The 68,131-nt window shown below is 38.4% G+C and overlaps 3 protein-coding genes and 1 long non-coding RNA gene across 4 annotated transcripts; all 4 read left to right on the forward strand.

The window, feature by feature from the left end:
* The first annotated feature begins 3,508 nt into the window (after positions 1 to 3,508).
* LOC131737327 (cysteine-rich venom protein Cau1-like) lies at positions 3,509 to 4,684 on the forward strand. The gene is made up of 4 exons (XM_059025727.1): positions 3,509 to 3,669; positions 3,901 to 3,995; positions 4,210 to 4,298; positions 4,466 to 4,684. Exons 1-4 carry the CDS (start codon positions 3,553 to 3,555, stop codon positions 4,591 to 4,593), a joined length of 429 nt encoding a protein of 142 aa, XP_058881710.1. The 5' UTR covers positions 3,509 to 3,552; the 3' UTR covers positions 4,594 to 4,684.
* A 5,494-nt stretch (positions 4,685 to 10,178) lies between these two features.
* LOC117410550 (serotriflin-like) lies at positions 10,179 to 16,059 on the forward strand. The gene is made up of 5 exons (XM_059025728.1): positions 10,179 to 10,318; positions 14,848 to 14,990; positions 15,222 to 15,316; positions 15,531 to 15,619; positions 15,787 to 16,059. The coding sequence occupies exons 2-5, from the start codon at positions 14,874 to 14,876 to the stop codon at positions 15,912 to 15,914; spliced, it is 429 nt and encodes a 142-aa protein (XP_058881711.1). The 5' UTR covers positions 10,179 to 10,318; positions 14,848 to 14,873; the 3' UTR covers positions 15,915 to 16,059.
* Positions 16,060 to 29,747: 13,688 nt separating this feature from the next.
* Positions 29,748 to 59,305, forward strand: LOC117410354 (cysteine-rich venom protein natrin-1-like). The gene is made up of 6 exons (XM_059025729.1): positions 29,748 to 30,043; positions 30,169 to 30,259; positions 31,706 to 31,848; positions 32,081 to 32,175; positions 58,769 to 58,857; positions 59,084 to 59,305. The coding sequence occupies exons 1-6, from the start codon at positions 30,032 to 30,034 to the stop codon at positions 59,209 to 59,211; spliced, it is 558 nt and encodes a 185-aa protein (XP_058881712.1). The 5' UTR covers positions 29,748 to 30,031; the 3' UTR covers positions 59,212 to 59,305.
* On the forward strand, positions 38,732 to 44,944 carry LOC131737328 (uncharacterized). The gene is made up of 5 exons (XR_009328947.1): positions 38,732 to 39,056; positions 43,647 to 43,789; positions 44,021 to 44,115; positions 44,334 to 44,422; positions 44,651 to 44,944. It is a non-coding gene; the product is annotated as an uncharacterized LOC131737328 (long non-coding RNA).
* Positions 59,306 to 68,131: the final 8,826 nt, after the last annotated feature.

The raw sequence follows: 68,131 nt of genomic DNA on the forward strand, positions 1-68,131 counted from the left end.
AAGGTCCTAATGTCCTGTAAAATTTTATCTGGGATAAAAAAGTAATTGACAGTTTGCACAGGTCTACATTTCATCGATGTCTGTATCTGAACCTGTTTATGTGCGTCTGATCATGGACTGTTTAAAAAAACACAGTAAGTTTGTTAGTGGAGGCATAGGAGTGAGAGGAGCCAGAGGCTTTGTGAGGCGCTGCAGAGCAAGTATTGAGAAGTACTTGAAATAAAAAATAAATAAAACATTCTGGCATCTATTCAAGAATGCCTAGGGGTCGGTTTTTCAAAACTTTGATAAAACGATTTCCGTATTTGATTGGGATTATATTGTAACGACACTGGGTCTGCTGTACCAGCGTTCAGGAAGGTTCTGTGACCCAAGGTAAACAGTTCAATGCAGCAGGTGTTTGGAGGACGTCAGAATCACCATCAATTAGGGGCTTGGCTTGCCGCACGAGTGGTACCCAGTTGCAACATTGTTGGCACAAACCAAGGGACGAAATGTTGCAACCATCGGGGGATTGAGAGCGGGAAGCCTGGTCTGCTTGGGATTGATGGCTGATGCATTGGGGTTGTGTCCTGGATGCGTGGATATGTAGTGGGTTGCTGCTTCTGCTGCCTGGCTGCTGCTCAGATGGAGAGACAAGCTGGAGTGAGAAAATGAATGCAGAAGACAGAACCACGGAGAGCTGAAGTGAAGTGGGACTACAGCAAAAAGAAACCAGACTACACTTAGGCCTCAACAGTGCATTTTATTTTACTTTCTTTTCTTTTTTTTATTATTCATCACAGTCTGAGTAGCACTCGGTTGCTCAGTTGTAATTGTACCACTGGCTTGTAAAGCAGCACGCTAATATCAGCCCGGTGTAAGAACATAAAAACGTTTACAAACGAGAGGAGGCCATTCAGCCCACCTTGCTCGTTTGGTTGTTAGTAGCTTATTGATCCCAGAATCTCATCAAGCAGCTTCTTGAAGGATCCCAGGGTGTCCGCTTCAACAGCTTCAACAACATTACTGGGGAGTTGGTTCCCGGTTTATTTGGGTGTTGCTCTTCACACCTCCTTTCAACACATTTAAATTAACAAAGTGAGCTGGGAGAGGTGGACTGAAGTAATGCAAAATATAATACTTTAATGATTAGTTTGTCTTTATGCAAAACATGTGGGCTACATTATAGCCTGTGGCAGAATCTATGTTTTGTTCAAAACTAAAAGAAGTACAACCAGATAAACATATAATATGTTGGAAAGACATTATTTGTCTCTGTTTTGAGGGGCACTACATTAGTGAAATGTTAGTGCTGATCACCAATGTTACTCTTGGTCAACATTAAATGGATTTGAAGGTTTTACTATTTCCAATAGAAAATATGCATTTGGAGTCTGTGTAATTTCATTAGAAACTGCTTAAATCATTGTTTAAATACACAACAGTCATTACCGTAGCATGTTGTCATTACTGTAACTTTAATGTGATTACCGTGACAGGGCTTGTTTTTATATATAAAACTGCAGTAGAATTAGCAGGAGTGACTTCTGTACTAATAAGGTTCTGAGGGGTTTATGTTTTAAAAATTCAGTGCAAATGTATGTTTTTGATAAAAAGAAAGGTTAGATCAAAAAGTGTTAATTTCTAAAGTTTAATTGCATTGGTCAAGAAATATGATATAATTCTGACTGATAGTTGATATAATGATGTAGAAGAATGTTTTGTTGTTATTTTGCATTATACAGTAATTTAACTGTTTTAAGAGAGGATGTGTGTTATTAAAAATACATAGTAGTTTAGCTAACGTTACGTTGTGCAGCTACACAACGTAACGTTAACATTGGCAATAGCACTCAAGCACTGAACACCCAGCAAGTGCCAGCCCACTTGAACTTGTTAAGGTGAAACAGTGAAAATGACATGTTTACTTGATCTGTCTTCAGAGCCAGTACATGGATTTGACGGAATTTGGAAATGGATGGGACTTGCACTAAAAAGCATTATGCACCACAATAAAAGTTTATGCTTTAACAAATAAAACATTTTATTTTTTTTTTTTTAAGTACTGAATGACTTGTTCAGGAATGTTTGTCAGATCACACCGACCATATCATAGGAAAAAGTTGCCCGCCCATTGTTACTCCCAATTGCACCTTTTTTTAGCCTCGTATACATACAGTCTGTAACCTCAGATGATTTAGACCACAGATTCCTTTCAAAATGACTGACTAAATCGGTCCACCACAGTGTTTAAAAAATAATATAACTACTATTCATCTATCATTTATAAAAAGTCAGATGTTTTGGACATCTGTTCAACAGGTCATCTAATATATATATATATATATATTTACATAAGGACCGTAAAGCGATTACATTTTTTTATTTTTTTTTATTGCGATTAATCTTGAGATTTAAAAATTTTAATCTCCGTTAACCTTGGTTGTAATCGCATATTTCATTGGTACGATTACTGCATCCATTTAATTTTGTTTTATTGCTATTATTATTATTTTTTATTATCATCATCCAAAAAACATCCCTGCATAAAAACCCTGTTTCCTATTTCTGGATTCTGAATCCTATTTGTTGGTCCTTCTTTATAATTAGCAAAGGGCCCAGTTGTACTAACAAGATCAAAAAATAGGCCACGTTTTACTTAACATTTTAAAACTAAAATAAACAATTACCATAATGAACATTAACGTAATATTTTGCTTAAAACATCTATTTTCTTTTGTATTTGTTATGCTCTCATAAGTATCCAATAGTAGATTCAGTGTCCCTCAGTTCTGGCAGATTTTACTGTACTTGCTGAAGCGGTTTTCTTCCACTGCTAATTAAAAAATGTAGCTACTAGCCACCTAGCTAACAATTTCATCCCGAAGGCTACAGTGAAACTTACTGCCTTTAGTGAAGACCGTGTGAGTACATTAATTATTGTAGGTAGTAATTGATAGTTAGTTAATCACCACATGCTTTAACCCCCAACTCCACATACCAGCTAGCATTTTTGTAAATAACAACAAATGAAATGAACAACAAAATAAACATTTTATTCGTGTCATCATTGGCAAGGTGACAGTGCCAGTTTCTCAACACACAGTACTGTAGTCGCTCAGTAACCAGGTGCAAACAGGTGATTGATCGATCTGTACGAGCGTTAGTAAGGTGCCTTTGTTAAAAATAAATAAATAAAAAATAAACAAAATCTAAATTTATAAGTGTTTATTTGTTAGGAAAATAAAATGTAAGTCTAATATTTTATTCTCAAGTCCTTGAGTGCTTTGCTACATAATGCAGTTCTGTGACTAATTTTATATCCAAACAATGACTACACTCATTCAATCCTGGCATGCACTGGAGTGTATTAAAATGGTGCAGCAGGAAATGAATTACTGTATGCTAAGAGGGACAGAGGAGTGGGATAAATTTGTGTTTAAAAAAAAAAAAAAAAAAATCGCCAAAAAAATGTACGCATTAATCGCTGAAGTTAACTGCGATTAATTGACAGCCCTCATTTATATGTTTTTAAACTTCACAGCTAGCGGGTGTGGTGAGAATCTTTACATGTCCTCCAGTGCAAATTCCTGGGATATGGCAGTCCAGGCCTGGTATGATGAAGTCAAAGATTTTAAGTATGGAGTTGGATCAACAAATGGTGCTGTTGTTGGGCATTACACCCAGGTAAAACTACTAACTATACCCTCACTAGTTTAGGTTAGCATCTATCTTATTTTGCAGCCTTTATTTATCTTCAATGTCACATCAAATTTCTCATAGCAGAATCTATGATAATAATAATAAAAAGTACTGTCCCTAACTACATTGATAGCCACCAATGCATTTTAGTCAAAGACATGTGTGTTTTCCTGTTTTAAAAGTTCCTGCTGTGAATGATTTTCAATTCCCTTTTAGGTTGTGTGGTACAGGTCTAACAAGGTTGGCTGTGCAGTTGCTCATTGCCCTGGTTCTAAATATGAGTATTTTTGTGTATGCCAGTACTGCCCTCCGTAAGTTATGCTTTTTTAATATATATAATTTAACCTGAAGCAAAATTCTAAGCATTATAAGGCTTCTTTAACAAACAAACAGTGCACATTTTTGGGATATAACTAATACTTCTTTTGCACGGTTACAAAGTTTAAGTATCTATAAGTAACAATTCTTTACAAATTTAGGCATTCAATGCACATACTGATCTGTTTTGTATCTTACACTGTACAGAGGAAACAACCAGAATTTATTAACCACACCCTACAAAGCTGGTCCATCATACGGTGACTGCCCAGGTGCTTGTGAAGATAAGCTCTGCAGTAAGTATAGAAGCTATTACTTTATGGTATTAAAAACTAAATTGGTTTTATTGGTTCAGAACAACTAAAAAATCATTGTAGATGCTAATTTATGTGCTATGTTCCTGTTGCAGCATATATGCATATCTATACAAGTATATAACTGTTTTTTCCCTCTTTCTTAAAAGCAAACCCATGTTCCTACTCAGACATGTATACCAACTGTCCTGCTCTGAAAGGGACTTTTGGATGTGGCCACCCATTGGTTTTGGCTTGGTGTCCTGCTTCATGCAAGTGTACAAATGAAATCAAATGAACTGCTCCCTGGAACTTTACTTGCATGTAACATCAATACAATTTATTGATTAAACTGTACTGATACTTTTAACCTAATGATCTAGCAAACACTATAGTGTACATTTCAATTAAAATCATGCAACTAAAAACAAGTGTCAAGTCTTATTTTTTGTCTACTCTTCCTTTGCTGGCTTTCAACCTCACAATTCTAGTGTTGTAAATATTAGGTGGTGATTATTAATAAAATATTCAGTGCATTTCTGAACAACTGTCACTATTTGCATAGCAAATGGGATACATTAGCATGTTGGCAGTTCTTTCAAAGGCAATGTATAAATATTAAAGAAATCCATCATATAAAAATGAACGGCTGTGTACTAGTGTAACAGATTACACTGTTGCAAAACAAAGTGCTATAGTTAAAACATATTTTAGACAAACAAATAAATGCCGTGTTGCCTTTAGTGCCTCACTTACCTCGTAGATAGAAAATAAAATGTAAAAATAGCGTAATTGGCGTAAGTGTATTTATTTCCGGTGTTTTATGTCTCTCTTGCATCTGTGGTAAGCATATTCAGAGTAGTTTAGAATGTGTTTATTACAAGCAAGATCACTTGTAGATGATGCATCCTGTTTTCCAGATAAGCTCTATGACAGCCATAACAAGCTCTATGACAAACACAGCAGGCATTTAAAGTTCCAAACAGCCATATTGTATTCTGCACACTGTGGCTACTGGGTAAAATTCCCTTTCTAAAATCACTGCAGTATTGTAAAATACTCTACCCATAATAATGATTGTACTTAATAAAAAAATATAGTAAATAAATATTTTCCCTGAAATGTGTCAAGGTATGAAGGTTTTTGGACTTGGAGCAGAAAGCAATTAATAATTCATATGTAATAAATAATAAAGATACAAGCATTCAAGCTTGCAATAAATAACAGCATGCTCTGATGAATTAGCAGACACAATTGTCTTACTACTGTTTGAAGTTATGGATGAAATATCTACTCATCCCAACAAATATATGTCATTATAAATAACCATAAATCTAAAAGTGGTGAGTTACTGACAGAGCTGTAAGGCAGCATTATTTGCATGGGACTAAAAACCAGGCGTCCTCAGAGTTGGTCAAACGCAGAGGATGTCTAGTAACCTCCCAGCATGGATTAGTTTTTATTAAGAAAAGTCAGTAAATTCAAAATGAAATGCGATGTTGTGGCCTGAGAAGGCACTTTTGTGCATGATTTGTAAACATTGAACCGGATATAAATAACTTATTTAGTTGAACCTTCTTTTCCAAAGGCTAGAATAACCGTTTCGTTCTTTGAGTGATATGTATTTACATACATATCTTCAAATGCACCGTTCAAAGCATCCATTTAAGAGTTGCACAATCATAACGTTACCCCGGAAATGCTATATCAATTCTAACATAACACTGACATGGTCGATTCGCACAGGAGTAAAAAGACACAGGACGCTTAAGTTTGAAATTTTATAGAAGGTCCTGATGTCCTGTAAAATTTTATCTGGGATAAAAAAGTAATGGACAGTTTGCACAGGTCTACATTTCATCGATGTCTGTATGTGAATCCACCTGTTTATGTGCGTCTGATCATGGACTGTTTAAAAAAAACACAGTAAGTTTGTTAGTGGAGGCATAGGAGTGAGAGGAGCCAGAGGCTTTGTGAGGCGCTGCGGAGCAAGTATTGAGAAGTACTTGAAATAAAAAATAAATAAAACATTCTGGCATCTATTCAAGAATGCCTAGAGGTCGGTTTTTCAAAACTTTGATAAAACGATTTCCGTATTTGATTGGGATTATATTGTAACGACACTGGGTCTGCTGTACCAGCGTTCAGGAAGGTTCTGTGACCCAAGGTAAACAGTCCAATGCAGCAGGTGTTTGGAGGACGTCAGAATCACCATCAATTAGGGGCTTGGCTTGCCGCACGAGTGGTACCCAGTTGCAACATTGTTGGCACAAAGCAAGGGACGAAATGTTGCAACCATTGGGGGATTGAGAGCGGGAAGCCTGGTCTGCTTGGGATTGATGGCTGATGCATTGGGGTTGTGTCCTGGATGCGTGGATATGTAGTGGGTTGCTGCTTCTGCTGCCTGGCTGCTGCTCAGATGGAGAGACAAGCTGGAGTGAGAAAATGAATGCAGAAGACAGAGCCAAGGAGAGCTGAAGTGAAGCGGGACTACAGCAAAAAGAAACCAGACTACACTTAGGCCGCAACAGTGCATTTTATTTTACTTTCTTTTCTTTTTTTTATTATTCATCACAGTCTGAGTAGCACTCGGTTGCTCAGTTGTAATTGTACCACTGGCTTGTAAAGCAGCACGCTAATACCAGCCCGGTGTAAGAACATAAGAACGTTTACAAACGAGAGGAGGCCATTCAGCCCACCTTGCTCGTTTGGTTGTTAGTAGCTTATTGATCCCAGAATCTCATCAAGCAGCTTCTTGAAGGATCCCACGGTGTCAGCTTCAACAACATTACTGGGGAGTTCTGAGTCAACATAAATTCCTAGGTCTTTTTCATAGTTCCCTTCTTCAATTTCAGTATCTCCCATATGATATTTATAATGCACATTTTTATTGCCTGCATGCAATACTTTACACGTTTCTCTATTAAATGTCATTTGCCATGTGTCTGCCCAGTTCTGAATGCTGTCTAGATCATTTTGAATGACCTTTGCTGCTGCAACAGTGTTTGCCACTCCTTCTATTTTTGTGTTGTCTGCAAATTTAACAAGTTTGCTTACTATACCAGAATCTAAATCATTAATATAGATTAGGAATAGCAGAGGACCTAATACTGATCCCTGTGGTACTCCACTGGTTACCTCGCTCCATTTTGAGGTTTCTCCTCTAATCACTACTTTCTGTTTTCTACATGTTAACCACTCCCTAGTGTAGAGTCCCGACTTAATACAGTGGCAATTCGAGAACCTGCAAATCCTGAGTGAGCCTCCTTCATTTACACGCAATGCTACAATATTGTGAAATCGGGTTTTTCACACACTCTGGGTGTTATTTTCAAAAGAGATCTGCTGTGAATTGAGAATTTACTAAACCTGCAGAAAACACGGCGGGACTCTATCCAGTTTGGTTAATTCGTTATTCTGACAGTTTCTTTTGGCGGAATGCCTAATGATCTAAGAATCTGTGTCTATTTTCTAAAGACGGTGTTGGCATTGTTCCAGGGCATGGCCATCGTCCTTCGGACAAGAGGACCAGAGGTTGCGGGCTGCAAGCCTTGGCGGTGGCGGGCGGCTGCTTTTTTCAGCAGAGGGGAGGGCTGAGGTCCACCGGCTAGCTGCAGCGTGTCGTTGGGCCCTCGGCAAGGCCTGAAATTGCCAAGCAAAGGGGTCCCTCTGGGGGAAGCCAAGTTCCCCTGGGTAGGCCAAGGCCAAGGTCGGGCCCTCCTGCAGGTGCAATGTCTCGGTTCTGAGATATAATTGCCCACCTGTGTAGCGCAGGAAGTCCAGGCCCAGTATGCAGGGTTCCTGGACCACTGCTACCCAGACAGGGTGGTATACTGTCCGTCCAGCCACTTCAGTGGTGAGGTTGTCCTGCAGCACTTCCCCCTCCAATGCAGCTGCCAGCTGTCCAGCCTTCTCGGTAGTGAGTGCCGCCATTCTGAACTTGATGTGGTAAGTATTTTGTATTGAAAACATTTAAAAAGAAAATGCAAAATGTCCCATCATAATAAATGTGCATTTATAATGAACATAACTATAAAAATAGCATGATGGGTGCTGGAATTTTGATTTATAAGATGCATTCTCTGTTTCATTTGATGCAAATTGAGTTAAACTGCATTTACTATGGTGTAATGACATAGTTTGTTGTGTAATGTCATATTACTAATTGTTAGGGCTTTTGTTTTGGTTATGATTTAGAAAGTCCTCCAGTCCATAAGTGCAGACCGAAGGATATCAAGGATCTGGAAAGATTCTGTATGGAGGAATGGTCTAAGATCCCTCCCAATGTGTTCTCATATATATATATATATATATATATATATATATATATATATATATATATATACATACACACAGTGTGTATAGAAAGTCTACACCCCCCTTGAACTTTTTTCACATTTTGTTGTGTCAGTGCCTCAGAGTTTCATGCATTTAAATGAGGATTTTTTTCCACTTATCTACACAGCATACTCCACACTGTTAAGGGGAAAAAAGTTTTTATTGAGAAAAAAATGATATATTAAAAATACAAAACTGAAAGATCATAATTGGAGAAGTCTCCACCCCCCTGACTTAATACTTGGTGGAACTTCCGTCCCAGTTTCAGCTTTCTTGCAGAGGGCTGCAGGACTTCCTCAAGGACTTCTCTGTACTTTGCTCCATTCATTTTCCCTTCTATACTGACAAGTGCCCCAGTCCCTGCCGATGAGAAACATCCCTATAACATGATGCTGCCACCACCATGCTTCACAGTAGGGATGGTGTTCTTTGGGTGATGCGCTGTGTTGGGTTTGCGCCAAACATAACGCTTTGCATTTAGGCCAAAAAGTTCAATTTTAGTCAGACCACAAAACTTTTTGCCACATGGCTACAGAATCTCCTTAGTATTTTTTTGCATACTTCAAAACGGGATTCAAGGTTGGCTTTCTTGAGTAATGGCTTCCGTCTTGCCACCCTACCATACAGGCCAGATTTGTGGAGTGCTTGGGATATTGTTGTCACATGCACATTTTGACCAGTCTTGGCCATAAAAGCATGTAGCTCTTGCAAAGTTGCTATTGGCCTCATGGTAGCCTCTCTGATCAGTCTCCTTCTTGCTCGGTCATCCAGTTTGGAGGGACGGCCTGAACTAGGCAAGATCTTGGTGGTGCCATACACCTGCCACTTCTTAATAATCGTCTTGACCGTGCTCCAAGGGATATTCAAGGCCTTTGATATTTTTTATACCCATCTCCTGATCTGTGCCTTTCAACAACTTTGTCCCGGAGTTCTTTTGAAAGCGCCTTGGTGCTCATGGTTGAGTCTTTGCTTTGAAATGCACTACCCAGAAGAGGGAAGCTACAGGAACTGCAGAATTTATCCTGAAATCATGTAAATCACTACAGTTTAACACAGGTGGAGGCCACTTAACTTGGTGTGTGATTTTGAAGGCAATTGGTTACACCTGAGCTAATTTAGGATTGCTATTTCAGTTTTTATTTTTAATTAATTTTCTACAAATTTCTAGAATATTTTTTTCACTTGGAAGCTGTGGGGTAGGATGTGTAGATAAATGAAAAAAAATAACTTTAATGCATTTTAATTCCAGGCTATAAGGCAACAAAAGGTGAACATTTTGAAAGGGGGTGTAGACTTTCTATAGGCACTGTGTATATATATATATATATATATATATATATATATATATATATATATATATATATGGCACGGGGTAGGATAATTGATGGACGTTATGTTGCTTCACCTTTCTTGTCATTTGTATCCAGCTTTAACGAGCTCAACAAGAGAACAAGAGACAGGTGCCCCGAATCAGCGCACCGGTATAAAATATGCTCTGACCAGCAATCTGCGTCTGTGTGTAGTAGTGGAGGAGAAAAGACGTGGAGGACGGCGGGCGTAGAGCGAGGGAGAGAAAAAGAAAAGATAAACAAAACAAACAAAGGATTATTTGGCAATGACTTTGGAACGGAATTGGACGCTGATTAGTGGACTGGATTATTGGACTGAATGAGAACCCGAACCCGGTGAAAACGACCCTTTTCTGTATCTGAACCACGAGACTGCAAGTGATTGTTTGTTTTGTTAGTTTTACGTATTGAAGAATTATTACGTTCTGTTTATTTTTCTTTTTGATTTAAGAAGTATAAACTGTTGCTTTATTGGAAGGCTAAACAATCTGAAAACCATTAAACATACAGACACCGTGGTGTTTGAACTTATATAAGATCTCTCCGTGTCTGGTGTTTTGCATCTTACCACCTGTCTATTGCAATGAACAAGTTTCCTTACCCCGCACCATATTGCAATAATTATATATATATATATATATTAGTACCAGAACACAAACCTGGTAAAATCAAACTCGTGGAAGTAAGCTGATGTGTATGAATTCTTACTGTTGTGTCTGGTTCATTTATTTATCTACATTCCGAAGACGTAACTCTCTGGACCCTGAGTTTTTTTTTTTTTTTTATTATAACTTAATTATTTAGCAGACACTTTTATCCAAAGCGACTTACAGAAAATTAAACTAAATGTATAAATTACAAGCAAAAAAAAAAAAAAATGACGACGATGATGATGTTCCACCACAGGGGGACAAGGGAAGAGAACAAGTCAGCCAGTAGAGGATGAACGGAAAGGGCAAGAGGGAATTTTAGGCGACACGAGGGATTGGAGATAGGAAGGGACAGTATGATGAATTTCTTGCCCAGGTTCATTCTCACCCCTTGGCTAATTCTCGCGAGGGGACGCGAATTAGCCCAAGCTAAAATTCGCGTGGGTGAGAATTAGCCTAGGTTAGCCAGGGGTGAGCATTTGGCTGCGACACCTTTCGCGTAATTCGGAGTGGTCTCGTTGGTTACTAGTGATGACGTTAGAACATTTACAATTGTTACAAATTACCAGAGAGAGAAAAATACTCATCTCTCTCTTGTTAGCCTGTATATATAACTTACAACAAAGCTGTGTGCAGTGCAGATTAGACAAAAACAAGTTGATTATATGATTATCACGTGGACTGCGCCAGCTACCTACACAATCCGTGCGATGCCCGCCCAAGCATTATGGCAGAACTGCACCTGCCTGGGTTATGGATTGCAATAATATTTTGAGAAAGTCCTGTTTATGCACATGCAATAATGATCCAAAAATGGGATGTCCATTTTGTGTAGTTTGCGAATCTCATCTATTTATACTAAGAGATATAAGTCTAAAATAGGATACACTTGGCTTTATTTCGGGGAAAGGTGTTTTTTTTTTTATATATATATATAGAAAAGCCAGCCTCAATGGAGTACTACTATATAGGGCTGTGGCTGGCATGTTTTTATTATTGGATACCGTTGTGTGAAACACATTACATCAAAACAGTCTTTATTTATTATAGGATATATGTACACACACTATATAAAATGTGGAATTACCTTGGGGCAATACGTTCTTCAGTGTGTCTGCTGTGCTTTTTTGCCCGTCCCTTGGCTCCCCTGTTCTTTTTGCCTAGGAGGATGCCAGATATTACAGCTGGCTATAATATTTGGCACCCCCTGTATTTCAAGGGTTATCATAAAATAAAGCCAGTGAGTCCAAATTATTCCATTTGCTTGTTCTTAACACTGAAGGATTTGATCTGCATGTTCCTAACACTGATGTGCTCGTTCTTGGGGCTGGACTCTCTTTTTGCCCAAACAAAGGTTGTAGTGACATTTTAATAAAAGTGTGATGACATTTTATACTGTTTATCCCTTATACATTCAAAACACACTATTACTGTGCAAAAACAAAATAACTCCACACCCAGCTATATTACTATTGCCACATAATAATTAATCAAACAAAGCACTAGAACATAAGAAGAAGAACATAAGAAAGTTTACAAACGAGAGGAGGCCATTCAGCCCATCTTGCTCGTTTGGTTGTTAGTAGCTTATTGATCCCAGAATCTCATCAAGCAGCTTCTTGAAGGATCCCAGGGTGTCCGCTTCAACAGCTTCAACAACATTACTGGGGAGTTAGTTCCCGGTTTATTTGGGTGTTGCTCTTCACACCTCCTTTCAACACATTTAAATTAACAAAGTGAGCTGGGAGAGGTGGACTGAAGTAATGCAAAATATAATACTTTAATGATTAGTTTGTCTTTATGCAAAACATGTGGGCTACATTATAGCCTGTGGCAGAATCTATGTTTTGTTCAAAACTAAAAGAAGTACAACCAGATAAACACATAATATGTTGGAAAGACATTATTTGTCTCTGTTTTGAGGGGCACTACATTAGTGAAATGTTAGTGCTGATCACCAATGTTACTCTTGGTCAACATTAAATGGATTTGAAGGTTTTACTATTTCCAATAGAAAATATGCATTTGGAGTCTGTGTAATTTCATTAGAAACTGCTTAAATCATTGTTTAAATACACAACAGTCATTACCGTAGCATGTTGTCATTACTGTAACTGTAATGTGATTACCGTGACAGGGCTTGTTTTTATATATAAAACTGCAGTAGAATTAGCAGGAGTGACTTCTGTACTAATCAGGTTCTGAGGGGTTTATGTTTTAAAAATTCAGTGCAAATGTATGTTTTTGATAAAAAGAAAGGTTAGATCAAAAAGTGTTAATTTCTAAAGTTTAATTGCATTGGTCAAGAAATATGACATATAATTCTGACTGATAGTTGATATAATGATGTAGAAGAATGTTTTGTTGTTATTTTGCATTATACAGTAATTTAACTGTTTTAAGAGAGGATGTGTGTTATTAAAAATACATAGTAGTTTAGCTAATGTTACGTTGTGCAGCTACACAACGTAACGTTAACATTGGCAATAGCACTCAAGCACTGAACACCCAGCAAGTGCCAGCCCACTTGAACTTGTTAAGGTGAAACAGTGAAAATGACATGTTTACTTGATCTGTCTTCAGAGCCAGTACATGGATTTGACGGAATTTGGAAATGGATGGGACTTGCACTAAAAAGCATTATGCACCACAATAAAAGTTTATGCTTTAACAAATAAAACATTTTATTTATTTTTTTTTTAAGTACTGAATGACTTGTTCAGGAATGTTTGTCAGATCACACCGACCATATCATAGGAAAAAGTTGCCCACCCATTGTTACTCCCAATTGCACCTTTTTTTAGCCTCGTATACATACAGTCTGTAACCTCAGATGATTTAGACCACAGATTCCTTTCAAAATGACTGACTAAATAGGTCCACCACAGTGTTTAAAAAATAATATAACTACTATTCATCTATCATTTATAAAAAGTCAGATGTTTTGGACATCTGTTCAACAGGTCATCTAATATATATATATATATATATATATATATATATATATATATATATATATTTACATAAGGACCGTAAAGCGATTACATTTTTTTATTTTTTTTTATTGCGATTAATCTTGAGATTTAAAAATTTTAATCTCCGTTAACCTTGGTTGTAATCGCATATTTCATTGGTACGATTACTGCATCCATTTAATTTTGTTTTATTGCTATTATTATTATTTTTTATTATCATCATCCAAAAAACATCCCTGCATAAAAACCCTGTTTCCTATTTCTGGATTCTGAATCCTATTTGTTGGTCCTTCTTTATAATTAGCAAAGGGCCCAGTTGTACTAACAAGATCAAAAAATAGGCCACGTTTTACTTAACATTTTAAAACTAAAATAAACAATTACCATAATGAACATTAACGTAATATTTTGCTTAAAACATCTATTTTCTTTTGTATTTGTTATGCTCTCATAAGTATCCAATAGTAGATTCAGTGTCCCTCAGTTCTGGCAGATTTTACTGTACTTGCTGAAGCGGTTTTCTTCCACTGCTAATTAAAAAATGTAGCTACTAGCCACCTAGCTAACAATTTCATCCCGAAGGCTACAGTGAAACTTACTGCCTTTAGTGAAGGCGTGTGAGTACATTAATTATTGTAGGTAGTAATTGATAGTTAGTTAATCACCACATGCTTTAACCCCCAACTCCACATACCAGCCAGCATTTTTGTAAATAACAACAAATGAAATGAACAACAAAATAAACATTTTATTTGTGTCATCATTGGCAAGGTGACAGTGCCAGTTTCTCAACACACAGTACTGTAGTCGCTCAGTAACCAGGTGCAAACAGGTGATTGATCGATCTGTACGAGCGTTAGTAAGGTGCCTTTGTTAAAAATAAATAAATAAAAAATAAACCAAATCTAAATTTATAAGTGTTTATTTGTTAGGAAAATAAAATGTAAGTCTAATATTTTATTCTCAAGTCCTTGAGTGCTTTGCTACATAATGCAGTTCTGTGACTAATTTTATATTCAAACAATGACTACACTCATTCAATCCTGGCATGCACTGGAGTGTATTAAAATGGTGCAGCAGGAAATGAATTACTGTATGCTAAGAGGGACAGAGGAGTGGGATAAATTTGTGTTTAAAAAAAAAAAAAAAAAAAAAATCGCCAAAAAAATGTACGCATTAATCGCTGAAGTTAACTGCGATTAATTGACAGCCCTCATTTATATGTTTTTAAACTTCACAGCTAGCGGGTGTGGTGAGAATCTTTACATGTCCTCCAGTGCAAATTCCTGGGATATGGCAGTCCAGGCCTGGTATGATGAAGTCAAAGATTTTAAGTATGGAGTTGGATCAACAAATGGTGCTGTTGTTGGGCATTACACCCAGGTAAAACTACTAACTATACCCTCACTAGTTTAGGTTAGCATCTATCTTATTTTGCAGCCTTTATTTATCTTCAATGTCACATCAAATTTTTCATAGCAGAATCTATGATAATAATAATAAAAAGTACTGTCCCTAACTACATTGATAGCCACCAATGCATTTTAGTCAAAGACATGTGTGTTTTTCTGTTTTAAAAGTTCCTGCTGTGAATGATTTTCAATCCCCTTTTAGGTTGTGTGGTACAGGTCTAACAAGGTTGGCTGTGCAGTTGCTCATTGCCCTGGTTCTAAATATGAGTATTTTTGTGTATGCCAGTACTGCCCTCCGTAAGTTATGCTTTTTTAATATATATAATTTAACCTGAAGCAAAATTCTAAGCATTATAAGGCTTCTTTAACAAACAAACAGTGCACATTTTTGGGATATAACTAATACTTCTTTTGCACGGTTACAAAGTTTAAGTATCTATAAGTAACAATTCTTTACAAATTTAGGCATTCAATGCACATACTGATCTGTTTTGTATCTTACACTGTACAGAGGAAACAACCAGAATTTATTACCCACACCCTACAAAGCTGGTCCATCATACGGTGACTGCCCAGGTGCTTGTGAAGATAAGCTCTGCAGTAAGTATAGAAGCTATTACTTTATGGTATTAAAAACTAAATTGGTTTTATTGGTTCAGAACAACTAAAAAATCATTGTAGATGCTAATTTATGTGCTATGTTCCTGTTGCAGCATATATGCATATGTATACAAGTATATAACTGTTTTTTCCCTCTTTCTTAAAAGCAAACCCATGTTCCTACTCAGACATGTATTCCAACTGTCCTGCTCTGAAAGGGACTTTTGGATGTGGCCACCCATCGGTTTTGGCTTGGTGCCCTGCTTCATGCAAGTGTACAAATGAAATCAAATGAACTGCTCCCTGGAACTTTACTTGCATGTAACATCAATACAATTTATTGATTAAACTGTACTGATACTTTTAACCTAATGATCTAGCAAACACTATAGATATATGCTGTAAGTGTACATTTCAATTAAAATCATGCAACTAAAAAAGGTGTCAAGTCTTATTTTTTGTCTACTCTTCCTTTGCTGGCTTTCAACCTCACAATTCTAGTGTTGTAAATATTAGGTGGTGATCATTAATAAAATATTCAGTGCATTTCTGAACAACTGTCACTATTTGCATAGCAAATGGGATACATTAGCATGTTGGCAGTTCTTTCAAAGGCAATGTATAAATATTAAAGAACTCCATCATATAAAAATGAACGGCTGTGTACTAGTGTAACAGATTACACTGTTGCAAAACAAAGTGCTATAGTTAAAACATATTTTAGACAAACAAATAAATGCCGTGTTGCCTTTAGTGCCTCACTTACCTCGTAGATAGAAAATAAAATGTAAAAATAGCGTAATTGGCGTAAGTGTATTTATTTCCGGTGTTTTATGTCTCTCTTGCATCTGTGGTAAGCATATTCAGAGTAGTTTAGAATGTGTTTATTACAAGCAAGATCACTTGTAGATGATGCATCCTGTTTTCCAGATAAGCTCTATGACAGACATAACAAGCTCTATGACAGACACAGCAGGCATTTAAAGTTCCAAACAGCCATATTGTATTCTGAACACTGTGGTTACTGGGTAAAATTCCCTTTCTAAAATCACTGCAGTATTGTAAAATACTCTACCCATAATAATGATTGTACTTAATAAAAAAATATAGTAAATAAACATTTTCCCTGAAATGTGTCAAGGTAAGAAGGTTTTTGGACATGGAGCAGAAAGCAATTAATAATTCTTATGTAATAAATAATAAAGATACAAGCATTCAAGCTTGCAATAAATAACAGCATGCCCTGATGGATTAGCAGACACAATTGTCTTACTACTGTTTGAAGTTATGGATGAAATATCTACTCATCCCAACAAATATATGTCATTATAAATAACCATAAATCTAAAAGTGGTGAGTTATTGACAGAGCTGTAAGGCAGCATTATTTGCATGGGACTAAAAACCAGGCGTCCTCAGAGTTGGTCAAACGCAGAGGATGTCTAGTAACCTCCCAGCATGGATTAGTTTTTATTAAGAAAAGTCAGTAAATTCAAAATGAAATGCGATGTTGTGGCCTGAGAAGGCACTTTTGTGCATGATTTGTAAACATTGAACCGGATATAAATAACTTATTTAGTTGAACCTTCTTTTCCAAAGGCTAGAATAACCGTTTTGTTCTTTGAGTGATATGTATTTACATACATATCTTCAAATGCACCGTTCAAAGCATCCATTTAAGAGTTGCACAATCATAACGTTACCCTGGAAATGCTATATCAATTCTAACATAACACTGACATGGTCGATTCGCACAGGAGTAAAAAGACACAGGACGCTTAAGTTTGAAATTTTATAGAAGGTCCTAATGTCCTGTAAAATTTTATCTGGGATAAAAAAGTAATGGACAGTTTGCACAGGTCTACATTTCATCGATGTCTGTATGTGAATCCACCTGTTTATGTGCGTCTGATCATGGACTGTTTAAAAAAAACACAGTAAGTTTGTTAGTGGAGGCATAGGAGTGAGAGGAGCCAGAGGCTTTGTGAGGCGCTGCGGAGCAAGTATTGAGAAGTACTTGAAATAAAAAATAAATAAAACATTCTGGCATCTATTCAAGAATGCCTAGAGGTCGGTTTTTCAAAACTTTGATAAAACGATTTCCGTATTTGATTGGGATTATATTGTAATGACACTGGGTCTGCTGTACCAGCGTTCAGGAAGGTTCTGTGACCCAAGGTAAACAGTCCAATGCAGCAGGTGTTTGGAGGACGTCAGAATCACCATCAATTAGGGGCTTGGCTTGCCGCACGAGTGGTACCCAGTTGCAACATTGTTGGCACAAACCAAGGGACAAAATGTTGCAACCATCGGGGGATTGAGAGCGGGAAGCCTGGTCTGCTTGGGATTGATGGCTGATGCATTGGGGTTGTGTCCTGGATGAGTGGATATGTAGTGGGTTGCTGCTTCTGTTGCCTGGCTGCTACTCAGATGGAGAGACAAGCTGGAGTGAGAAAATGAATGCAGAAGACAGAACCAAGGAGAGCTGAAGTGAAGCGGGACTACAGCAAAAAGAAACCAGACTACACTTAGGCCGCAACAGTGCATTTTATTTTACTTTCTTTTCTTTTTTTTATTATTCATCACAGTCTGAGTAGCACTCGGTTGCTCAGTTGTAATTGTACCACTGGCTTGTAAAGCAGCACGCTAATACCAGCCCGGTGTAAGAACATAAGAACGTTTACAAACGAGAGGAGGCCATTCAGCCCACCTTGCTCGTTTGGTTGTTAGTAGCTTATTGATCCCAGAATCTCATCAAGCAGCTTCTTGAAGGATCCCAGGGTGTCAGCTTCAACAACATTACTGGGGAGTTGGTTCCAGACCCTCACAATTCTCTGTGTAAAAAAGTGCCTCCTATTTTCTGTTCTGAATGCCCCTTTATCTAATCTCCATTTGTGACCCCTGGTCCTTGTTTCTTTTTTCAGGTCAAAAAAGTCCCCTGGGTCGACATTGTCTATACCTTTTAGGATTTTGAATGTTTGAATCAGATCGCCGCGTAGTCTTCTTTGTTCAAGACTGAATAGATTTAATTGTTTTAGCCTGTCTGCATACGACATGCCTTTTAAACCCGGGATAATTCTGGTTGCTCTTCTTTGCACTCTTTCTAGAGCAGCAATATCCTTTTTGTAACGAGGTGACCAGAACTGAACACAATATTCTAGGTGAGGTCTTACTAATGCATTGTAAAGTTTTAACATTACTTCCCTTGATTTAAATTCAACTCTTCTCACAATATATCCAAGCATCTTGTTGGCCTGTTGTATAGCTTCCCCACATTGTCTAGATGAAGACATTTCTGAGTCAACATAAATTCCTAGGTCTTTTTCATAGTTCCCTTCTTCAATTTCAGTATCTCCCATATGATATTTATAATGCACATTTTTATTGCCTGCATGCAATACTTTACACGTTTCTCTATTAAATGTCATTTGCCATGTGTCTGCCCAGTTCTGAATGCTGTCTAGATCATTTTGAATGACCTTTGCTGCTGCAACAGTGTTTGCCACTCCTTCTATTTTTGTGTTGTCTGCAAATTTAACAAGTTTGCTTACTATACCAGAATCTAAATCATTAATATAGATTAGGAATAGCAGAGGACCTAATACTGATCCCTGTGGTACTCCACTGGTTACCTTGCTCCATTTTGAGGTTTCTCCTCTAATCACTACTACATGTTAACCACTCCCTATTGTAGAGTCCCGACTTAATACAGTGGCAATTCGAGAACCTGCAAATCCTGAGTGAGCCTCCTTCATTTACACGCAATGCTACAATATTGTGAAATCTGTTTTTTCACACACTCTGGGTGTTATTTTCAAAAGAGATCTGCTGTGAATTGAGAATTTACTAAACCTGCAGAAAACACGGCGGGACTCTATCCAGTTTGGTTAATTCGTTATTCTGACAGTTTCTTTTGGCGGAATGCCTAATGATCTAAGAATCTGTGTCTATTTTCTAAAGACGAAAGTGGTGGATAATATAAACTTCCACCAGTTAGCTTTCTGCCTGCTTCAGCATGGTCAATACGACTATCCGCCAGTAAAACAACAGAGTGATAGCAAGTCAGACCGAGTCTCCCTGGCAACATGGATTCTAAGTTAGAAGCAGCTGTTTGTGTGTGCCTATGTGTGTATGTGTGTATAACTATCCCAAGCTGAAATACAATCCCATTGCAATACACACAACACAATTCACTTTACCTCAAGCCGATCTGAAGACGATCCAACCATCCATTCATGTCTAAGTGAGACTAATTTGAATTATTCTCCAGAGTAGCCACAAATGTGTCAAACTATAGGCTACTTTGGAAAATTACAAAATTAAAAAAACAAACAAACAAACAAACAAACAAACAAACAAACAAACAAAAAAACCTTAATGCGACGATGCACATTTTGGCCAGCTTCTTATTTGCATTCCAGCTTCTTATTCGCTAATATGCACAAATGTAACTAAAATTGAATAAGTAACTGGGCGCTGGGGTATTGCAGGGGATAAAATCGCCTCAGACTGCTTATTTTAAAGTTAATACAAACACAGGGCAACCCCTGTACCTCATCCATATGTATATTTTTCCGGGTGCAGCCTGAGCCCCACCTCCGTCACTCACTGGAGCACTTCTCGTAGGGAAGCCAGGGCCAGCTGGAAGGTCCTCTCATGGACCAGCAGGTTGTCTAGATAGACTAGACACTCCGTTGGGGACACCCTGGCCAACACCTTCTCCATAAGCCATTCCAACATTGCGAGGGTGTTGCAAAGTCCAAACGGCATCGCGGTAAATTGCCATAGCCCGTGGCCGGTGGAGAAGGCAGTCTTGAGTCAGGCAGAGGGGGACAAAGCTACCTCCCAGTAATCGCTTTGGAGGTTGAGAGGAGAACCATTTGGACCCGGACACCAGATCCAGGGACTCATCTACATGGGGATGAGTGGACAAGGTGTGTCCGGCCCACATCCTCCAAAGTAGTAGCAAAGCTGGACCAATAAGCAAATAACGGCTCCTACAGATGGACCTGTTGCTCCGGGCAAAGTCCCTCACAGTTCGGACGTCAAACTGTGGTCACTGTGGCAGCAGCAGGGTGCAGGGGCTTGCGTCTGGGACGAGATCGTGGGTGCAGTGATGTCAATCCTCGGGGCGGCCACGGCCCCGTGGAGGGAGCTCGATGACGTTGGCGCTGGAAGAAGATGAGAGGGAGGAGGGGGGTTGGTGTTTCTGAGCTTGCCTGGGCCAGTGGAGGGCTGAGTTCCCCCACTCCAGCGGCTCCATCCCGGTGTTGGCATTGTTCCAGGGCATGGTCATCGTCCTTCGGACAAGAGAACCAGAGGTTGTGGGCTGCAAGCCTTGGCGGTGGCGGGCGGCTGCTTTTTTCAGCAGAGGGGAGGGCTGAGGTCCACCGGCTAGCTGCAGCGTGTCGTTGGGCCCTCGGCAAGGCCTGAAATTGCCAAGCAAAGGGGTCCCTCTGGGGGAAGCCAAGTTCCCCTGGGTAGGCCAAGGCCAAGGTCGGGCCCTCCTGCAGGTGCAATGTCTCGGTTCTGAGATATAATTGCCCACCTGTGTAGCGCAGGAAGTCCAGGCCCAGTATGCAGGGTTCCTGGACCACTGCTACCCAGACAGGGTGGTATACTGTCCGTCCAGCCACTTCAGTGGTGAGGTTGTCCTGCAGCACTTCCCCCTCCAATGCAGCTGCCAGCTGTCCAGCCTTCTCGGTAGTGAGTGCCGCCATTCTGAACTTGATGTGGTAAGTATTTTGTATTGAAAACATTTAAAAAGAAAATGCAAAATGTCCCATCATAATAAATGTGCATTTATAATGAACATAACTATAAAAATAGCATGATGGGTGCTGGAATTTTGATTTATAAGATGCATTCTCTGTTTCATTTGATGCAAATTGAGTTAAACTGCATTTACTATGGTGTAATGACATAGTTTGTTGTGTAATGTCATATTACTAATTGTTAGGGCTTTTGATATGGTTATGATTTAGAAAGTCCTCCTGTCCATAAGTGCAGACCGAAGGATATCAAGGATCTGGAAAGATTCTGTATGGAGGAATGGTCTAAGATCCCTCCCAATGTGTTCTCATATATATATATATATATATATATATATATATATATATATATATATATATATATATATATATATATATATATACATACACACAGTGTGTATAGAAAGTCTACACCCCCCTTGAACTTTTTTCACATTGTGTTGTGTCAGTGCCTCAGAGTTTCATGCATTTAAATGAGGATTTTTTTCCACTTATCTACACACCATACTCCACACTGTTAAGGGGAAAAAAGTTTTTATTGAGAAAAAAATGATATATTAAAAATACAAAACTGAAAGATCATAATTGGAGAAGTCTCCACCCCCCTGAGTTAATACTTGGTGGAACTTCCGTCCCAGTTTCAGCTTTCTTGCAGAGGGCTGCAGGACTTCCTCAAGGACTTCTCTGTACTTTGCTCCATTCATTTTTCCTTCTATACTGACAAGTGCCTGTGGCGGAGTGTCCCGCCCCTATGTATTATTATTTGTATTTTTGTTTACGGCGCGGGCAAAAGCGCCACGTCTTTTATTATTTTATATTTAAAAACCCCATGAGGATGCATGGCTGATCAGCTACTGATTATTTAACTAGCTGACAGTCATGCATCCTTACCAAACGCGTGCAGACTCTGGCCGAGGGATAATAAGATAATTACCAACTAGTTAATCCCTCGGTCAGAGTATATAAACCTGCAGCTCTCTGCACTTGAGGCTGAGTGTAGAGGAGAATACGGGAGAGCGGAGAGAGAAAGCAACATTCGAAAAACAATTGCTAAAACGTGCTGGATTACCCAGCACATCACTTACTTGTTTGTTTGTTCATTCGTTTGGCCCTCGTGCCCTTTTGTTTTGTGTTTTGTTGGTTTGTTTAAATATTTTGTTTATTAATAAATACGCTGAGTGCCGTTGCACTCAGCTTTAACCGCCCAACCATTGTTTTGGTTTCTACTTCCTGGTCCGTGACGTCACCACTGCGAGCCAGTCTGCCACAGTGCCCCAGTCCCTGCCGATGAGAAACATCCCCATAACATGATGCTGCCACCATCATGCTTCACAGTAGGGATGGTGTTCTTTGGGTGATGCGCTGTGTTGGGTTTGCGCCAAACATAACGCTTTGCATTTAGGCCAAAAAGTTCAATTTTAGTCAGACCACAAAACTTTTTGCCACATGGCTACAGAATCTCCTTCGTGTTTTTTTGCATACTTCAAAACAGGATTCAAGGTGGGCTTTCTTGAGTAATGGCTTCCGTTTTGCCACCCTACCATACAGGCCAGATTTGTGGAGTGCTTGGGATATTGTTGTCACATGCACATTTTGACCAGTCTTGGCAATAAAAGCATGTAGCTCTTGCAAAGTTGCTATTGGCCTCATGGTAGCCTCTCTGATCAGTCTCCTTCTTGCTCGGTCATCCAGTTTGGAGGGACGGCCTGAACTAGGCAAGGTCTTGGTGGTGCCATACACCTTCCACTTCTTAATAATCGTCTTGACCGTGCTCCAAGGGATATCAAGGCCTTTGATATTTTTTATACCCATCTCCTGATCTGTGCCTTTCAACAACTTTGTCCCGGAGTTCTTTTGAAAGCGCCTTGGTGCTCATGGTTGAGTCTTTGCTTTGAAATGCACTACCCAGAAGAGGGAAGCTACAGGAACTGCAGAATTTATCCTGAAATCATGTAAATCACTACAGTTTAACACAGGTGGAGGCCACTTAACTTGGTGTGTGATTTTGAAGGCAATTGGTTACACCTGAGCTAATTTAGGATTGCTATTTCAGTTTTTATTTTTAATTAATTTTCTACAAATTTCTAGAATATTTTTTTCACTTGGAAGTTGTGGGGTAGGATGTGTAGATAAATGAAAAAAATAACTATTTTAATGCATTTTAATTCCAGGCTATAAGGCAACAAAAGGTGAACATTTTGAAAGGAGGTGTAGACTTTCTATAGGCACTGTGTGTATATATATATATATATATATATATATATATATATATATATATATATATATATATATATATATATATATATATATATGGCACGGGGTAGGATAATTGATGGACGTTATGTTGCTTCATCTTTCTTGTCATTTGTATCCAGCTTTAACGAGCTCAACAAGAGAACAAGAGACAGGTGCCCCGAATCAGCGCACCGGTATAAAATATGCTCTGACCAGCAATCTGCGTCTGTGTGTAGTAGTGGAGGAGAAAAGACGTGGAGGACGGCGGGCGTAGAGCGAGGGAGAGAAAAAGAAAAGATAAACAAAACAAACAAAGGATTATTTGGCAATGACTTTGGAACGGAATTGGACCCTGATTAGTGGACTGGATTATTGGACTGAATGAGAACCCGAACCCGGTGAAAACGACCCTTTTCTGTATCTGAACCACGAGACTGCCAGTGATTGTTTGTTTTGTTAGTTTTACGTATTGAAGAATTATTACGTTCTGTTTATTTTTCTTTTTGATTTAAGAAGTATAAACTGTTGCTTTATTGGAAGGCTAAACAACCTGAAAACCATTAAACATACATACACCGTGGTGTTTGAACTTATAAGATCTCAGTCTCCGTGTCTGGTGTTTTGCATCTTACCACCTGTCTATTGCAATGAACAAGTTTCCCTACCCCGCACCATATTACAATAATTATATATATTAGTACCAGAACACAAACCTGGTAAAATCAAACTCGTGGAAGTAAGCTGATGTGTATGAATTCTTACTGTTGTGTCTGGTTCATTTATTTATCTACATTCCGAAGACGTAAGTCTCTGGACCCTGAGTTTTTTTTTATTTTTATTATAACTTAATTATTTAGCAGACACTTTTATCCAAAGCGACTTGCAGAAAATTAAACAAAATATAAAAATATATGAATTACAAGCAAAAAAAAAATGACGATCATGGAAAGCATTAAAAGACTAAATATTCCTGCGGTTAACCGGAAGCTGGTTCCACCACAGGGGGACAAGGGAAGAGAACAAGTCAGCCAGTAGAGTAGAGGATGAACGGAAAGGGCGAGAGGGAATATAAGGCGACACGAGGGATTGGAGATAGGAAGGGACAGTATGATGAATTTCTTGCCCAGGTTCATTCTCACCCCTTGGCTAATTCTCACGAGGGGACGCAAATTAGCCCAAATTAAAATTCGCGTGGGTGAGAATTAGCCTAGGTTAGCCAGGGGTGAGCATTAGGCTGCGACACCTGTCGCGTAATCCGGAGTGCTCTCGTTAGTTTACTAGTGATGACGTTAAAACATTTACAATTGTTGCAAATTACCAGAGAGAGAAAAATACTCATCTCTCTCTTGTTAGCCTGTATATATAATTTACAACAAAGCTGTGTGCAGTGCAGATTAGACAAAAACAAGTTGATTATACGATTATCACGTGGACTGCGCCAGCTACCTACACAATCCGTGCGATGCCCGCCCAAGCATTATGGCAGAACTGCACCTGCCTGGGTTATGGATTGCAATAATATTTTGAGAGTCCTGTTTATGCACATGCACTAATGATCCAAAAATGGGATGTCCATTTTGTGTAGTTTGCGAATCTCAACTATTTATACTAAGAGATATAAGTCTAAAATATGATACACTTGGCTTTATTTCGGGGAAAGGTGTTTATATATATATATAGGAAAGCCAGCCTCAATGGAGTACTACTATATAGGGCTGTGGCTGGCATGTTTTTATTATTGGATACCGTTGTGTGAAACACATTACATCAAAACAGTCTTTATTTATTATAGGATATATGTACACACACTATATAAAATGTGGAATTACCTTGGGGCAATACGTTCTTCAGTGTGTCTGCTGTGCTTTTTTGCCCGTCCCTTGGCTCCCCTGTTTTTGCCTAGGGGGATGCCAGATATTACAGCTGGCTATAATATTTGGCACCCCCTGTATTTCAAGGGTTATCACAAAATAAAGCCAGTGAGTCCAAATTGTTCCATTTGCTTGTTCTTAACACTGAAGGATTTGATCTGCATGTTCCTAACACTGATGTGCTCGTTCTTGGGGCTGGACTCTCTTTTTGCCCAAACAAAGGTTGTAGTGACATTTTAATAAAAGTGTGATGACATTTTATACTGTTTATCCCTTATACATTCAAAACACACTATTACTGTACAAAAACAAAATAACTCCACACCCAGGTATATTACTATTGCCACATAATAATTAATCAAACAAAGCACTAGAACATAAGAAGAAGAAAATAAGAAAGTTTACAAACGAGAGGAGGCCATTCAGCCCATCTTGCTCGTTTGGTTGTTAGTAGCTTATTGATCCCAGAATCTCATCAAGCAGCTTCTTGAAGGATCCCACGGTGTCAGCTTCAACAACATTACTGGGGAGTTGGTTCCAGACACTCACAATTCTCTGTGTAAAAAAGTGCCTCCTATTTTCTGTTCTGAATGCTCCTTTTTCTAATCTCCATTTGTGACCCCTGGTCCTTGTTTCATTTTTCAGGTTGAAAAAGTCCCTTGGATCAACATTGTCAATACCTTTTAGAATTTTGAATGCTTGAATCAGATCGCCGTGTTGTCTTCTTTGTTCAAGACTGAATAGATTAAATTCTTTGAGCCTGTCTGCATATGATATGCCTTTTAAACCCGGGATAATTCTGGTTGCTCTTCTTTGCACTCTTTCTAGAGCAGCAATGTCCTTTTTGTAGCAAGATGACAAGAACTGAACACAATATTCTAGATGAGGTCTTACTAATGCATTGTAAAGTTGTAACATGACTTCGCTTTATTTAAATTCAACACTTTCCACAATATATATCCAAGCATCTTGTTGGCCTTTTGTTTATAGCTTCCCCACATTGTCTAGATGACATCTGAGTCAACATAAACTCCTAGGTCTTTTTCATAGATTCCTTCTTCAATTTCAGTATCTCCCATATGGTATTTATAATGCACATTTTTATTGCCTGCATGTTCCTAACACTGATGTGCTCGTTCTTTGGGCTGGACTCTCTTTTTGCAGAAAGGAATTACTTTTTAATAACCGTTTACCCATTACACCTTACATCAGCAATTCAAAACACAGTATTACTGTACAAAAACAAAACGCACCCAGGTATATTACTATTGCCACATAATAATTGATCAACCAAAGCACAGATGTATTTTGGGTGTTGCCCTTCAACAAATTTAAATTAACAGTGAGCTGGGAAAGGTGGACTGAAGTAATGCAACATATAATACTTTAATGACTAGTTTTTCTTTATGCAAAACATGTGGGCTACATTATAGCCTGTGGCAGAATCCATGTTTTGTTCAAAACTAAAAGAAGTACAACCAGATAAACATATAATATGTTGGAAAGACATTATTTGTCTCTGTTTTGAGGGGCACTACATTAGTGAAATGTTAGTGCTGATCACCAATGTTACTCTTGGTCAACATTAAATGTATTTGAAGGTTTTACTATTTCCAATAGAAAATATGCATTTGGAGTCTGTGTAATTTCATTAGAAACTGCTTAAATCATTGTTTAAATACACAACAGTCATTACCGTAGCATGTTGTCATTACTGTAACTGTAATGTGATTACCGTGACAGGGCTTGTTTTTATATATAAAACTAGCAGGAGTGACTTCTGTACTAATAAGGTTCTGAGGGGTTTATGTTTTAAAAATTCAATGCAAATGTATGTTTTTGATAAAAAGAAAGGTTAGATCAAAAAGTGTTAATTTCTAAAGTTTAATTGCATTGGTCAAGAAATATGATATAATTCTGACTGATAGTTGATATAATGATGTAGAAGAATGTTTTGTTGTTATTTTGCATTATACAGTAATTTAACTGTTTTAAGAGAGGATGTGTGTTATTAAAAATACATAGTAGTTTAGCTAACGTTACGTTGTGCAGCTACACAACGTAACGTTAACATTGGCAATAGCACTCAAGCACTGAACACCCAGCAAGTGCCAGCCCACTTGAACTTGTTAAGGTGAAACAGTGAAAATGACATGTTTACTTGATCTGTCTTCAGAGCCAGTACATGGATTTGACGGAATTTGGAAATGGATGGGACTTACACTAAAAAGCATTATGCACCACAATAAAAGTTTATGCTTTAACAAATAAAACATTTTATTTATTTTTTTAAGTACTGAATGACTTGTTCAGGAATGTTTGTCAGATCACACTGACCATATCATAGGAAAAAGTTGCCCACCCATTGTTACTCCCAATTGCACCTTTTTTTAGCCTCGTATACATACAGTTTGTAACCTCAGATGATTTAGACCACAGATTCCTTTCAAAATGACAAAATAGATCCACCACTCCCCTTTCGCTGAAATTTGCATTAGTAGGAAGGATGATAAAGAGCAACACCCACAGAAATCATTAAATCTCATTGTATTTTGACTATATATAGAAAAAAAATATCCAATGGGCCTCAGGAAAATACTATATATACTGACTTCAGATGCAGCTTTTTCATTAGAACAAGTTCTCTTCTAAACCAGCTAAGGTAAGTGTCTGGCATTGTAAATGTTCTTCATATTTAAATGATATACCATATTATACCACTTTTTGGAAAACTGATAGATAATAGAAACTCATCTGGCAATACAATTAACTTTACACAACAATTTTGGTAGTTTGTCTTTTTAAAACATGGTTATCTGACAAGTAATTCTTGTAACAAAATTCATAAGAATACTGTTATTTGATTAACTGTTCCAAGTCACGAAAACAAAACTAATATTATAATTCATGTTTCAAAAACTTGATCATAGATACAATGTATCTTTTTAGTGCCTTTGCTAAGATGTCTGCTCTCACCTTGGCTGTGTGTTTAACTGCACTGCTGCAGAACTCTGTTTCTCAGGCTGCGCTGGTAAGTACTGGTACAAGTGTGCTTTTTTAATTTGGCCAAATCCATGTCAAATCAACCATATTACGTGCATTTCTGCTTGCAGTCTATTTTACTAATTGTTACTTATAATGGACTACAACACATACTCCTTCAACTGCTACTAATATTAGTGGAATATGATTTGTTTTTAAATGTAAAACATCATGTTTTAAATTTCATTTTTTATTAAGAAAAGTTTGGGAACATGAAAAGGCTATTCCCATCAAGGCTCGTCCCTTGTTAGCACACCATTCTTCTCCTACTGGGGGAGATCTAATTTAAAAGCACATAATCTAGTCTTTTTTTTTTAATATTCCCAGTGTTTTGGATCCTATTACATCACCTTGTTTGCTCGTCCATGCATTTATAACTCTCTGTGCAGAAAAGTGCTTCCTACCTTCCGTTCTAAACTTACTTTTACTCAGCTTCCATGTATGCTGTCTTCTACTCTCTGCATTAAATCTGAAGCAGAGTCTTGGGTTAACTTTATCGATACCATTTATGATTTCATAGATTTCAAGTCTCCTCTTCCCCTTTTTTTCAACTGAACAGATTTATTTGAACCGTTCCTCATACAGTAGCTCATGTCATGAAGTCCTGGGATCAGCCCAGTTGCCTTTCTCTGTCACTACAATGATTTTTTGTAGTGGGGTGACCAAAACTGCACACCGTATTCTAGGTGGGGTCTAACTAGGGCATTGTATAATATTAGCATAAACTCTCTAGACTTGTATTCCACGCTTTTTGAAATATAGCTTAACATTCTCTTTGCCTTGTTAATTTCCTCACCACATTGGTGAGACACTTTTAATGATGACTATGATGACCACTATCACTCAAAGGTCCTTTTCAAAGTCCTCGTTCCCTATTTCCACCCCCTTCATATTCTACTTATAACCTGTTTATAATATGTTTATATATATATATTCATTTTTTACTCATTTTTTCTTTAAAAAATATTGAAAAAAGTGTGTATTGTTAAATGCAGTACCTGCATACAGTATTCACTAACAATATTTTCTTTCTTGTTTTCTTCCCAATTTGGTATCACAGCCTGGTGAGTTCTACTCTACTCTTTGTAATGTTGTTTTAACCAAGACAAACCAAATGCAATGACATCATGCAACTTAGCAAACAAGAACATAGAAAGGAGCTCATGAGAAACCACCATAAAGTTTAGAAAATGCATTCTACGATCTTTATGTCAATAAAACAGATCATTTGGTCTGGTGGTTCTTCTTTTAGAGTGGCTAAATTCTAAATTAAGGAGAAAAATCAAGGTTAATAGAAGTGCCCAGACAGGGAATCTGTTGTGTATATACAGTAGATAGATAGATAGATATACACACACAAAACCATTTGTGCTAACTGGAAAAATCTCTGCTAATATATCAACAGATATATTGACTAATGATCCCAATGTTCAGAAAACCATTGTTGACAAACACAATGCCTTGAGGAGAGCTGTGACCCCACCTGCCAGCAACATGTTAAAGATGGTAAACTTCATATTCTTACTACTCATAATACATTTAATTAAATACATACGTATTGTATAACATATATTTGCTTATTTTATTCCCTTAACTAATACATGTCTTTTTATTTTATTTTTGTTACTCAGGCATGGAGTGCAGAGGCAGCTGTTAATGCTAAGAAATGGGCCAATACTTGCTCTATGAATCACAGCCCTTCTGACACAAGAAAGATCAGCAGTAAGTGTATTAGGCTTTTCAAGGAAATATTTTATTATACACAAAAAATTGCACCAAAAATATTGGCTGTAAGTGAGACGATGTAGCAGAGATGGAATATGATATACACCACAGTGTTTAAAAATAATATAACTACTATTCATCTATCATTTATAAAAAGTCAGATATTTTGGACATCTGTTCAACAGGTCATCTAATAGATATAGAGATAGATATATATATATATATATATATATATATATATATATATATATATATATATATATATATATAAAGGGCCGTCAAGCGATTACATTTTTTTTTTTTTATTATGATTAATCTTGAGATTAAAATTTTTAATCTCAGTTAACCTTGGTTGTAATCGCATATTTCATTGGTACGATTACTGCATCCATTTAATTTTGTTTTATTGCTATTTTTATTATAATCATCATCCAAAAAACATCCCTGCATAAAAACCCTGTTTCCTATTTCTGGATTCTGAATCCTATTTGTTGGTCCTTCTTTATAATTAGCAAATGGCCCAGTTGTACTAACAAGATCAAAAAATAAGCCACGTTTTACTTAACATTTTAAAACTAAAATAAACAATTACCATAATGAACATTAACGTAATATTTTGCTTAAAACATCTATTTTCTTTTGTATTTGTTATGCTCTCATAAGTATCCAATAGTAGATTCAGTGTCCCTCAGTTCTGGCAGATTCTACTGTACTTGCTGAAGCGGTTTTCTCCCACTGCTAATTAAAACATGTTGCCACTAGCCACCTAGCTAACAATTTCATCCCGAGGGCTACAGTGAAACTTACTGTCTTTAGTGAAGACCGTGTGAGTACATTAATTATTGTAGGTAGTAATTCATAGTTAGTTAATCACCACAGGCTTTAACCCCCAACTCCACATACCAGCCAGCATTTTTGTAAATAACAACAAATGAAATGAACAACAAAATAAACATTTTATTTGTGTCATCATTGGCAAGGTGACAGTGCCAGTTTCTCAACACACAGTACTGTAGTCGCTCAGTAACCAGGTGCAAACAGGTGATTGATCGATCTGTACGAGCGTTAGTAAGGTGCCTTTGTTAAAAATAAATAAATAAAAAATAAACAAAATCTAAATTTATAAGTGTTTATTTGTTAGGAAAATAAAATGTAAGTAATATTTTATTCACAAGTCCTTGAGTGCTTTGCTACATAATGCAGTTCTGTGACTAATTTTATATTCAAACAATGACTACACTCATTCAATCCTGGCATGCACTGGAGTGTATTAAAATGGTGCAGCAGGAAATGAATTACTGTATGCTAAGAGGGACAGAGGAGTGGGATAAATTTGTGTTTAAAAAAAAAAAAAAAAAAAATCGCCAAATAAATGTATGCATTAATTGCTGAAGTTAACTGCTTAATTGACAGCCCTCATTTATATATTTTTAAACTTCACAGCTAGCGGGTGTGGTGAGAATCTTTACATGTCCTCCAGTGCAGATTCCTGGGATATGGCAGTCCAGGCCTGGTATGATGAAGTCAAAGATTTTACGTATGGAGTTGGATCAACAAATGGTGCTGTTGTTGGACATTACACCCAGGTAAAACTACTAACTATACCCTCACTAGTTTAGGTTAGCATCTATCTTATTTTGCAGCCTTTATTTATCTCCAATGTCACATCAAATTTCTCATAGAAGAATCTATGATAATAATAATAAAAATGTACTGTCCTTAACTACATTGATAGCCACCAATGCATTTTAGTCAAAGACATGTGTGTTTTTCTGTTTTAAAAGTTCCTGCTGTGAATGATTTTCAATTCCCTTTTAGGTTGTGTGGTACAGGTCTAACAATGTTGGCTGTGCAGTTGCTAATTGCCCTGGTTCTAAATATGAGTATTTTTATGTATGCCAGTACTGCCCTCCGTAAGTGATGCTTTTTTTAATATATATAATTTAACCTGAAGCAAAATTCTAAGCATTATAAAGGCTTCTTTAACAAACAAACAGTGCACATTTTTGGGATATAACTAATACTACTTTTGCACGGTTACAAAGTTTAAGTATCTATAAGTAACAATTCTTTACAAATTTAGGCATTCAATGCACATACTGATCTGTTTTGTATCTTACACTGTACAGAGGAAACGACCAGAATTTATTACCCACACCCTACAAAGCTGGTCCATCATGCGGTGACTGCCCAAGTGCTTGTGAAGATAAGCTCTGCAGTAAGTATAGAAGCTATTACTTTATGGTATTAAAAACTAAATTGGTTTTATTGGTTCAGAACAACTAAAAAATCATTGTAGATGCTAATTTATGTGCTATGTTCCAGAACATGTAATTCAGTTATGCAAATAACACTCTTAAGACTGGTGCCAATGAAAATACCTGCTGCAGCATATATGCATATGCATACAAGTATATAACTGTTTTTTTTTCCTCTTTCTTAAAAGCAAACCCATGTTCCTACTCAGACATGTATTCCACCTGTCCTGCTCTGAAAGGGACTTTTGGATGTGGCAACCCATCGGTTTTGGCTTGGTGTCCTGCTTCATGCAAGTGTACAAATGAAATCAAATGAACTGCTCCCTGGAACTTTACATGCATGTAACATCAATACAATTTATTGATTAAACTGTACTGATACTTTTAACCTAATGATCTAGCAAACACTATAGATATATGCTGTAAGTGTACATTTCAATTAAAATCATGCAACTAAAAACAAGTGTCAAGTCTTATTTTTTGTCTACTCTTCCTTTGCTGGCTTTCAACCTCACAATTCTAGTGTTGTAAATATTAGGTGGTGATCATTAATAAAATATTCAGTGCATTTCTGAACAACTGTCACTATTTGCATAGCAAATGGGATACATTAGCATGTTGGCAGTTCTTTCAAAGGCAATGTATAAATATTAAAGAAATCCATCATATAAAAATGAACGGCTGTGAATGTACTAGTGTAACAGATTACACTGTTGCAAAACAAAGTGCTATAGTTAAAACATATTTTAGACAAACAAATAAATGCCGTGTTGCCTTTAGTGCCTCACTTACCTCGTAGATAGAAAATAAAATGTAAAAATAGCGTAATTGGCGTAAGTGTATTTATTTCCGGTGTTTTATGTCTCTCTTGCATCTGTGGTAAGCATATTCAGAGTAGTTTAGAATGTGTTTATTACAAGCAAGATCACTTGTAGATGATGCATCCTGTTTTCCAGATAAGCTCTATGACAGCCATAACAAGCTCTATGACAAACACAGCAGGCATTTAAAGTTCCAAACAGCCATATTGTATTCTGCACACTGTGGCTACTGGGTAAAATTCCCTTTCTAAAATCACTGCAGTATTGTAAAATACTCTACCCATAATAATGATTGTACTTAATAAAAAAATATAGTAAATAAATATTTTCCCTGAAATGTGTCAAGGTATGAAGGTTTTTGGACTTGGAGCAGAAAGCAATTAATAATTCATATGTAATAAATAATAAAGATACAAGCATTCAAGCTTGCAATAAATAACAGCATGCTCTGATGAATTAGCAGACACAATTGTCTTACTACTGTTTGAAGTTATGGATGAAATATCTACTCATCCCAACAAATCTATGTCATTATAAATAACCATAAATCTAAAAGTGGTGAGTTATTGACAGAGCTGTAAGGCAGCATTATTTGCATGGGACTAAAAACCAGGCGTCCTCAGAGTTGGTCAAACGCAGAGGATGTCTAGTAACCTCCCAGCATGGATTAGTTTTTATTAAGAAAAGTCAGTAAATTCAAAATGAAATGCGATGTTGTGGCCAGAGAAGGCACTTTTGTGCATGATTTGTAAACATTGAACCGGATATAAATAACTTATTTAGTTGAACCTTCGTTTTCCAAAGGCTAGAATAACCGTTTTGTTCTTTGAGTGATATGTATTTACATACATATCTTCAAATGCACCGTTCAAAGCATCCATTTAAGAGTTGCACAATCATAGCGTTACCCCGGAAATGCTATATCAATTCTAACATAACACTGACATGGTCGATTCGCACAGGAGTAAAAAGACACAGGACGCTTAAGTTTGAAATTTTATAGAAGGTCCTGATGTCCTGTAAAATTTTATCTGGGATAAAAAAGTAATGGACAGTTTGCACAGGTCTACATTTCATCGATGTCTGTATGTGAATCCACCTGTTTATGTGCGTCTGATCATGGACTGTTTAAAAAAAAACACAGTAAGTTTGTTAGTGGAGGCATAGGAGTGAGAGGAGCCAGAGGCTTTGTGAGGCGCTGCGGAGCAAGTATTGAGAAGTACTTGAAATAAAAAATAAATAAAACATTCTGGCATCTATTCAAGAATGCCTAGGGGTCGGTTTTTCAAAACTTTGATAAAACGATTTCCGTATTTGATTGGGATTATATTGTAACGACACTGGGTCTGCTGTACCAGTGTTCAGGAAGGTTCTGTGACCCAAGGTAAACAGTCCAATGCAGCAGGTGTTTGGAGGACGTCAGAATCACCATCAATTAGGGGCTTGGCTTGCCGCACGAGTGGTACCCAGTTGCAACATTGTTGGCACAAACCAAGGGACGAAATGTTGCAACCATCGGGGGATTGAGAGCGGGAAGCCTGGTCTGCTTGGGATTGATGGCTGATGCATTGGGGTTGTGTCCTGGATGCGTGGATATGTAGTGGGTTGCTGCTTCTGCTGCCTGGCTGCTGCTCAGATGGAGAGACAAGCTGGAGTGAGAAAATGAATGCAGAAGACAGAGACAAGGAGAGCTGAAGTGAAGCGGGTCTACAGCAAAAAGAAACCAGACTACACTTAGGCCTCAACAGTGCATTTTATTTTACTTTCTTTTCTTTTTTTTATTATTCATCACAGTCTGAGTAGCACTCGGTTGCTCAGTTGTAATTGTACCACTGGCTTGTAAAGCAGCACGCTAATACCAGCCCGGTGTAAGAACATAAGAACGTTTACAAACGAGAGGAGGCCATTCAGCCCACCTTGCTCGTTTGGTTGTTAGTAGCTTATTGATCCCAGAATCTCATCAAGCAGCTTCTTGAAGGATCCCACGGTGTCAGCTTCAACAACATTACTGGGGAGTTGGTTCCAGACCCTCACAATTCTCTGTGTAAAAAAGTGCCTCCTATTTTCTGTTCTGAATGCCCCTTTATCTAATCTCCATTTGTGACCCCTGGTCCTTGTTTCTTTTTTCAGGTCAAAAAAGTCCCCTGGGTCGACATTGTCTATACCTTTTAGGATTTTGAATGTTTGAATCAGATCGCCGCGTAGTCTTCTTTGTTCAAGACTGAATAGATTTAATTGTTTTAGCCTGTCTGCATACGACATGCCTTTTAAACCCGGGATAATTCTGGTTGCTCTTCTTTGCACTCTTTCTAGAGCAGCAATATCCTTTTTGTAACGAGGTGACCAGAACTGAACACAATATTCTAGGTGAGGTCTTACTAATGCATTGTAAAGTTTTAACATTACTTCCCTTGATTTAAATTCAACTCTTCTCACAATATATCCAAGCATCTTGTTGGCCTGTTGTATAGCTTCCCCACATTGTCTAGATGAAGACATTTCTGAGTCAACATAAATTCCTAGGTCTTTTTCATAGTTCCCTTCTTCAATTTCAGTATCTCCCATATGATATTTATAATGCACATTTTTATTGCCTGCATGCAATACTTTACACGTTTCTCTATTAAATGTCATTTGCCATGTGTCTGCCCAGTTCTGAATGCTGTCTAGATCATTTTGAATGACCTTTGCTGCTGCAACAGTGTTTGCCACTCCTTCTATTTTTGTGTTGTCTGCAAATTTAACAAGTTTGCTTACTATACCAGAATCTAAATCATTAATATAGATTAGGAATAGCAGAGGACCTAATACTGATCCCTGTGGTACTCCACTGGTTACCTCGCTCCATTTTGAGGTTTCTCCTCTAATCACTACTTTCTGTTTTCTACATGTTAACCACTCCCTAGTGTAGAGTCCCGACTTAATACAGTGGCAATTCGAGAACCTGCAAATCCTGAGTGAGCCTCCTTCATTTACACGCAATGCTACAATATTGTGAAATCGGGTTTTTCACACACTCTGGGTGTTATTTTCAAAAGAGATCTGCTGTGAATTGAGAATTTACTAAACCTGCAGAAAACACGGCGGGACTCTATCCAGTTTGGTTAATTCGTTATTCTGACAGTTTCTTTTGGCGGAATGCCTAATGATCTAAGAATCTGTGTCTATTTTCTAAAGACGGTGTTGGCATTGTTCCAGGGCATGGCCATCGTCCTTCGGACAAGAGGACCAGAGGTTGCGGGCTGCAAGCCTTGGCTGTGGCGGGCGGCTGCTTTTTTCAGCAGAGGGGAGGGCTGAGGTCCACCGGCTAGCTGCAGCGTGTCGTTGGGCCCTCGGCAAGGCCTGAAATTGCCAAGCAAAGGGGTCCCTCAGGGGGAAGCCAAGTTCCCCTGGGTAGGCCAAGGCCAAGGTCGGGCCCTCCTGCAGGTGCAATGTCTCGGTTCTGAGATATAATTGCCCACCTGTGTAGCGCAGGAAGTCCAGGCCCAGTATGCAGGGTTCCTGGACCACTGCTACCCAGACAGGGTGGTATACTGTCCGTCCAGCCACTTCAGTGGTGAGGTTGTCCTGCAGCACTTCCCCCTCCAATGCAGCTGCCAGCTGTCCAGCCTTCTCGGTAGTGAGTGCCGCCATTCTGAACTTGATGTGGTAAGTATTTTGTATTGAAAACATTTAAAAAGAAAATGCAAAATGTCCCATCATAATAAATGTGCATTTATAATGAACATACCTATAAAAATAGCATGATGGGTGCTGGAATTTTGATTTATAAGATGCATTCTCTGTTTCATTTGATGCAAATTGAGTTAAACTGCATTTACTATGGTGTAATGACATAGTTTGTTGTGTAATGTCATATTACTAATTGTTAGGGCTTTTGTTTTGGTTATGATTTAGAAAGTCCTCCAGTCCATAAGTGCAGACCGAAGGATATCAAGGATCTGGAAAGATTCTGTATGGAGGAATGGTCTAAGATCCCTCCCAATGTGTTCTCATATATATATATATATATATATATATATATATATATATATATATATATATATATATATACATACACACAGTGTGTATAGAAAGTCTACACCCCCCTTGAACTTTTTTCACATTTTGTTGTGTCAGTGCCTCAGAGTTTCATGCATTTAAATGAGGATTTTTTTCCACTTATCTACACAGCATACTCCACACTGTTAAGGGGAAAAAAGTTTTTATTGAGAAAAAAATGATATATTAAAAATACAAAACTGAAAGATCATAATTGGAGAAGTCTCCACCCCCCTGAGTTAATACTTGGTGGAACTTCCGTCCCAGTTTCAGCTTTCTTGCAGAGGGCTGCAGGACTTCCTCAAGGACTTCTCTGTACTTTGCTCCATTCATTTTCCCTTCTATACTGACAAGTGCCCCAGTCCCTGCCGATGAGAAACATCCCTATAACATGATGCTGCCACCACCATGCTTCACAGTAGGGATGGTGTTCTTTGGGTGATGCGCTGTGTTGGGTTTGCGCCAAACATAATGCTTTGCATTTAGGCCAAAAAGTTCAATTTTAGTCAGACCACAAAACTTTTTGCCACATGGCTACAGAATCTCCTTAGTATTTTTTTGCATACTTCAAAACGGGATTCAAGGTGGGCTTTCTTGAGTAATGGCTTCCGTCTTGCCACCCTACCATACAGGCCAGATTTGTGGAGTGCTTGGGATATTGTTGTCACATGCACATTTTGACCAGTCTTGGCCATAAAAGCATGTAGCTCTTGCAAAGTTGCTATTGGCCTCATGGTAGCCTCTCTGATCAGTCTCCTTCTTGCTCGGTCATCCAGTTTGGAGGGACGGCCTGAACTAGGCAAGGTCTTGGTGGTGCCATACACCTTCCACTTCTTAATAATCGTCTTGACCGTGCTCCAAGGGATATTCAAGGCCTTTGATATTTTTTATACCCATCTCCTGATCTGTGCCTTTCAACAACTTTGTCCCGGAGTTCTTTTGAAAGCGCCTTGGTGCTCATGGTTGAGTCTTTGCTTTGAAATGCACTACCCAGCAGAGGGAAGCTACAGGAACTGCAGAATTTATCCTGAAATCATGTAAATCACTACAGTTTAACACAGGTGGAGGCCACTTAACTTGGTGTGTGATTTTGAAGGCAATTGGTTACACCTGAGCTAATTTAGGATTGCTATTTCAGTTTTTATTTTTAATTAATTTTCTACAAATTTCTAGAATATTTTTTTCACTTGGAAGTTGTGGGGTAGGATGTGTAGATAAATGAAAAAAATAACTATTTTAATGCATTTTAATTCCAGGCTATAAGGCAACAAAAGGTGAACATTTTGAAAGGGGGTGTAGACTTTCTATAGGCACTGTGTGTATATATATATATATATATATATATATATATATATATATATATATATATGGCACGGGGTAGGATAATTGATGGACGTTATGTTGCTTCACCTTTCTTGTCATTTGTATCCAGCTTTAACGAGCTCAACAAGAGAACAAGAGACAGGTGCCCCGAATCAGCGCACCGGTATAAAATATGCTCTGACCAGCAATCTGCGTCTGTGTGTAGTAGTGGAGAAGGGCGGGCGTAGAGCGAGGGAGAGAAAAAGAAAAGATAAACAAAACAAACAAAGGATTATTTGGCAATGACTTTGGAACGGAATTGGACCCTGATTAGTGGACTGGATTATTGGACTGAATGAGAACCCGAACCCGGTGAAAACGACCCTTTTCTGTATCTGAACCACGAGACTGCCAGTGATTGTTTGTTTTGTTAGTTTTACGTATTGAAGAATTATTACGTTCCGTTTATTTTTCTTTTTGATTTAAGAAGTATAAACTGTTGCTTTATTGGAAGGCTAAACAATCTGAAAACCATTAAACATACAGACACCGTGGTGTTTGAACTTATATAAGATCTCTCCGTGTCTGGTGTTTTGCATCTTACCACCTGTCTATTGCAATGAACAAGTTTCCTTACCCCGCACCATATTGCAATAATTTATATATATATATATATATATATATATATATATATATATATATATATATATATATATATATATATATATATTAGTACCAGAACACAAACCTGGTAAAATCAAACTCGTGGAAGTAAGCTGATGTGTATGAATTCTTACTGTTGTGTCTGGTTCATTTATTTATCTACATTCCGAAGACGTAACTCTCTGGACCCTGAGTTTTTTTTTTTTTATTATTATAACTTAATTATTTAGCAGACACTTTTATCCAAAGCGACTTACAGAAAATTAAACTAAATGTATAAATTACAAGCATAAAAAAAAATTAACGACGATGATGATGTTCCACCACAGGGGGACAAGGGAAGAGAACAAGTCAGCCAGTAGAGCGGATGAACGGAAAGGGCGAGAGGGAATTTTAGGCGACACGAGGGATTGGAGATAGGAAGGGACAGTATGATGAATTTCTTGCCCAGGTTCATTCTCACCCCTTGGCTAATTCTCACGAGGGGATGCAAATTAGCCCAAATTAAAATTCGCGTGGGTGAGAATTAGCCTAGGTTAGCCAGGGGTGAGCATTAGGCTGCGACACCTGTCGCGTAATCCGGAGTGCTCTCGTTAGTTTACTAGTGATGACGTTAAAACATTTACAATTGTTGCAAATTACCAGAGAGAGAAAAATACTCATCTCTCTCTTGTTAGCCTGTATATATAACTTACAACAAAGCTGTGTGCAGTGCAGATTAGACAAAAACAAGTTGATTATATGATTATCACGTGGACTGCGCCAGCTACCTACACAATCCGTGCGATGCCCGCCCAAGCATTATGGCAGAACTGCACCTGCCTGGGTTATGGATTGCAATAATATTTTGAGAAAGTCCTGTTTATGCACATGCAATAATGATCCAAAAATGGGATGTCCATTTTGTGTAGTTTGCGAATCTCAACTATTTATACTAAGAGATATAAGTCTAAAATATGATACACTTGGCTTTATTTCGGGGAAAGGTGTTTTTTTATATAGAAAAGCCAGCCTCAATGGAGTACTACTATATAGGGCTGTGGCTGGCATGTTTTTATTATTGGATACCGTTGTGTGAAACACATTACATCAAAACAGTCTTTATTTATTATAGGATATATGTACACACACTATATAAAATGTGGAATTACCTTGGGGCAATACGTTCTTCAGTGTGTCTGCTGTGCTTTTTTGCCCGTCCCTTGGCTCCCCTGTTCTTTTTGCCTAGGAGGATGCCAGATATTACAGCTGGCTATAATATTTGGCACCCCCTGTATTTCAAGGGTTATCATAAAATAAAGCCAGTGAGTCCAAATTATTCCATTTGCTTGTTCTTAACACTGAAGGATTTGATCTGCATGTTCCTAACACTGATGTGCTCGTTCTTGGGGCTGGACTCTCTTTTTGCCCAAACAAAGGTTGTAGTGACATTTTAATAAAAGTGTGATGACATTTTATACTCTTTATCCCTTATACATTCAAAACACACTATTACTGTGCAAAAACAAAATAACTCCACACCCAGGTATATTACAATTGCCACATAATAATTAATCAAACAAAGCACTAGAACATAAGAAGAAGAACATAAGAAAGTTTACAAACGAGAGGAGGCTATTCAGCCCATCTTGCTCGTTTGGTTGTTAGTAGCTTATTGATCCCAGAATCTCATCAAGCAGCTTCTTGAAGGATCCCAGGGTGTCCGCTTCAACAGCTTCAACAACATTACTGGGGAGTTGGTTCCCGGTTTATTTGGGTGTTGCTCTTCACACCTCCTTTCAACACATTTAAATTAACAAAGTGAGCTGGGAGAGGTGGACTGAAGTAATGCAAAATATAATACTTTAATGATTAGTTTGTCTTTATGCAAAACATGTGGGCTACATTATAGCCTGTGGCAGAATCTATGTTTTGTTCAAAACTAAAAGAAGTACAACCAGATAAACATATAATATGTTGGAAAGACATTATTTGTCTCTGTTTTGAGGGGCACTACATTAGTGAAATGTTAGTGCTGATCACCAATGTTACTCTTGGTCAACATTAAATGGATTTGAAGGTTTTACTATTTCCAATATTTTACTATCTTCAAATATGCATTTGGAGTCTGTGTAATTTCATTATAAACTGCTTAAATCATTGTTTAAATACACAACAGTCATTACCGTAGCATGTTGTCATTACTGTAACTGTAATGTGATTACCGTGACAGGGCTTGTTTTTATATATAAAACTGCAGTAGAATTAGCAGGAGTGACTTCTGTACTAATAAGGTTCTGAGGGGTTTATGTTTTAAAAATTCAGTGCAAATGTATGTTTTTGATAAAAAGAAAGGTTAGATCAAAAAGTGTTAATTTCTAAAGTTTAATTGCATTGGTCAAGAAATATGATATAATTCTGACTGATAGTTGATATAATGATGTAGAAGAATGTTTTGTTGTTATTTTGCATTATACAGTAATTTAACTGTTTTAAGAGAGGATGTGTGTTATTAAAAATACATAGTAGTTTAGCTAACGTTACGTTGTGCAGCTACACAACGTAACGTTAACATTGGCAATAGCACTCAAGCACTGAACACCCAGCAAGTGCCAGCCCACTTGAACTTGTTAAGGTGAAACAGTGAAAATGACATGTTTACTTGATCTGTCTTCAGAGCCAGTACATGGATTTGACGGAATTTGGAAATGGATGGGACTTGCACTAAAAAGCATTATGCACCACAATAAAAGTTTATGCTTTAACAAATAAAACATTTTTTTTTTTTTTTTTTTTAAGTACTGAATGACTTGTTCAGGAATGTTTGTCAGATCACACCGACCATATCATAGGAAAAAGTTGCCCACCCATTGTTACTCCCAATTGCACCTTTTTTTAGCCTCGTATACATACAGTCTGTAACCTCAGATGATTTAGACCACAGATTCCTTTCAAAATGACTGACTAAATAGGTCCACCACAGTGTTTAAAAAATAATATAACTACTATTCATCTATCATTTATAAAAAGTCAGATGTTTTGGACATCTGTTCAACAGGTCATCTAATATATAAATATATATATATATATATATATATATATATATATATATATATATATATATATTTACATAAGGACCGTAAAGCGATTACATTTTTTTATTTTTTTTTATTGCGATTAATCTTGAGATTTAAAAATTTTAATCTCCGTTAACCTTGGTTGTAATCGCATATTTCATTGGTACGATTACTGCATCCATTTAATTTTGTTTTATTGCTATTATTATTATTTTTTATTATCATCATCCAAAAAACATCCCTGCATAAAAACCCTGTTTCCTATTTCTGGATTCTGAATCCTATTTGTTGGTCCTTCTTTATAATTAGCAAAGGGCCCAGTTGTACTAACAAGATCAAAAAATAGGCCACGTTTTACTTAACATTTTAAAACTAAAATAAACAATTACCATAATGAACATTAACGTAATATTTTGCTTAAAACATCTATTTTCTTTTGTATTTGTTATGCTCTCATAAGTATCCAATAGTAGATTCAGTGTCCCTCAGTTCTGGCAGATTTTACTGTACTTGCTGAAGCGGTTTTCTTCCACTGCTAATTAAAAAATGTAGCTACTAGCCACCTAGCTAACAATTTCATCCCGAAGGCTACAGTGAAACTTACTGCCTTTAGTGAAGACCGTGTGAGTACATTAATTATTGTAGGTAGTAATTGATAGTTAGTTAATCACCACATGCTTTAACCCCCAACTCCACATACCAGCCAGCATTTTTGTAAATAACAACAAATGAAATGAACAACAAAATAAACATTTTATTTGTGTCATCATTGGCAAGGTGACAGTGCCAGTTTCTCAACACACAGTACTGTAGTCGCTCAGTAACCAGGTGCAAACAGGTGATTGATCGATCTGTACGAGCGTTAGTAAGGTGCCTTTGTTAAAAATAAATAAATAAAAAATAAACAAAATCTAAATTTATAAGTGTTTATTTGTTAGGAAAATAAAATGTAAGTCTAATATTTTATTCTCAAGTCCTTGAGTGCTTTGCTACATAATGCAGTTCTGTGACTAATTTTATATCCAAACAATGACTACACTCATTCAATCCTGGCATGCACTGGAGTGTATTAAAATGGTGCAGCAGGAAATGAATTACTGTATGCTAAGAGGGACAGAGGAGTGGGATAAATTTGTGTTTAAAAAAAAAAAAAAAAAAATCGCCAAAAAAATGTACGCATTAATCGCTGAAGTTAACTGCGATTAATTGACAGCCCTCATTTATATGTTTTTAAACTTCACAGCTAGCGGGTGTGGTGAGAATCTTTACATGTCCTCCAGTGCAAATTCCTGGGATATGGCAGTCCAGGCCTGGTATGATGAAGTCAAAGATTTTAAGTATGGAGTTGGATCAACAAATGGTGCTGTTGTTGGGCATTACACCCAGGTAAAACTACTAACTATACCCTCACTAGTTTAGGTTAGCATCTATCTTATTTTGCAGCCTTTATTTATCTCCAATGTCACATCAAATTTCTCATAGCAGAATCTATGATAATAATAATAAAAAGTACTGTCCCTAACTACATTGATAGCCACCAATGCATTTTAGTCAAAGACATGTGTGTTTTTCTGTTTTAAAAGTTCCTGCTGTGAATGATTTTCAATTCCCTTTTAGGTTGTGTGGTACAGGTCTAACAAGGTTGGCTGTGCAGTTGCTCATTGCCCTGGTTCTAAATAGGAGTATTTTTGTGTATGCCAGTACTGCCCTCCGTAAGTTATGCTTTTTTAATATATATATATAATTTAACCTGAAGCAAAATTCTAAGCATTATAAGGCTTCTTTAACAAACAAACAGTGCACATTTTTGGGATATAACTAATACTTCTTTTGCACGGTTACAAAATTTAAGTATCTATAAGTAACAATTCTTTACAAATTTAGGCATTCAATGCACATACTGATCTGTTTTGTATCTTACACTGTACAGAGGAAACAACCAGAATTTATTACCCACACCCTACAAAGCTGGTCCATCATACGGTGACTGCCCAGGTGCTTGTGAAGATAAGCTCTGCAGTAAGTATAGAAGCTATTACTTTATGGTATTAAAAACTAAATTGGTTTTATTGGTTCAGAACAACTAAAAAATCATTGTAGATGCTAATTTATGTGCTATGTTCCAGAACATGTAATTCAGTTATGCAAATAACACTATTAAGACTGGTGCCATTGAAAATACCTGTTGCAGCATATATGCATATGCATACAAGTATATAACTGTTTTTTTTCCCTCTTTCTTAAAAGCAAACCCATGTTCCTACTCAGACATGTATTCCAACTGTCCCGATCTTAAAGGGACTTTTGGATGTGGCCACCCATCGGTTTTGGCTTGGTGTCCTGCTTCATGCAAGTGTACAAATGAAATCAAATGAACTGCTCCCTGGAACTTTACATGCATGTAACATCAATACAATTTATTGATTAAACTGTACTGATACTTTTAACCTAATGATCTAGCAAACACTATAGATATATGCTGTAAGTGTACATTTCAATTAAAATCATGCAACTAAAAACAAGTGTCAAGTCTTATTTTTTGTCTACTCTTCCTTTGCTGGCTTTCAACCTCACAATTCTAGTGTTGTAAATATTAGGTGGTGATCATTAATAAAATATTCAGTGCATTTCTGAACAACTGTCACTATTTGCATAGCAAATGGGATACATTAGCATGTTGGCAGTTCTTTCAAAGGCAATGTATAAATATTAAAGAAATCCATCATATAAAAATGAACGGCTGTGAATGTACTAGTGTAACAGATTACACTGTTGCAAAACAAAGTGCTATAGTTAAAACATATTTTAGACAAACAAATAAATGCCGTGTTGCCTTTAGTGCCTCACTTACCTCGTAGATAGAAAATAAAATGTAAAAATAGCGTAATTGGCGTAAGTGTATTTATTTCCGGTGTTTTATGTCTCTCTTGCATCTGTGGTAAGCATATTCAGAGTAGTTTAGAATGTGTTTATTACAAGCAAGATCACTTGTAGATGATGCATCCTGTTTTCCAGATAAGCTCTATGACAGCCATAACAAGCTCTATGACAGACACAGCAGGCATTTAAAGTTCCAAACAGCCAAATTGTATTTTGAACACTGTGGTTACTGGGTAAAATTCCCTTTCTAAAATCACTGCAGTATTGTAAAATACTCTACCCATAATAATGATTGTACTTAATAAAAAAATATAGTAAATAAACATTTTCCCTGAAATGTGTCAAGGTAAGAAGGTTTTTGGACTTGGAGCAGAAAGCAATTAATAATTCTTATGTAATAAATAATAAAGATACAAGCATTCAAGCTTGCAATAAATAACAGCATGCCCTGATGGATTAGCAGACACAATTGTCTTACTACTGTTTGAAGTTATGGATGAAATATCTACTCATCCCAACAAATATATGTCATTATAAATAACCATAAATCTAAAAGTGGTGAGTTATTGACAGAGCTGTAAGGCAGCATTATTTGCATGGGACTAAAAACCAGGTGTCCTCAGAGTTGGTCAAATGCAGAGGACGTCTAGTAACCTCCCAGCATGGATTAGTTTTTATTAAGAAAAGTCAGTAAATTCAAAATGAAATGCGATGTGGCCAGAGAAGGCACTTTTGTGCATGATTTGTAAACATTGAACCGGATATAAATAACTTATTTAGTTGAACCTTCGTTTTCCAAAGGCTAGAATAACCGTTTTGTTCTTTGAGTGATATGTATTTACATACATATCTTCAAATGCACTGTTCAAAGCATCCATTTAAGAGTTGCACAATCATAGCGTTACCCCGGAAATGCTATATCAATTCTAACATAACACTGACATGGTCGATTCGCACAGGAGTAAAAAGACACAGGACGCTTAAGTTTGAAATTTTATAGAAGGTCCTAATGTCCTGTAAAATTTTATCTGGGATAAAAAAGTAATTGACAGTTTGCACAGGTCTACATTTCATCGATGTCTGTATCTGAATCCACCTGTTTATGTGCGTCTGATCATGGACTGTTTAAAAAAACACAGTAAGTTTGTTAGTGGAGGCATAGGAGTGAGAGGAGCCAGAGGCTTTGTGAGGCGCTGCAGAGCAAGTATTGAGAAGTACTTGAAATAAAAAATAAATAAAACATTCTGGCATCTATTCAAGAATGCCTAGGGGTCGGTTTTTCAAAACTTTGATAAAACGATTTCCGTATTTGATTGGGATTATATTGTAACGACACTGGGTCTGCTGTACCAGCGTTCAGGAAGGTTCTGTGACCCAAGGTCAACAGTTCAATGCAGCAGGTGTTCGGGGGACGTCAGAATCACCACCAATCAGGGGCTTGGCTTGCCGCACGAGTGGTACCCAGTTGCAACATTGTTGGCACAAACCAAGGGACGAGATGTTGCAACCATCAGGGGATTGAGAGCGGGAAGCCTGGTCTGCTTGGGATTGATGGCTGGTGCATTGGGGTTGAAGCTGGATATGTAGCGGGTTGCTGCTTCTGCTGCCTGGCTGCTGCTCAGATGGAGAGACAAGCTGGAGTGAGAAAATGAATGCAGAAGACAGAGCCAAGGAGAGCTGAAGTGAAGCGGGACTACAGCAAAATGAAACCAGACTACACTTAGGCCGCAACAGTGCATTTTATTTTACTTTTCTTTTTTTATTATTCATCACAGTCTGAGTAGCACTCGGTTGCTCAGTTGTAATTGTACCACTGGCTTGTAAAGCACCACGCTGTTACCAGCCCGGTGTAAGAACATAAGAACATAAGAAAGTTTACAAACGAGAGGAGGCCATTCAGCCCACCTTGCTCGTTTGGTTGTTAGTAGCTTATTGATCCCAGAATCTCATCAAGCAGCTTCTTGAAGGATCCCAGGGTGTCAGCTTCAACAACATTACTGGGGAGTTGGTTCCAGACCCTCACAATTCTCTGTGTAAAAAAGTGCCTCCTATTTTCTGTTCTGAATGCCCCTTTATCTAATCTCCATTTGTGACCCCTGATCCTTGTTTCTTTTTTCAGGTCAAAAAAGTCCCCTGGGTCGACATTGTCTATACCTTTTAGGATTTTGAATGTTTGAATCAGATCGCCGTGTAGTCTTCTTTGTTCAAGACTGAATAGATTTAATTGTTTTAGCCTGTCTGCATACGACATGCCTTTTAAACCCGGGATAATTCTGGTTGCTCTTCTTTGCACTCTTTCTAGAGCAGCAATATCCTTTTTGTAACGAGGTGACCAGAACTGAACACAATATTCTAGGTGAGGTCTTACTAATGCATTGTAAAGTTTTAACATTACTTCCCTTGATTTAAATTCAGCTCTTCTCACAATATATCAAAACATCTTGTTGGCCTGTTGTATAGCTTCCCCACATTGTCTAGATGAAGACATTTTTATTGCCTGCATGCAATACTTTACACGTTTCTCTATTAAATGTCATTTGCCATGTGTCTGCCCAGTTCTGAATGCTGTCTAGATCAATTTGAATGACCTTTGCTGCTGCAACAGTGTTTGCCACTCCTCCTATTTTTGTGTCGTCTGCAAATTTAACAAGTTTGCTTACTATACCAGAATCTAAATCATTAATATAGATTAGGAATAGCAGAGGACCTAATACTGATCCCTGTGGTACACCACTGGTTACCTTGCTCCATTTTGAAGTTTCTCCTCTAATCAGTACTTTCTGTTAACCACTCCCTAATGTAGAGTCCTGACTTAATACAGTGGGAATTCGAGAACCTGCAAATCCTGAGTGAGCCTCCTTCATTTACACGCAATGCTACAGTATTGTGAAATCGGGTTTTTCACACACTCTGGGTGTTATTTTCAAAAGAGATCTGCTGTGAATTGAGAATTTACTAAATCTGCAAAAAACACGGCGGGACTCTATCCAGTTTGGTTAATTCGTTATTCTGACAGTTTCTTTTGGCGGAATGCCTAATGATCTAAGAGTCTGTGTCCATTTTCTAAAGACGAAAGTGGTGGATAATGTAAACTTCCACCAGTTAGCTTTCTGCCTGCTTCAGCACGGTCAATACGACTATCCGCCAGTAAAAAAACAGAGTGATAGCAAATCCCTGGCAACATGGATTCTAAGTTAGAAGCAGCTTTTTGTGTGTGCCTATGTGTGTATGTGTGTATAACTATCCCAAGCTGAAATACAATCCCATTGCAATACACACAACACAATTCACTTTACCTCAAGCCGATCTGAAGACGATCCAACCATCCATTCATGTCTAAGTGAGACTAATTTGAATTATTCTCCAGAGTAGCCACAAATGTGTCAAACTATAGGCTACTTTGGAAAATTACAAAATTAAAAAAACAAACAAACAAACAAACAAACAAACAAAGAAAAAAAACCTTAATGTGACTATGCACATTTTGGCCAGCTTCTTATTTGCATTCCAGCTTCTTATTCGTTAATATGCACAAATATAACTAAAATTGAATAAGTAACTGGGCGCTGGGGTACTGCAGGGGATAAAATCGCATCAGACTGCTTATTTTAAAGTTAATACAATCACAGGGCAACCCCTGTACCTCATCCATATGTATATTTTTCCGGGTGCAGCCTGAGCCCCACCTCCGTCACTCACCGGCGCACTTCTCGTAGAGAAGCCAGGGCCAGCTGGAAGGTCCTCTCATGGACCAGCAGGTTGTCTAGATAGACTAGACACTCCGTTGGGGACACCCTGGCCAACACCTTCTCCATAAGCCATTCCAACATTGCGAGGGTGTTGCAAAGTCCAAACGGCATCGCGGTAAATTGCCATAGCCCGTGGCCGGTGGAGAAGGCAGTCTTGAGTCAGGCAGAGGGGGACAAAGCTACCTCCCAGTAATCGCTTTGGAGGTTGAGAGGAGAACCATTTGGACCCGGACACCAGATCCAGGGACTCATCTACATGGGGATGAGTGGACAAGGTGTGTCTGGCCCACATCCTCCAAAGTAGTAGCAAAGCTGGACCAATAAGCAAATAACGGCTCCCACAGATGGACCTGTTGCTCCGGGCAAAGTCCCTCACAGTTCGGACGTCAAACTGTGGTCACTGTGGCAACAGCAAGGTGCAGGGGCTTGCATCTGGGACGAGGTCATGGGTGCAGTGATGTCAATCCTCGGGGCGGCCACGACCCCGTGGAGGGAGCTTGATGACATTGGCGCTGGAAGAAGATGAGAGGGATGAGGAGGGTTGGTGTTTCTGAGCTTGCCTGGGCCAGTGGAGGGCTGAGTTCCCCCACTCCAGCGGCTCCATCCCGGTGTTGGCATTGTTCCAAGGCATGGCCATCGTCCTTCGGACAAGAGGACCAGAGGTTGCGGGCTGCAAGCCTCGGCGGTGGCGGGCGGCTGCTTTTTTCAGCAGAGGGGAGGGCTGAGGTCCACCGGCTAGCTGCAGCGTGTCATTGGGCCCTCAGCAGGGCCTGAAATTGCCAAGCAAAGGGGTCCCTCAGGGGGAAGCCAAGTCCCCCTGGGTAGGCCAAGGCCAAGGTCGGGCCCTCCTGCAGGTGCAATGTCTCGGTTCTGAGATATAATTGCCCACCTGTGTAGCGCAGGAAGTCCAGGTCCAGTATGCAGGGTTCCTGGACAACCGCTACCCAGACAGGGTGGTATACTGTCCGTCCAGCCACTTCAGTGGTGAGGTTGTCCTTCCCTTGCATCAGCACTAGCTCCCCTGTCAAACTGTGTAATTGTACAGTGGTGGGTTCCAGCCAGACCCCGGCTAGGAGCACATCAGGTCGGACCAGAGTCACTGTTGAACCGGTGTACACCAGAGCAGTGCATGGAACCCCCTCGACTCAGATGAGGACGTGGCAGACATCCCCTGCAGTGGTCCTCCCAACCACTATGGCCGGCCTGTGCTGTCTGCGGTCCACGGCTTTCTCCCAGCTGGACTTGTGGGTCCCGGTTGCTGGTGTGCGGCCTGGTGATCATTGGTGAAAAGGATGGTGTGGGGTGCCCGCATTGTTCCATCTACGCGGGGCCCTTGGCGTTTCCCCTGTGGCTGCTGTGTCAGGCGTGGCGGTGCAGTCTCCGATGCAGGGCAGTGGCACTGTAGGTGGTCAAGTTGGCTGCAGCCCCAGCACAGCCACGAGCGGGGCTCAGGTGCCCGGGCAGGCTAGGTGATCACTTCCTGTATGATGGTGACTAGCTCTGTAAGCCAGGCAGGGTTTCTTCTTCACTGGGTTGGGCCATGAGGGCTCTGGGTGGTGTGTGGTCGGGCCACCTCTTCTGCAGTCTCTGCTCCCCCTCCAGAGGCCCAGTCAGGCTCCCCCTCCTTGAGCACAGCGTCGACTCGTTCTGTGTAAGCCACTGCGAGCTCTAGGGAGGTTGGGGCAATGAGCAGGACCTGCTGATGCAGGCAGTCATGGTTAGGCCGCAGACAAAGGCCTCCATGGCCAGGTCCTCCTGGATGGCTGGCAGGAAATCAGGGTACCCTCTCTGGGCCTGGTAGCTGACATCAGCCACCAGTATGCCCAGTTTCTCCCCCGGGTCCTCGGGTTCGGTTAGCCAGGAGTAGGCGCAGGCCGACTACAAGCTCAACTCTCCCGAAGCGGCATTCTAGGGCTGTGGCTAGCACGTTATAATGGACCATCTCATCTTGGCCCAGGTCCAGCAGAACCTGCCGCACTTTCCCCTCCAATGCAGCTGCCAGCTGTCCAGCCTTCTTGGTAGGCTCTCAGCCATTAGTGAGTGCTGCCATTCTGAACTTGATGTGGTAAGTATTTTGTATTGAAAACATTTAAAAAGAAAATGCAAAATGTCCCATCATAATAAAGTGTCTATGTGCATTTATAATGAACATACGTATAAAAATAGCATGATGGGTGCTGGAATGTTGATTTGTAAGATGCATTCTTTGTTTCATTTGATGCAAATTGAGTTAAACTGCATTTACTATGGTGTAATGACATAGTTTGTTGTGTAATGTCATATTACTAATTGTTAGGGCTTTTGATTTGGTTATGATTTAGAAAGTCCTCCGGTCCATAAGTGCAGACCGAAGGATATCAAGGATCTGGAAAGATTCTGTATGGAGGAATGGTCTAAGATCCCTCCCAATGTGTTCTCCAATCTCATTAAACATTATAGAAAAAGACTCAGTGCAGTTATCCTTACTGGTATTATTTATTTTATACAGTCTTTTTTGCTCATCTTTATCAAGGGTGCCAATAATTTTGGAGGTGACTGTATATATATATATATATATATATATATATATATATATATATATATATATATATTCACAGTGTGTATAGAAAGTCTACGCCCCCTTGAACTTTTTTCACATTTTGTTGTGTCAGTGCATCAGAGTTTCATGCATTTAAATGAGGATTTTTTTCCACTTATCTACACACCATACTCCACACTGTTAAGGGGAAAAAAGGTTTTATTGAGTAAAAAATTATATATTAAAAATACAAAACTGAAAGATCATAATTGGAGAAGTCTCCACCCCCCTGAGTTAATACTTGGTGGAACTTCCGTTCCAGTTTCAGCTTTCTTGCAGAGGGCTGCAGGACTTCCTCAAGGACTTCTCTGTACTTTGCTCCATTCATTTTCCCTTCTATACTGACAAGTTCCCCAGTTCCTGCCGATAAGAAACATCCCTATAACATGATGCTGCCACTACCATGCTTCACAGTAGGGATGGTGTTCTTTGGGTGATGCGCTGTGTTGGGTTTGTGCCAAACATAACGCTTTGCATTTAGGCCAAAAAGTTCAATTTTAGTCAGACCACAAAACTTTTTGCCACATGGCTACAGAATCTCCTTAGTGTTTTTTTGCATACTTCAAAACGGGATTCAAGGTGGGCTTTCTTGAGTAATGGCTTCCGTCTTGCCACCCTACCATACAGGCCAGATTTGTGGAGTGCTTGGGATATTGTTGTCACATGCACATTTTGACCAGTCTTTGCCACAAAAGCATGTAGCTCTTGCAAAGTTGCTATTGGCCTCATGGTAGCCTCTCTGATCAGTCTCCTTCTTGCTCGGTCATCCAGTTTGGAGGGACAGCCTGAACTAGGCAAGGTCTTGGTGGTGCCATACACCTTCCACTTCTTAATAATCGTCTTGACCGTGCTCCAAGGGATATTCAAGGCCTTTGATATTTTTTATACCCATCTCCTGATCTGTGCCTTTCAACAACTTTGTCCCGGAGTTCTTTTGAAAGCGCCTTGGTGCTCATGGTTGAGTCTTTGCTTTGAAATGCACTACCCAGAAGAGGGAAGCTACAGGAACTGCAGAATTTATCCTGAAATCATGTAAATCACTACAATTTAACACAGGTGGAGGCCACTTAACTTGGTATGTGATTTTGAAGGCAATTGGTTACACCTGAGCTAATTTAGGATTGCTATTTCAGTTTTTATTTTTAATAAATTTTCTACAAATTTCTAGAATATTTTTTTCACTTGGAAGTTGTGGGGTAGGATGTGTAGATCAATGAAAAAAATAACTATTTTAATGCATTTTAATTCCAGGCTATAAGGCAACAAAAGGTGAACATTTTGAAAGGGGGTGTAGACTTTCTATAGGCACTGTATATATATATATATATATATATATATATATATATATATATATATATATATATATATATATATATATATATATATTAGCTCAAAGAGCCAGCTGCCGTTAGAAAATTGACTTCCCTGCATTTTTTTAAACGCAAGACTTAACGTTAGAGTATACGTGTACATTTGTTTTAAGTACTCACCCAGAGGACTACAGAGACACAGACATCAACTAGACCTTCTCAGATTTAAATCGCCTCTGCAATGCCAGCCCCACTTAATGGCGTTTTACGTTTGTGTTGTCCCTCAGCGCGGGATGGGAAGTTTATCATTTGAATTTACATATATATATATATATATATATATATATATATATATATATATATATATATATATATATATTGTAATATGGCACGGGGTATGATAATTGATGGACGTTATGTTGCTTCATCTTTCTTGTCATTTGTATCCATCTTTAACGAGCTCAACAAGAGAACAAGAGACAGGTGCCCCGAATCAGCGCACCGGTATAAAATATGCTCTGACCGGCAATCTGCGTTTGTGTGTAATGGAGGAGAAAAGACGTGGAGGACGGCGGGCGTAGAGCGAGAAAGAAAAGATAAACAAAACAAACAAAGGATTACTTGGCAACGTCTTTGGAACGGAACTGGACCCTGATTAGTGGACTGGATTATTGGACTGAATGAGAACCCGAACCCGGTAAAAACGACCCTTTTCTTGAACCACGAGACTGCCAGTGATTGTTTGTTTTGTTACTTTTACGTATTGAAGAATTACGTTCTGTTTATTTTTCTTTTTGATTTAAGAAGCATAAACTGTTGCTTTATTGGAAGGCTAAACAATCTGAAAACCATTAAACATACAGACAACGTGGTGTTTGAACTTATATACGATCTCTCCGTGTCTGGTGTGTTGCATCTTACCACCTGTCTATTGCAATCAACAAGTTTCCCTACCACGCGAAAGTAAGCTGATGTGTATGAATTCTTACTGTTGTGTCTGGTTCATTTATTTATCTACATTCCGAAGACGTAACTCTCTGGACGCTGAGTTTTTTTTATATTATTATTATAACTTAATTATTAAGCGGACACTTTTATCCAAAGCGACTTACAGAAAATTAAACAAAATATATAAATTACAGGCCAAAAAAAAAAGACGACGATGATGTAAAGCATTAAAAGACTAAATATTCCTGCGGTTAACCGGAAGCTGGTTCCACCACAGGGGGACAAGGGAGAGAACAAGTCAGCCAGTAGAGGATGAACGGAGAGGGCGAGAGGGAATATAAGGACAGTATGATGAATTTCTTGCCCAGGTTCATTCTCACCCCTTGGCTAATTCTCGCGAGGGGACGCGAATTAGCCCAAGCTAAAATTCGCGTGGGTGAGAATTAGCCTAGGTTAGCCAGGGGTGAGCATTAGGCTGCGACACCTGTCTCGAAATTCGGAGTGATCTCGTTGGTTACTAGTGATGACGTTAGAACATTTACAATTGTTACAAATTACCAGAGAGAGAAAAATACTCGTCTCTTTCTTGCTAGCCTGTAATTATAATTTACAACAAAGCTGTGTGCAGTGACAGTGCAGATTAGACAAAAAAAAGTTGATTATACGATTATCACCTGGATTGCGCCAGCTACCTACACAATCCGTGGGATGCCCGCCCAAGCATTATGGCAGAACTGCACCTGCCTGGGTTATGGGTTGCAATAATATTTTGAGAATGTCCTGTTTATGCACATGCACTAATGATACGAAAATGGGATGTCCATTTTGTAGTTTGCGAATCTCAACTATTTTTACTAAGAGATATAAGTCTACAATATGATACACTTGGCTTTATTTCGGGGAAAGGTGTTTTTTTTTATATAGAAAAGCCAGCCTCAATGGAGTACTACTATATAGGGCTGTGGCTGGCATGTTTTAATTATTGGGTACAGGTGTGTGAAACACATTACCTCAAAACAGTCTTTATTTATTATAGGATATATGTACACACACTATATAAAATGTGGAATTACCTTGGGGCAATACGTTCTTCAGTGTGTCTGCTGTGCTGTTTTGCCCGTCCCTTGGCTCCCCTGTTCTTTTTGCCTAGGGGGATGCCAGATATTACAGCTGGCTATAATATTTGGCACCCCCTGTATTTCAAGGGTTATCACAAAATAAAGCCAGCGAGTCCAAATTATTCCATTTGCTTGTTCTTAACACTGAAGGATTTGATCTGCATGTTCCTAACACTGATGTGCTCGTTCTTGGGGCTGGACTCTCTTTTTGCCCAAACAAAGGTTGTAATGACATTTTAATAAAAGTGTGATGACATTTTATACTGTTTATCCCTTGTACATTCAAAACACACTATTACTGTACAAAAACAAAATAACTCCACACCCAGGTATATTACTATTGCCACATAATAATTGATCAACCAAAGCACAGAGCATTTGGGGTGTTGCCCTTCAACAAATTTAAATTAACAAAGTGAGCTGGGAGAGGTGGACTGAAGTAATGCCACATATAATACTTTAATGACTAGTTTGTCTTTATGCAAAACATGTGGGCTACATTATAGCCTGTGGCAGAATCTATGTTTTGTTCAAAACTAAAAGAAGTACAACCAGATAAACATATAATATGTTGGAAAGACATTATTTGTCTCTGTTTTGAGGGGCACTACATTAGTGAAATGTTAGTGCTGATCACCAATGTTACTCTTGGTCAACATTAAATGGATTTGAAGGTTTTACTATTTCCAATAGAAAATATGCATTTGGAGTCTGTAATTTCATTAGAAACTGCTTAAATCATTGTTTAAATACACAACAGTCATTACCGTAGCATGTTGTCATTACTGTAACTGTAATGTGATTACCGTGACAGGGCTTGTTTTTATATATAAAACTGCAGTAGTATTAGCAGGAGTGACTTCATTACTAAAGGTTCTGAGGGGTTTATGTTTTAAAAATTCAGTGCAAATGTATGTTTTTGATAAAAAGAAAGGTTAGATCAAAAAGTGTTAATTTCTAAAGTTTAATTGCATTGGTCAAGAAATATAATTCTGACTGATAGTTGATATAATGATATAGAATGTTTTGTTGTTTTGCATTATACAGTAATTTCTCTGTTTTGAGAAGATGTTTGTTATTAAAAATACATAGTTGTTTAGCTAACGTTACATTGTGCAGCTACACAACGTAACGTTAACATTGGCAATAGCACTCAAGCACTGAACACCCAGCAAGTGCCAGCCCACTTGAACTTGTTAAGGTGAAACAGTGAAAATGACATGTTTACTTGATCTGTCTTCAGAGCCAGTACATGGTAATGACGGAATTTGGAAATGGATGGGACTTACACTAAAAAGCATTATGCACCACAATAAAAGTTTATGCTTTAACAAATAAAACATTTTATTTATTTTTTTAAGTACTGAATGACTTGTTCAGGAATGTTTGTCAGATCACACTGACCATATCATAGGAAAAAGTTGCCCACCCATTGTTACTCCCAATTGCACCTTTTTTTTAGCCTCGTATACATACAGTTTGTAACCTCAGATGATTTAGACCACAGATTCCTTTCAAAAGGACAAAATAGGTCCACCACAGTGTTTAAAAAAACTAATATAACTACTATTCATCTATCACTTATAAAAAGTCAGATGTTTTGGACATCTGTTCAACAGGTCATCTAATATATATATATATATATATATATATATACACAGCTCTTGAAAAAATTAAGAGACCACTGCAAAATTATCAGTTTCTTTGGTTTTACTATTTATAGGTATGTGTTTGGGTAAAATGAACATTTTTGTTTTATTCTATAAACTACTGACAACATTTCTCCCAAATTCCAAATAAAAATATTGTCATTTAGAGCATTTATTTGCAGAAAATGACAACTGGTCAAAATAACAAAAAAGATGCAGTGTTGTCAGACCAGTGGTCTCTTAATTTTTTCAAGAGCTGTGTATATAATATATAAGGACCGTAAAGCGATTACATTTTTTTTTATTTTTTTATTGCGATTAATCTTGAGAGAAAAATTTTTAATCTCAGTTAACCTTGGTTGTAATCGCATATTTCATTGGTACGATTACTGCATCCATTTAATTGTTTTATTGCTATTTTTATTATCATCCAAAAAACATCCCTGCATAAAAACCCTGTTTCCTATTTCTGGATTCTGAACCCTATTTGTTGGTCCTTCGTTATAATTAGCAAAGGGCCCAGTTGTACTAACAAGATCAAAAAATAGGCCACGTTTTACTTAACATTTTAAAATTAATAAATAAACAATTACCAGAATGAACATTAACATAATATTTTGCTTAAAACATAGATTCTTTTGTATTTGTTATGCTCTCATAAGTATCCAATAGTAGATTCAGTGTCCCTCAGTTCTGGCAGATTTTACTGTACTTGCTGAAGCGGTTTTCTTCCACTGCTAATTTAAAAAATGTAGCTACTAGCCACCTAGCTAACAATTTCATCCCGAAGGCTACAGTGAAACTTACTGCCTTTAGTGAAGACCGTGTGAGTACATTAATTATTGTAGGTAGTAATTCATAGTTAGTTAATCACCACAGGCTTTAACCCCCAACTCCATATACCAGCCAGCATTTTTGTAAATAACAACAAATGAAATGAACAACAAAATAAACATTTTATTTGTGTCATCATTGCCAAGGTGACAGTGCCAGTTTCTCAACACACAGTACTGTAGTCTCTCAGTAACCAGGTGCAAACAGGTGATTGATCGATCTGTAGGAGTGTTACAAAGGTGCCTTTGTTAAAAATAAATAAAAAATAAACAATCTAAATTTATAAGTGTTTATTTGTTAGGAAAATAAAATGTAAGTAATATTTTATTCACAAGTCCTTGAGTGTTTTGCTACATAATACAGTTCTGTGACTAATTTTATATTCAAACAATGACTACACTCATTCAATCCTGGCATGCACTGGAGTGTATTAAAATGGTGCAGCAGGAAACAAATTACTGTATGCTAAGAGGGACAGAGGAGTGGGATAAATTTGTGTTTTAAAAAAAAAAAAAAAAAAAAAAAAAAAAAAAAAAATCGCCAAAAAAATGTACGCATTAATCGCTGAAGTTAACTGCGATTAATTGACAGCCCTCATTTATATGTTTTTAAACTTCACAGCTAGCGGGTGTGGTGAGAATCTTTACATGTCCTCCAGTGCAGATTCCTGGGATATGGCAGTCCAGGCCTGGTATGATGAAGTCAAAGATTTTAAGTATGGAGTTGGATCAACAAATGGTGCTGTTGTTGGACATTACACCCAGGTAAAACTACTAACTATACCCTCACTAGTTTAGGTTAGCATCTATCTTAATTTGCAGCCATTATTTATCTCCAATGTCACATCAAATTTCTCATAGAAGAATCTATGATAATAATAAAAAGTCCTGTCCCGAACTACATTGATAGCCACCAATGCATTTTAGACAAAGACATGTGTGTTTTTCTGTTTTAAAAGTTCCTGCTGTGAATGATTTTCAATTCCCTTTTAGGTTGTGTGGTACAGGTCTAACAAGGTTGGCTGTGCAGTTGCTCATTGCCCTGGTTCTAAATATGAGTATTTTTATGTATGCCAGTACTGCCCTCTGTAAAGTTATGCTTTTTTTAATATATATAATTTAAACTGAAGCAAAAATTCTAAGCATTATAAAGGCTTCTTTAACAAACAAACAGTACACATTTTTGGGATATAACTAATACTACTTTTGCACTGTTACAAAGTTTAAGTGTCTATAAGTAACAATTCTTTACAAATTTAGGCATTCAATACTGATCTGTTTTGTATCTTACACTGTACAGAGGAAACGACCAGAATTTATTAACCACACCCTACAAAGCTGGTCCATCATGCGGTGACTGCCCAAGTGCTTGTGAAGATAAGCTCTGCAGTAAGTATAGAAGCTATTACTTTATGGTATTAAAAACTAAATTGGTTTTATTGGTTCAGAACAACTAAAAAATCATTGTAGATGCTAATTTATGTGCTATGTTCCAGAACATGTAATTCAGTTATGCAAATAACACTATTAAGACTGGTGCCAATGAAAATACCTGTTGCAGCATATATGCATGTGTATTCAAGTATATAACTGGTTTTTTCCTCTTTCTTAAAAGCAAACCCATGTTCCTACTCGGACATGTATACCAACTGTCCTGCTCTGAAAGGGACTTTTGGATGTGGCCACCCATCGGTTTTGGCTTGGTGTCCTGCTTCATGCAAGTGTACAAATGAAATCAAATGAACTGCTCCCTTGAACTTTACATGCATGTAACATCAATACAATTTATTGATTAAACTGTACTGATACGTTTGACCTAATGATCTAGCAAACACTATAGATATATATATATGCTGTAAGTGTACATTTCAATTAAAATCATGCAACTAAAAAAGGTGTCAAGTCTTATTTTTTGTCTACTCTTCCTTTGCTGGCTTTCAACCTCACAATTCTAGTGTTGTAAATATTAGGTGGTGATCATTAATAAAATATTCAGGGGCAGCAGTGTGGAGCAGTGGTTAGGGCTCTGGACTCTTGACCGGAGGGTCGTGGGTTCAATCCCAGATAGAGGACACTGCTGCTGTACTCTTGAGCAAGGTACTTTACCTAGATTGCTCCAGTAAAAATCCAACTGTATAAATGGGTAATTGTATGTAAAAATAATGTGTAAAAAATAATATAATTGTATGTAAAAATAATGTAATATCTTGTAACAATTGTAAGTCGCCTTGGATAAGGGCGTCTGCTAAGAAATAAATAATAACTGAGTGATATGTATTTACATACATATCTTCAAATGCACTGTTCAAAGCATCCATTTAAGAGTTGCACAATCATAGCGTTACCCCGGAAATGCTATATCAATTCTAACATAACACTGACATGGTCGATTCGCACAGGAGTAAAAAGACACAGGACGCTTAAGTTTGAAATTTTATAGAAGGTCCTGATGTCCTGTAAAATTTTATCTGGGATAAAAAAGTAATGGACAGTTTGCACAGGTCTACATTTCATCGATGTCTGTATCTGAACCTGTTTATGTGCGTCTGATCATGGACTGTTTAAAAAAACACAGTAAGTTTGTTAGTGGAGGCATAGGAGTGAGAGGAGCCAGAGGCTTTGTGAGGCGCTGCGGAGCAAGTATTGAGAAGTACTTGAAATAAAAAATAAATAAAACATTCTGGCATCTATTCAAGAATGCCTAGGGGTCGGTTTTTCAAAACTTTGATAAAACGATTTCCGTATTTGATTGGGATTATATTGTAACGACACTGGGTCTGCTGTACCAGCGTTCAGGAAGGTTCTGTGACCCAAGGTCAACAGTTCAATGCAGCAGGTGTTCGGAGGACGTCAGAATCACCACCAATCAGGGGCTTGGCTTGCCGCACGAGTGGTACCCAGTTGCAACATTGTTGGCACAAACCAAGGGACGAGATGTTGCAACCATCAGGGGATTGAGAGCGGGAAGCCTGGTCTGCTTGGGATTGATGGCTATGTAGCGGGTTGCTGCTTCTGCTGCCTGGCTGCTGCTCAGATGGAGAGACAAGCTGGAGTGAGAAAATGAATGCAGAAGACAGAGCCAAGGAGAGCTGAAGTGATGTGGGACTACAGCAAAAAGAAACCAGACTACACTTAGGCTGCAACAGTGCATTTTATTTTACTTTCTTTTCTTTTTTTTATTATTCATCACAGTCTGAGTAGCACTCGGTTGCTCAGTTGTAATTGTACCACTGGCTTGTAAAGCAGCACGCTAATACCAGCCCGGTGTAAGAACATAAGAACGTTTACAAACGAGAGGAGGCCATTCAGCCCACCTTGCTCGTTTGGTTGTTAGTAGCTTATTGATCCCAGAATCTCATCAAGCAGCTTCTTGAAGGATCCCAGGGTGTCAGCTTCAACAACATTACTGGGGAGTTGGTTCCAGACCCTCACAATTCTCTGTGTAAAAAAGTGCCTCCTATTTTCTGTTCTGAATGCCCCTTTATCTAATCTCCATTTGTGACCCCTGATCCTTGTTTCTTTTTTCAGGTCAAAAAAGTCCCCTGGGTCAACATTGTCTATACCTTTTAGGATTTTGAATGTTTGAATCAGATCGCCGCGTAGTCTTCTTTGTTCAAGACTGAATAGATTTAATTGTTTTAGCCTGTCTGCATACGACATGCCTTTTAAACCCGGGATAATTCTGGTTGCTCTTCTTTGCACTCTTTCTAGAGCAGCAATATCCTTTTTGTAACGAGGTGACCAGAACTGAACACAATATTCTAGGTGAGGTCTTACTAATGCATTGTAAAGTTTTAACATTACTTCCCTTGATTTAAATTCAGCTCTTCTCACAATATATCCAAACATCTTGTTGGCCTGTTGTATAGCTTCCCCACATTGTCTAGATGAAGACATTTTTATTGCCTGCATGCAATACTTTACACGTTTCTCTATTAAATGTCATTTGCCATGTGTCTGCCCAGTTCTGAATGCTGTCTAGATCAATTTGAATGACCTTTGCTGCTGCAACAGTGTTTGCCACTCCTCCTATTTTTGTGTCGTCTGCAAATTTAACAAGTTTGCTTACTATACCAGAATCTAAATCATTAATATAGATTAGGAATAGCAGAGGACCTAATACTGATCCCTGTGGTACACCACTGGTTACCTTGCTCCATTTTGAAGTTTCTCCTCTAATCAGTACTTTCTGTTAACCACTCCCTAATGTAGAGTCCTGACTTAATACAGTGGGAATTCGAGAACCTGCAAATCCTGAGTGAGCCTCCTTCATTTACACGCAATGCTACAGTATTGTGAAATCGGGTTTTTCACACACTCTGGGTGTTATTTTCAAAAGAGATCTGCTGTGAATTGAGAATTTACTAAATCTGCAAAAAACACGGCAGGACTTTATCCAGTTTGGTTAATTCGTTATTCTGACAGTTTCTTTTGGCGGAATGCCTAATGATCTAAGAGTCTGTGTCCATTTTCTAAAGACGAAAGTGGTGGATAATGTAAACTTCCACCAGTTAGCTTTCTGCCTGCTTCAGCACGGTCAATACGACTATCCGCCAGTAAAAAAACAGAGTGATAGCAAGTCAGACCGAGTCTCCCTGGCAACATGGATTCTAAGTTAGAAGCAGCTGTTTGTGTGTCCCTATGTGTATATGTGTGTATAACTATCCCAAGCTGAAATACAATCCCATTGCAATACACACAACACAATTCACTTTACCTCAAGCCGATCTGAAGACGATCCAACCATCCATTCATGTCTAAGTGAGACTAATTTGAATTATTCTCCAGAGTAGCCACAAATTGTCAAACTATAGGCTACTTTGGAAAATTACAAAATTAAACAAACAAACAAACAAACAAACAAACAAACAAACAAAAACTTAATGTGACGATGCACATTTTGGCCAGCTTCTTATTTGCATTCCAGCTTCTTATTCGCTAATATGCACAAATGTAACTAAAATTGAATAAGTAACTGGGCCCTGGGGTATTTCAGGGGATAAAATCGCCTTAGACTGCTTATTTTAAAGTTAATACAATCACAGGGCAACCCCTGTACCTCATCCATATGTATATTTTTCCGGGTGCAGCCTGAGCCCCACCTCCGTCACTCACCGGAGCACTTCTCGTAGGGAAGCCAGGGCCAGCTGGAAGGTCCTCTCATGGACCAGCAGGTTGTCTAGATAGACTAGACACTCCGTTGGGGACACCCTGGCCAACACCTTCTCCATAAGCCATTCCAACATTGCGAGGGTGTTGCAAAGTCCAAACGGCATCGCGGTAAATTGCCATAGCCCGTGGCCGGTGGAGAAGGCAGTCTTGAGTCAGGCAGAGGGGGACAAAGCTACCTCCCAGTAATCGCTTTGGAGGTTGAGAGGAGAACCATTTGGACCCGGACACCAGATCCAGGGACTCATCTACATGGGGATGAGTGGACAAGGTGTGTCCGGCCCACATCCTCCAAAGTAGTAGCAAAGCTGGACCAATAAGCAAATAACGGCTCCTACAGATGGACCTGTTGCTCCGGGCAAAGTCCCTCACAGTTCGGACGTCAAACTGTGGTCACTGTGGTAGCAGCAGGGTGCAGGGGCTTGCGTCTGGGACGAGATCGTGGGTGCAGTGATGTCAATCCTCGGGGCGGCCACGGCCCCGTGGAGGGAGCTCGATGACGTTGGCGCTGGAAGAAGATGAGAGGGAGGAGGGGGGTTGGTGTTTCTGAGCTTGCCTGGGCCAGTGGAGGGCTGAGTTCCCCCACTCCAGCGGCTCCATCCCGGTGTTGGCATTGTTCCAGGGCATGGTCATCGTCCTTCGGACAAGAGAACCAGAGGTTGTGGGCTGCAAGCCTTGGCGGTGGCGGGCGGCTGCTTTTTTCAGCAGAGGGGAGGGCTGAGGTCCACCGGCTAGCTGCAGCGTGTCGTTGGGCCCTCGGCAAGGCCTGAAATTGCCAAGCAAAGGGGTCCCTCTGGGGGAAGCCAAGTTCCCCTGGGTAGGCCAAGGCCAAGGTCGGGCCCTCCTGCAGGTGCAATGTCTCGGTTCTGAGATATAATTGCCCACCTGTGTAGCGCAGGAAGTCCAGGCCCAGTATGCAGGGTTCCTGGACCACTGCTACCCAGACAGGGTGGTATACTGTCCGTCCAGCCACTTCAGTGGTGAGGTTGTCCTGCAGCACTTCCCCCTCCAATGCAGCTGCCAGCTGTCCAGCCTTCTCGGTAGTGAGTGCCGCCATTCTGAACTTGATGTGGTAAGTATTTTGTATTGAAAACATTTAAAAAGAAAATGCAAAATGTCCCATCATAATAAATGTGCATTTATAATGAACATACGTATAAAAATAGCATGATGGGTGCTGGAATTTTGATTTATAAGATGCATTCTCTGTTTCATTTGATGCAAATTGAGTTAAACTGCATTTACTATGGTGTAATGACATAGTTTGTTGTGTAATGTCATATTACTAATTGTTAGGGCTTTTGTTTTGGTTATGATTTAGAAAGTCCTCCGGTCCATAAGTGCAGACCGAAGGATATCAAGGATCTGGAAAGATTCTGTATGGAGGAATGGTCTAAGATCCCTCCCAATGTGTTCTCATATATATATATATATATATATATATATATATATATATATATATATACACATACACACAGTGTGTATAGAAATTCTACACCCCCCTTGAACTTTTTTCACATTTTGTTGTGTCAGTGCCTCAGAGTTTCATGCATTTAAATAAGGATTTCTTTCCACTTATCTACACAGCATACTCCACACTGTTAAGGGGAAAAAAGTTTTTATTGAGAAAAAAATGATATATTAAAAATACAAAACTGAAAGATCATAATTGGAGAAGTCTCCACCCCCCTGAGTTAATACTTGGTGGAACTTCCGTCCCAGTTTCAGCTTTCTTGCAGAGGGCTGCAGGACTTCCTCAAGGACTTCTCTGTACTTTGCTCCATTCATTTTCCCTTCTATACTGACAAGTGCCCCAGTCCCTGCCGATGAGAAACATCCCTATAACATGATGCTGCCACCACCATGCTTCACAGTAGGGATGGTGTTCTTTGGGTGATGCGCTGTGTTGGGTTTGCGCCAAACATAACGCTTTGCATTTAGGCCAAAAAGTTCAATTTTAGTCAGACCACAAAACTTTTTGCCACATGGCTACAGAATCTCCTTAGTGTTTTTTTGCATACTTCAAAACGGGATTCAAGGTGGGCTTTCTTGAGTAATGGCTTCCGTCTTGCCACCCTACCATACAGGCCAGATTTGTGGAGTGCTTGGGATATTGTTGTCACATGCACATTTTGACCAGTCTTGGCCATAAAAGCATGTAGCTCTTGCAAAGTTGCTATTGGCCTCATGGTAGCCTCTCTGATCAGTCTCCTTCTTGCTCGGTCATCCAGTTTGGAGGGACGGCCTGAACTAGGCAAGGTCTTGGTGGTGCCATACACCTTCCACTTCTTAATAATCGTCTTGACCGTGCTCCAAGGGATATTCAAGGCCTTTGATATTTTTTATACCCATCTCCTGATCTGTGCCTTTCAACAACTTTGTCCCGGAGTTCTTTTGAAAGCGCCTTGGTGCTCATGGTTAAGTCTTTGCTTTGAAATGCACTACCCAGAAGAGGGAAGCTACAGGAACTGCAGAATTTATCCTGAAATCATGTAAATCACTACAATTTAACACAGGTGGAGGCCACTTAACTTGGTATGTGATTTTGAAGGCAATTGGTTACACCTGAGCTAATTTAGGATTGCTATTTCAGTTTTTATTTTTAATACATTTTCTACAAATTTCTAGAATATTTTTTTCACTTGGAAGTTGTGGGGTAGGATGTGTAGATCAATGAAAAAAATAACTATTTTAATGCATTTTAATTCCAGGCTATAAGGCAACAAAAGGTGAACATTTTGAAAGGGGGTGTAGACTTTCTATAGGCACTGTATACCTGATTAGTGGGCTGGGTTATTGGACTGAATGAGAACCCGAACCCGGTAAAAACTACCCTTTTCTGTATCTGAACCACGAGACTGCCAGTGATTGTTTGTTTTGTTACTTTTACATATTGAAGAATTACGTTCTGTTTATTTTTCTTTTTGATTTAAGAAGTATGATGTAAAGCATTAAAACCAAATATTCCTGCGGTTAACCGGAAGCTGGTTCCACCACAGGGGGACAAGGGAAGAGAACAAGTCAGCCAGTAGAGGATGAACGGAGAGGGCGAGAGGGAATATAAGGACAGTATGATTAATTTCTTGCCCAGGTTCATTCTCACCCCTTGGCTAATTCTCGCGAGGGGACGCGAATTAGCCCAAGCTAAAATTCGCGTGGGTGAGAATTAGCCTAGGTTAGCCAGGGGTGAGCATTAGGCTGCGACACCTGTCGCGAAATTCGGAGTGCTCTCGTTGGTTACTAGTGATGACGTTAGAACATTTACAATTGTTACAAATGACCAGAGAGAGAAAAATACTCGTCTCTTTCTTGCTAGCCTGTAATTATAATTTACAACAAAGCTGTGTGCAGTGACAGTGCAGATTAGACAAAAACAAGTTGATTATACGATTATCACCTGGATTGCGCCAGCTACCTACACAATCCGTGCGATGCCCGCCCAAGCATTATGGCAGAACTGCACCTGCCTGGGTTATGGATTGCAATAATATTTTGAGAGTCCTGTTTATGCACATGCAATAATGATCCAAAAATGGGATGTCCATTTTGTGTAGTTTGCGAATCTCAACTATTTTTACTAAGAGATATAAGTCTAAAATATGATACACTTGGCTTTATTTCGGGGAAAGGTGTTTTTTTTTTTTTATATATATATAGAAAAGCCAGCCTCAATGGAGTACTACTATATAGGGCTGTGGCTGGCATGTTTTTATTATTGGATACCGTTGTGTGAAACACATTACCTCAAAACAGTCTTTATTTATTGTAGGATATATGTACACATACTATATAAAATGTGGAATTACCTTGGGGCAATATGTTCTTCAGTGTGTCTGCTGTGCTGTTTTGCCCATCCCTTGGCTCTGGCTATAATATTTGGCACCCCCTGTATTTCAAGGGTTATCACAAAATAAAGCCAGCGAGTCCAAATGATTCCATTTGCTTGTTCTTAAAACCGAAGGATTTGATCTGCATGTTCCTAACACTGATGTGCTCGTTCTTTGGGCTGGACTCTCTTTTTGCAGAAAGGAATTACTTTACAATAACTGTTTATCCATTACACCTTACATCAGCAATTCAAAACACAGTATTACTGTACAAAAACAAAACAAACAAAACACACCCAGGTATATTACTATTGCCACATAATAATTGATCAACCAAAGCACAGATTTATTTTGGGTGTTGCCCTTCAACAAATTAAAATTAACAAAGTGAGCTGGGAGAGGTGGACTGAAGTAATGCAACATATAATACTTTAATGATTAGTTTGTCTTTATGCAAAACATGTGGGCTACATTATAGCCTGTGGCAGAATCTATGTTTTGTTCAAAACTAAAAGAAGTACAACCAGATAAACATATAATATGTTGGAAAGACATTATTTGTCTCTGTTTTGAGGGGCACTACATTAGTGAAATGTTAGTGCTGATCACCAATGTTACTCTTGGTCAACATTAAATGGATTTGAAGGTTTTACTATTTCCAATAGAAAATATGCATTTGGAGTCTGTTAATTTTATTAGAAACTGCTTAAATCATTGTTTAAATACACAACAGTCATTACCGTAGCATGTTGTCATTACTGTAACTGTAATGTGATTACCGTGACTGGGCTTGTTTTTATATATAAAACTGCAGTAGTATTAGCAGGAGTGACTTCTGTACTAATAAGGTTCTGAGGGGTTTATGTTTTAAAAATTCAGTGCAAATGTATGTTTTTGATAAAAAGAAAGGTTAGATACAGCAGTGTGGAGTAGTGGTTAGGGCTCTGGACTCTTGACCAGAGGGTTGTGGGTTCAATCCCTGGTGAGGGGACACTGCTGTTGTACCCTTGAGCAAGGTACTTCACCTAGATTGTCCCAGTAAAAACCCAACTGTATAAATGGGTAATTGTATGTGAAATAATGTATAATGTGATATCTTGTAACAATTGTAAGTCGCCCTGGATAAGGGTGTCTGCTAAGAAATAAATAATAATAATAATAATAATCAAAAAGTGTTAATTTCTAAAGTTTAATTGCATTGGTCAAGAAATATAATTCTGACTGATAGATGATATAGAAGAATGTTTTGTTGTTATTTAGCATTATACAGTAATTTAACTGTTTTAAGAGAGGATGTGTGTTATTAAAAATACATAGTAGTTCAGCTAACGTTACGTTGTGCAGCTACACAACGTAACGTTAACATTGGCAATAGCACTCAAGCACTGAACACCCAGCAAGTGCCAGCCCACTTGAACTTGTTAAGGTGAAACAGTGAAAATGACATGTTTACTTGATCTGTCTTCAGAGCCAGTACATGGATTTGACGGAATTTGGCAATGGATGGGACTTGCACTAAAAAGCATTATGCACCACAATAAAAGTTTATGCTTTAACAAATAAAACATTTTATTTTATTTTTTTTAAGTACTGAATGACTTGTTCAGGAATGTTTGTCAGATCACACTGACCATATCATAGGAAAAAGTTGCCCACCCATTGTTACT

This window comes from Acipenser ruthenus, chromosome 6 (assembly GCF_902713425.1).
Source record: "Acipenser ruthenus chromosome 6, fAciRut3.2 maternal haplotype, whole genome shotgun sequence".
NCBI lineage: Eukaryota > Metazoa > Chordata > Actinopteri > Acipenseriformes > Acipenseridae > Acipenser > Acipenser ruthenus.

Bases quoted from the DNA above. Each gene is read 5' to 3' on its own strand.
- LOC131737327 (XM_059025727.1), top strand. From the start codon at position 3,553: ATGTCCTCCAGTGCAAATTCCTGGGATATGGCAGTCCAGGCCTGGTAT. The intron at 3,670-3,900 runs GTAAAACTACTA...ATTCCCTTTTAG, and splicing joins TTGTTGGGCATTACACCCAG to GTTGTGTGGTACAGGTCTAA. The intron at 3,996-4,209 runs GTAAGTTATGCT...TACACTGTACAG, and splicing joins GTATGCCAGTACTGCCCTCC to AGGAAACAACCAGAATTTAT.
- LOC117410354 (XM_059025729.1), top strand. The intron at 30,260-31,705 runs GTAAGTGTATTA...TAAACTTCACAG, and splicing joins TGACACAAGAAAGATCAGCA to CTAGCGGGTGTGGTGAGAAT. The intron at 32,176-58,768 runs GTAAGTGATGCT...TACACTGTACAG, and splicing joins GTATGCCAGTACTGCCCTCC to AGGAAACGACCAGAATTTAT.
- LOC117410550 (XM_059025728.1), top strand. From the start codon at position 14,874: ATGTCCTCCAGTGCAAATTCCTGGGATATGGCAGTCCAGGCCTGGTAT. The intron at 14,991-15,221 runs GTAAAACTACTA...ATCCCCTTTTAG, and splicing joins TTGTTGGGCATTACACCCAG to GTTGTGTGGTACAGGTCTAA. The intron at 15,620-15,786 runs GTAAGTATAGAA...CTTTCTTAAAAG, and splicing joins TTGTGAAGATAAGCTCTGCA to CAAACCCATGTTCCTACTCA.